General features: G+C 31.6%; 6 protein-coding genes and 1 long non-coding RNA gene across 10 annotated transcripts; 3 read left to right on the top strand and 4 right to left on the bottom strand.

Annotated features, from left to right (window-relative positions):
* The first annotated feature begins 2,324 nt into the window (after positions 1-2,324).
* LOC130948950 (ABC transporter C family member 8-like) lies at positions 2,325-3,443 on the top strand. Its single transcript, XM_057877803.1, has 4 exons — positions 2,325-2,481; positions 2,525-2,656; positions 2,790-3,004; positions 3,126-3,443. Exons 1-4 carry the CDS (start codon positions 2,325-2,327, stop codon positions 3,441-3,443), a joined length of 822 nt encoding a protein of 273 aa, XP_057733786.1.
* A 14,548-nt stretch (positions 3,444-17,991) lies between these two features.
* Positions 17,992-20,920, top strand: LOC130950930 (uncharacterized). The gene is made up of 3 exons (XM_057879532.1): positions 17,992-18,158; positions 18,244-18,405; positions 20,390-20,920. Exons 1-3 carry the CDS (start codon positions 18,107-18,109, stop codon positions 20,689-20,691), a joined length of 516 nt encoding a protein of 171 aa, XP_057735515.1. The 5' UTR covers positions 17,992-18,106; the 3' UTR covers positions 20,692-20,920.
* A 9,550-nt stretch (positions 20,921-30,470) lies between these two features.
* On the bottom strand, positions 30,471-33,170 carry LOC130947391 (uncharacterized). The gene is made up of 4 exons (XR_009072637.1): positions 32,864-33,170; positions 32,718-32,772; positions 31,060-31,325; positions 30,471-30,658 (listed from the first exon to the last, which is right to left on the bottom strand). It is a non-coding gene; the product is annotated as an uncharacterized LOC130947391 (long non-coding RNA).
* Positions 33,171-42,331: 9,161 nt separating this feature from the next.
* Positions 42,332-48,467, top strand: LOC130948397 (uncharacterized). Of its 4 annotated transcripts, none has more exons than XM_057877116.1 (5): positions 42,332-42,667; positions 43,306-43,416; positions 46,242-46,363; positions 47,345-47,421; positions 47,957-48,467. In XM_057877116.1, the coding sequence occupies exons 3-5, from the start codon at positions 46,263-46,265 to the stop codon at positions 48,088-48,090; spliced, it is 312 nt and encodes a 103-aa protein (XP_057733099.1). In that variant the 5' UTR covers positions 42,332-42,667; positions 43,306-43,416; positions 46,242-46,262; the 3' UTR covers positions 48,091-48,467. The 4 variants fall into 4 exon arrangements, with proteins under 4 accessions (XP_057733099.1, XP_057733102.1, XP_057733100.1 ...); XM_057877119.1 differs by having other exon boundaries at positions 43,295-43,416; XM_057877117.1 differs by lacking the exons at positions 42,332-42,667; positions 43,306-43,416 and adding an exon at positions 44,415-44,912.
* Positions 48,468-49,434: 967 nt separating this feature from the next.
* On the bottom strand, positions 49,435-53,357 carry LOC130948396 (calcineurin B-like protein 10). The gene is made up of 9 exons (XM_057877115.1): positions 53,173-53,357; positions 52,875-53,055; positions 52,671-52,753; positions 51,824-51,883; positions 51,282-51,390; positions 51,127-51,179; positions 50,796-50,876; positions 50,595-50,707; positions 49,435-50,135 (listed from the first exon to the last, which is right to left on the bottom strand). Exons 1-9 carry the CDS (start codon positions 53,200-53,202, stop codon positions 50,045-50,047), a joined length of 801 nt encoding a protein of 266 aa, XP_057733098.1. The 5' UTR covers positions 53,203-53,357; the 3' UTR covers positions 49,435-50,044.
* A 3,947-nt stretch (positions 53,358-57,304) lies between these two features.
* On the bottom strand, positions 57,305-66,695 carry LOC130948949 (glyoxylate/hydroxypyruvate reductase HPR3-like). The gene is made up of 3 exons (XM_057877802.1): positions 66,578-66,695; positions 64,085-64,422; positions 57,305-57,835 (listed from the first exon to the last, which is right to left on the bottom strand). Exons 1-3 carry the CDS (start codon positions 66,693-66,695, stop codon positions 57,305-57,307), a joined length of 987 nt encoding a protein of 328 aa, XP_057733785.1.
* Positions 66,696-68,668: 1,973 nt separating this feature from the next.
* Positions 68,669-72,023, bottom strand: LOC130948003 (glyoxylate/hydroxypyruvate reductase HPR3-like). The gene is made up of 2 exons (XM_057876716.1): positions 71,463-72,023; positions 68,669-69,560 (listed from the first exon to the last, which is right to left on the bottom strand). The coding sequence occupies exons 1-2, from the start codon at positions 71,910-71,912 to the stop codon at positions 69,039-69,041; spliced, it is 972 nt and encodes a 323-aa protein (XP_057732699.1). The 5' UTR covers positions 71,913-72,023; the 3' UTR covers positions 68,669-69,038.
* Between the last annotated feature and the right edge of the window lie 66 nt (positions 72,024-72,089).

The raw sequence follows: 72,089 nt of genomic DNA, 5'->3' as shown, positions 1-72,089 counted from the left end.
GCCTTATCCATCATGATGTTGATTGAATCCAATAGTCTATCACACATTCAATTCAAAAATACCTTTTGTGGATAGAATTTCAGAATTCAAATACATTACGCATAAAATTTAGAGAAAAGGTAGTTTATTGTGTTTGAGGGCACTAAAACACTCGATTTAGTATATATGTAGAAGCAACATTGTCTCAATTACAATTAAAGATGGAAAACAAACAAAAGAGAAATTAATTGAAATTCCTACGGTTGTTTAATTCTAAAAACAGGATAAAATAAGACATTAAAAATAAGATATAAAAGATAAAAATACAAAAATTAGTATTTTTATATTTTATTTGGTGATAAATTAAAATAAATTATAAATGTACAATTTATTTTTATTTTTTTATTAAAAAGTTGAAAAGAAAAATATAATAGTGAAAAATATAATTTAAAAAAATTAACAAAAATAATAAAAAATAAAAAATAGGTTGTATTTTTCTATTACTATTTTTATGTCTATATTTTATTTGTAAAATATAATTTTTTGTCTCTGTATTTCTATTTCATTATCCCATATTTATAAACAAACACAGATCCTAAATGACATTTTTTTTTATGATAGATTGCATGTGATTTTAATGTTCTTAAATAAGATAACAATATAACATGCAATAACTTCATACTTATCCATTGCACTTTGTCAATTTTTGCTTGCTAGGCCTTGTGGATGAGAGGGGTCAATTTGAAAACAGAAACAATCCTAAGTTCCTAATGATTGTTTAGCTGCCTTATTGGCTTATTATTTTTGTACATGCATAAAGAAAAATCTTGTTTTACCAGGTTATCAAAATTAAGAATGCAATAATGTTTTACCAGGTTATCATTTTTGTTGGTTAAAATAATGTCCAACAAGGATAGAAAACTGGCTCATTATTGAGTGTAATCCTTCTATCATCATAATGCAAGCTGCTTACACCGTCAAAAAATAAAAATAAAAATAAATTAAGAGTGCACCTAAACTCATGAAGAGTTTTACTGTTTTAGGTTTTCTAACGAGATTTTTCTTTCTTTTTTTTTTCATTTTCTAAGAGCTAAACTTAAGTCACTTGATTAAAAAAAACGATTAATTGTCATTCAAATTAACCCCATGTTGATATTATGTTTCATATATTTTTTATTATTATTGAATTACTGGTATTATTTTTACTTATCAATTTAAACTTTTAGTACATGTAATTTTATTAAGACAAATAAAAAATATAAAATATATACAAATTCAAAAGAAACTCTTATACGAGGGGTGTTAGAAATATGATTATCTATAGATAAATTAACTAAGTTGACTTGGCTTAATTGAAATCCCAAAATTATTGAACTAAAAAAAAGAGTATTAAAAATCACCTTGATTTTTTTTTTTAATCACCTTGTCAATTCCCAAGTTATCTTTTTTAATCCAAATCTAATAAACAGAACTCTAGTCCAACTGACAGAAGTAGTACAAAACCTGCATTGGAGAAACATCACCAAAAACAGCAGGAACCAAAAAGGTCAAACTAACGGGTTCTATATCTTTTACTTTGGGCTTAACGCAACCTATTTTAGTAACATATGTTTAAGAAGAGAGTATATCATGTCCCGAAAAGAGAGAAGAGAATATATTAATTGGGCTAAGCCCAATGATTTGTTCATTTTTGTAATTAAAAACATATCTATCAATTTAGACCAACAACGTCCTAAAAAAAAGAATTTAAGAACATCATAAATTGTCAACTAATTATAACTCAAATGACATAATCTTTTCATTCTTTGTCTAAAGACTTTGGGTTTGAGTCTCACCAATCTATTTGACAAAAAAACATAGATTCATAGAAGAGACAATGTCATATGCTGACCAAAAAGAGGAACACCAAAGATAAAATAAATAAAGGATTTAGCTAATATATATCCTAAAAGGATTTGAATTTTTTAAAATTTGAATTTTACTTTAGAGAATAAAATGTGATCTCTCACCATTTATTTTATAAGTGAGATCAAAAATAAATATGAGAGATAAACCATTCAAAGGTAGAAGGTCACACTTTATCCTCTAAAATACAAATTTAAAATTTAGAAGATCCAAATTCATCTTAAAATACATAATAAGTTTACTATTAATGAAAAATTTTAAATTTTTTTATTTAATAAATATATAAAAAATTTAAATTTTTATATTTTCAAAAAAAACTTTCTCACTTTGTAATCTTAACCGAAAAATTCAAGAGTTTGGTAAGGTCGCTTGGCGCAAAAGAATTTATATGGTTGTCTAAGACACAGATCATGAAGGGTTATGGGTCAATTCTTTATTAGATGGCTCCTACAATTGTTTTTGCTGTTGTTTTCCTAGGATGTGTTCTGTTCCATAGTGCTCCATTGGATGCAGGGACAATTTTCACAGTTCTTGCAACATTGAGGATCATGTCGGAACCAGTTAGGATGATCCCTGAGGCTCTCTTTGTTCTACCTGGTGGGTAGATTTGTCAAGAACTACCTAAAACTTGTGGACACAGATGCATCACTCTTCTTTCATTCTAATGTGACCATGGAATGGTTGACTCTAAGGATTGAAACACTTCAAAACTTGACAGTCTTCACTGCAGCCTTGTTACTTATTCTAGTTCCTATGGATTATGTGTCCCCAGGTAATACTAATATTACATAATAAATAAAACAGTTATCATGGTTTATCAATTTGATAGTTTTCGACTTTTCGTTGATCAAAGAGAGTAACTAACCAGCTAATGCTGGATTGATAATGTTGGATGGTACATGCAGGGCTTGTGGGACTTTCACTTTCTTATGCATTCACATTGACACAAGCACAAATATTTTGGACAAGATGGTTTTGCAACTTATCAAACTATGTTATCTCTATTGAAAGAATCAAACAATTCGTTCACATACCAGCTGAGCCTCCTACTATTGTGGAGGATAACAAGCCTCCAACTTCATGGCCATGGAAGGGTAGAATTGATCTTCAATCCTTAGAGGTAAAAAAACTAATCCAAAACATATTCATATGTTTATCGAATGTACTTATTCACTAATTCATTTACACTGGTACTATAAAAAATTCAATGCTAATAGCTTGTTTTTCGACATTGATTTCAGATTAGATATCGTCCGAATGCACCAATAGTCCTGAAAGGAATCACTTGCACATTCAAAGAAGGGAGTAGAGTGGGAGTTGTAGGAAGAACAGGAAGTGGAAAAACAACACTTATAAGTGCTCTGTTTCGATTGGTTGAGCCTTCAAGAGGTAACATTATTATTGATGAGATTGACATATGCTCATTGGGGTTGAAGGATTTGAGAACGAAGCTTAGTATTATCCCTCAAGAAGCAACTCTTTTCAAGGGTAGCATTACAACAAACTTGGACCCTTTAGGCCTTTACTCAGATGATGAAATATGGAAGGTGAACAACTAACTCCAAAAGTTCCAAAAATTAGAAAAACATTTTCTCTAAAATTTCTTTCAAAATTACCCTTCTATTAAGGGCTAATTATTTTAATAAAACATGAGGCAAAGAAAAATTACAATTTGATTGCTTCAAGGAATCAAATTGCACATTACAAAAGTTTAGGAAATAAAATTGTAATTTACCTTCCAAAATTTTGGATTTTAGGAACATTACTTTTCATTAAGTAAATGTAAAAAATAAATTGTTTTAACCTGTTTTTTTATTGGTCATGAAGTCATGAACACATAAATATATATATCATTTGATATGAAATTATATTAAATATTTTCTATCTTAAAAGACATAATTTACTATTTTAATGAACAAATATATACGAGAGTACTCAAAAAATACTGTATTTATTCTTAATTATATTCTATATATATTTAAATTATCCATTAATAATAAATATTTTGATAAAAAATTTAATATTTATATAAGTTTCGGAGAAGTATCAACTTAAAAGTAGACAAGCTACCAAGTCTCTTGGACTCACCAGGTGAGTTATCTCTAGGTAAATTTGGACTTCACAGACATAATCCATAAAAAGATGACTACATACAATACTACTAGTATCACTGCTATAATACGGCTGGATCTGCAATAGTTAAAAATTACTACCGTACTACTTACTAAAATATCCACATCTATTTAGTTTTTTTCATTATAAATAAAAACTAAATATAAATGAATGAATTTTAAATAACTAATTTTTGAAACTTTTTATTTGATTATTTTAAATATTGCAAAGAAAATGTATATAACATTAAATTTATGTATATGGTTATTGTAATTTAAGATTTAGAATGAAAAAATTTTAAATTTTTTAAATTTGTTTCTTTTTTTTATAATTTAAAATTTTGTTTAAATTATAATTTTAATTGTTGAATCTGTATTTTAAATATTAAAAAAAGTGCATGCCAAAAACATAAAATTTAGGACAAAAATAAAAAATAAAAAGTATTAACAGTAGCTAGTAAAATTCATATTAATCATATATCAATAAAAAATAAAAAATTTTTAAAAATAAAGAATAAAATTTGGTTGATAAAATTATTTAAATTAAAAAAATCAAAATTTTTAAATTATTCGTTACATAGATTATTTTTTATTAATTTAATATTAATAATAATTAATTATAATAGAAATACATAAAGAATACATCATATTAATGAATAATATAAATTTTACTACTAATATTTTATTTTTTTTTTGTAGAAATTTAATACGGAGCCTTCGAGCAAGACTCTCACTGTGGCTCGCAATAAACTCATGACACGAGAAAATTGTATTAGAAGTAACACAATAAAATGAAGTACAATAAGAAGTGTTGTCATTTAAATACTCCATATCATCTCCGGAAGAATACAATAAAAAATGAGCTCCTCAATATTAGAAACGTAACGAGAAAAACATGAGTGGCAGCACCAAAAAGAGGTGGGCCATATAGACAAGATAACAATGATATAAACCCTGGAGTGGTGCAGAACCATCAAAGTTGAAGAGTACATTCTCACCAGTGTAATAAGCAAATATGAGGAAGCCACTCAAACAGCTAAGGACGCATATGCTTAAGTATGGGGACAAGACCAATAACAACCATTAATTAAACCAACTGAAAGTAAAGATAACATCAATTCCGAAAGAAAAATATTATTCATACCCAAGATTTTCTAGTTCTTAAAAAAAAAACACAAGACCTTAAAAATAAATATCACTTAAAAAATCGAAGATATTAGTAATAAAATTTATATTGATCATATATTAATAAGAAATAAAAAGCTTCTAAAGATAAAAAATAAAATTTAGTTCATAAAATTATTTAAATCAGGAGCAATCAAAATTTTTAAAGTATTCGTTACTTATATTATTTTTTGTTAATTTAATATTAATAATAATTAATGATAATAAAAGTACATAAAGAGTACATAATGTTAATGAACAATATAAAATTTACTATTAATATCTTTAATTTTTTATTAAAAATTTAATATTAATTATCACTACAATATTCATATTTATTATATTTTATTTACTAAAATTCAACTATATTATTTATTGAATATTAATAGGTAATATCTATCTATTAATATATAATAATGGTTAATTAGTCACACAGTGAATTCACACACTATTTAGCACTGTTAAATGATGGCTGAGAGAGTGACAGCTGTCCTAGGTAGTTTTGTTTTTTTCCTTCTCATAATAGGAGATATTGGTAGCATTTGATTGGCTGTTAACACATCACACGAATTGCCTTTCGTTGATCAGCCAAATGCTTTGATTTCAAATACTAAGCAAAACTCATTAATATTAATAATAATTAATGATAGTAGGAGTACATAAAGAGTACATAATGTTAATGAACAATATAAAATTTACTATTAATGTCTTTAATTTTTTATTAAAAATTTAATATTAATTATCACTACAATATTCATATTTATTATATTTCATTTACTAAAATTCAACTATATTATCTATTGAATATTAATAGGTAATATCTATCTATTAATATATAATAATGATTAATTAGCCACACAGTGAATTCACACACTATTTAGCACTGTTAAATGATGGCTGAGAGAGTGACAGTTGTCCTAGGTAGTTTTGTTTTTTTCTTCCTCATAATAGGAGATATTGGTAGCATTTGATTGGCTGTTAACACATCACACGGATTGCCTTTCGTTGATCAGCCAAATGCTTTGATTTCAAATACTAAGCAAAACTCATTAATATTAATAATAATTAATGGTAATAGGAGTACATAAAGAGTACATAATATTAATAAACAATATAAAATTTACTATTAATATCTTTAATTTTTTATTAAAAATTTAATATTAATTATCACTACAATATTCATATTTATTATATTTTATTTACTAAAATTCAACTATATTATCTATTGAATATTAATAGGTAATATCTATCTATTAATATATAATAATGATTAACTAGTCACACAGTGAATTCACACACTATTTAGCACTGTTAAATGATGGCTGAGAAAGTGACAGCTGTCTTAGGTAGTTTTGTTTTTTTCCTCCTCATAATAAGAGATATTGATAGCATTTGATTAGCTGTTAACACATCACACGAATTACCTTTCGTTGATCAGGCAAATGCTTTGATTTCAAATACTAAGCAAAACTCATTAGCGGGAATTTTCCGAAAAAATTCTCGAATGCGTTTTAAACTTTTACTCTTCTTCAAATAAAATTTCGAATTTATCAATTCTCTCTCTCCCTCTCTCTCTTTCCTCAATTTGTTTCTCTCTCAATTCAATCTCATACACAATACACATGATTGATCGATGGTTAGGAATCGGCGCCAGAGATGGTGATGCGAAGCGCGACGGCGACGTGCACAAAGTATGTTGCAGGGACAACCCAACCCCCACTGTTCTGAATCGGACAGCTTTGCTCAGGTAAGGCCAAGTCGTGCAGCAGCTCACTCCACCCGCAAATGACTTGAAGTTTCTCTACTCAATGTTTTCTACTAATCTTTTTATGTTTCTGGTGTGTAGGTATGGCCAGTTAAAGATTTTGGATGTGGGGTGTAATCTATAATGTAAGTTACCATTTTTGAGTAGCACAACTTAAGTTTCAAAGGCAAAACACAGCTACTAATGCTACCAATTTAGATTCTGTCCAACTATTTACTTCTAGCCTAAAATTATTTTGTTGTTATCAGTTTTTTCCAATCTTGCACTGTAATACTGGAGCAGTAGTATACTGGAGGCCACCGCTGCTGCTAAATCCACCGTCGGAGAAGACAGTCATTGCAAAGAGGGGAGAGAAAAAATTGGAAGAAGAAAAGTAGAGAGGAAGACCCGAAGCAGAAAACGTGGGAGAGGAGGAGCCCTTCAGCTACCATACACCGCCGCTTCACCGTCGTCACCGTCGAAAAGGACCATAGCCACCGTGCCCTTGACCTGGTCTTGCTTTGCCCCCCTTATCTGTTCTGCCTCTGCCATGGGATTTATTTTGATAAATTTATTTTTTAAATTGCTATTTTGCTATTTTCCCTTTCTGCTCTTCCCCTGCCATTAAAAATCATGAGACAGAAGTGCAAGTATGAATTAAGGTATTTTTCTTTCGTGCAATTTCTGTTTTATAACAGTGATAACAAATATGGTGACCAAAAGCATATATCATAATATTCACTTCTAGAGCTCATACATTTTCTTAATTATTCATCCAAAAACGTATTTTGAGATCCATCTTTTAAAGATCTTATTCTTGAGAATCAATGATAGTACTATTAACATTGAGAATCTCTGATCTGTCATCTGATCAAATGATAATGGTATATGGATAAATTTTAGTTTGTTCAAATCTGCATTGTATAATCCTAAATTATTTCTGGCAAAATACACTATTTCTGCCAACTAAATTTATTTAAAGCATACTATTTTATATTTGCATTTTGGTCTCTGGTCATTACGTTATTTGATCTATACTTATTTTGGTTTATATGTTTGGTATGTGATATTGACAGAGATGTTTATATCCCAAATTTCTTCTCTCTTGCAGATTCCATGATGCAAATGCCGTGTCACTAGCATTTAGTGTTCTCGAGAAGCTTATTCAGCATTTAGGGAGCAAAAGTAGCCTCATTGAAGTAGGTTCTAAACTTCACACGGTATAGTACTACTACATAAGCTAAGAATTTCCTTCAGTATAGAAGAAACTTTTGCATCATCAATTTAACATTTTTGCTCTGGAATATATCTTCTGTCTTTTTTGTCAATGAATCGGTCTCATATGTTCTTATTTTGCAGATCCATGCCATGTTTGATTTGGGTTATCTGTGGGGATTTAATTTAAAGTGAGATTTTATCTACGACAAAGTCATAAATTTGGTTACAGTACATTTTATGTAGAGGGCTGAATTTTACTATTTTAATTAATTTCCAAAATTTTTATTTGAACTTTTTGTAAAAGTTATTTGTTTATCTGGTCATTTGTTACAAATGAATGTGCCTTTAAGAATTAGCAGGTAAGAGGGAGAGATAATTTTTTAAACATTTTAAAACATGAATCTGTGAATTATGAAGTATTTCCTTGGTTAGTATATCAGTGCTTTTTTTTTTGTTTTAATTGGATACCTTTTTGGTTTTACTATGTTTATTGATATGCTATTCATTTCGAATTGGATGATGATGCCAATGGATCATTTAACAATCCATCTTAGTTCTCTTTCTCTTTAATGTTTTTTTTTTTTTGTTGCATTATGTGTTGCTCATTGAGTAGAGGAAGATTGTCAGTATTTATTATGTGCTTTCTGCATAAAGCATATGGTTTTCTGTTGGTTTTAAATTATTATTTGCTTAAAATTTTTTTCTTCTTTTGGTTTTAATTGTTTGTTGTGTGGTCATAATTGATGTGATTTAGTGTTTGAGTGTTATCATGTTTGTGTATATGCAAAATGGGATGAAAATCTGTCTTCATCAGTGATGTTTTTACTGGACTGAGTGAAAAAAAAAAGAAAAATAATTAAATTCTTTCATTTCCCTTTTTGCAGGTTCGATACTTCTATAGGCAGCCACCACTATGTGGAAACTTAGTCCATAGTGTGCATAATTCAATTATAAGATTTTCTTCCTAAAATTTGTTTGGTAATGTGTTATGTTTGGTTCTTTCTATGCTATATATGTTTTGGCAAGATGTTATTTTTCACTTTTTTCTTAAATAAAATAATCTCCCCCCTTCTTAATTTGTGCTTTATGCATTGTCTCGATTTAAGATTGAATTCCAAATCTAAATGCATATAGTATAGATTACATTAATTTTTTGTGAGTGTGTTTATTGGTACTTTGATTTCTTTTGTCCTTTGTTAATAAAATCAAAATTAGTCTTCTAATATAATTCCTTATGGAGAGAATATGTCATCACTTTATGGTTGGTTGGTCGGTCTATTTCAATCTATGCCAAATTAATAATCATAGACCTATAAATATAATTTAACTTATCTTTTTGTTCTCTTGAGTTTATTTTTCTTTTTCATGATTGTTTTTATGAATAGATGGAGTGTTATTGCTACAGTATGAGTACTGCAAATGTAGTTGAGTATGATACTATGGTTTATTTATAGGTTGAAGTTTATTTCTTAGTAAAGTACCTTGCTTTAGTTAGGGCTTTTTGTTCTATTGTAGAATCATTTCTAAGCTTCACTCTCTGTCATATTTTTTTGAAGCTGCAGTTACAATTGGTTTAGACAATTCTTAGGCCTATGTTATAGAACTTCACGAAACTACTTGGATTTTTAGGCTGAAAATAGAGAAAACAAAATGCTTATTTCACAGGCTGTTATTTTTTTTCTCATGAAGTTTTCTCTTATATTAAGATAAATTCCTCTTCTATTTATGTTGTGTTTATGTTGAACAAACTTGCCGCAAAAAATGCCACCATGTATTTGTGAATTTTCAGGTTCATGTGTTTTCTATAGGGAATGGAGTATGTGCTTCATGGAGTCATTGCTTTGAGAATAATGACTGCTGGTGGTGTACTCTCAGAAGTGTATCTAGCATCACATGTTTTATAGATTAAGAAGCAAGGTGATTTTGCTGATTTAATTGTCACACTTCAAACTATGACAAGATAATTGTTTTAAGTAGAATTATGTAATTCCTTTTTTCGTTAAACAAAATTTTGGCCATTGTCTTAAAGCATGATTTTTTTTAATTTTCAATTTCTGTAGAATTTATTTTTCTTTTGGCTTAAAGATATTTTAAGAGTTTAATAAATGTATTACAAACTTCAAGTCTACAAAATTGTCCACAAAGATTATTTTTTCCGTCACTACCTTAACATTTAATATAAACAAATTAATTGTGGGATCAAAATTATTCTTCTTGAGTTGTTTTTTAATCAAAATTTGAATAAATATGATCAATTACATGAACTATATACAAATTTTATGAAATCTACAAAATTTATTAAACATTTTTTGTTTTATGGTTAACTTCAATAAGAAAGTTAAAACCCTAGAATTTGAAGCTTCTTGAGTTTGAAATTTGATCTTAGCAAGCTTAAACTCTAACCATTATGATTGGAGTTGCTCCAGTAGCACTAGAAGTCTTTTTTTAAAGGTAAGGTGTTGATGTCCAAGAGATAAATACATTATCTTTTTTATACAATGTTGCTAATTAATTAAGGTAGTTATTATTTTGACAATCTAAAAATTTCTCCAATAATTTCTGTGATACTGAAATGGATGCTGAAATGGTTGCTCATACTAGAGGCTACCATTAGAAGAGTGCGAGGTGGGACGTGGTTGTTCCTTCAGGTGTTGGTTCATGATAATGCACTTGCCCGTCACTACATTTTTATAGAAAAAGCATTTTAGTTTTCATGTCATTTCATATTTTTGTAGTAATTTATTGGCACTTTTATTTTGATTTGCATTGGTTCAACATTTGTTGTAATCGTCTGAATGTATTGGAAAAGATTATGCCAATTAAGATTAGTAGCATTTGATTTTACTCATCCATGGTACAAGAGCTTGGATATTCTTTTTATATAAGTTTTGCTAAAAGAGTAATTAAAGGTCTTGATTATAGTTATACATATTTTTATTTCTTCTAATATGGTGAATCGCAATTTCTTGGATATTTTGAATTTCACTATGAATGACAACTAAGCTGCTTCTATTTACTAAGAGAAACATTTTATTTTAGACTAAAAAGAATTTACAAATTGTAGTTAATTTGTTTTAAATCTTAAAAAGATTATTCTCTTTTCATAATTTTGTGAGATTCTTCAATGGGGACTGTTGGTAAGCTTTCTCATGGGTTTTGATAGTTTTTTTATGTTAGCAGAAAATGTTAATATATATATTCAGCTCATCCTATCTAAAATTGTGCAATTGAGATTAAAAAAAGTTGTCCAAAATAAACAATACTTTTATTAGAAAGTTAAAATAATATTGGTGGAGTTGAATATATTGATAATTTGAAATGAATTTAAGTTCAATTTTGTAATGTTATGATTTTACGATTTTATTGGTATTATTTTAACAACATTGAATTTTTCAAAAAAGAAAATAAAAATAGAAGATTCATTGGATTTGAGGTTTAATTTAAAGTATGATGATTATATTGATTATTTTCTGTGAAAATTGTGAATCAAATATGTATTTATTTTTTGTTTAATTACTCTGTTGGTCATTATAGTTTCGCAAAATTTTCAATTAGGTTCCTATACATTTTTTCCTTTTAATTGAGTCCTTGCATCAAATTTTATTTTTAATTGGGTTCCTATACTTTTTTTTTTCTTTTATTTGGGTCCCTCCACCAATTTTTTTTAATTGGGTCCCTATATAATTAAACTAATTACTTAAGAGAGACCTAATTGAAAAAAAAATTTCGTGCAGGGACCCAATTAAAAGGAAAAAAGTATACGGACCTAATTGAAAATTTCGCAAAACTATAGGGGCCAACAAAGTAATTAAACATTTATTTTTTAATTACTCTATACGGATACTTTCTTTACTTTTAATTGGGTCTCTGCACCAAATTTTTTTTTAATTGAGTCCCTACACTATTTTTTCCTTTTATTTGAGTTCCTGCACCAATTTTTTTTTAGTTGGGTCCCTATATAATGAAGTTAATTACTACTAAGAGGGACCTAATTGAAAAAAAATTTGGTACAGGGACTCAATTAAAAAAATATATATATAGAAACCTAATTAAAAATTTTACGAAACTATAGGAACCAACAAAGTAATTAAACCGTCTAAATTTGACATATAACATCTATATTTGTTTTTTTTTTGTGACTGTATTTGATTTAATTTGAGACCGCCTTAACAATTAATATAAATAAATTAATTATGGGATCAAAATCAATCTTCTTTAATTGTTTTAGTATCCAAATTTGAATAATTATAATAAATTACAAGAACTAATTTTGAATTTTATAAGAACTAAAAAATTTATTTAATATTTTCTGCATTTTGGATAACTTAAATAAGTATGTTAAATCATATAATTTAAAAATTTTTGAATTTAAAATTTAATCTTAGCAAGTTTAAATTTCTGTAGGTCAATATGGGATTATAAAGGCAAATAGGTTGGAAGTAAAATTTAGTTATAAAAATCATTATCTCACTTTTGTAAATTTTAATAAAGAGTTTTTGTGAATTATTTTAATCAAGGATGAGAAGTATGTCTTAGAGGACAACACTCACATACAAATTCAAAATGTTTATGATAAAGAGCAAGCACAAACATAAATAACTTATTTAATAGCTTATATAAAGAGATTTAGGCATTTAGCACTTTTTTATACTCTTACTTTTATTTGAGGATAATTAAACTTTACTTTATAACTCAATTCTTGAGAATTTAGAAACTTATCTACTTGAAAAAAAATTATATATATCAAAATGGTCAAATTTCTGATTGTTTCTTAGAAAAATAATTATGATACATATAAGTTTTAATTAAACGAAAATAACTTTTTTTTTTTTGTTTAACATAAGCTATTGGTGCAAGTTTGTGGTGTGTTATTTGAGGTTAATTGAACTTAACTATAGTATACAATTATTAGAATTTGAACATTTTCGTAAATAACGTATAACTCTACATTAATTTAATAATGCATTTTTCGTTGAGAGAGTTTATCATTATATACTTAATTAGAAATTTAAATAGATAATAGATTTAATTAAATAAATACATAACACTAATTAAATAAGGTACCAAAAATATATTATTATATGTTTTATACAATTTACCTATATTGAATGAACAGTTACAAGTAGGATTTTAGAACCAAATGTACATTGCAAATTATTATATTTAAAATATAAAATAATAATGAAATTATATTTCGTCAATTTTATAAATATTTTAAATTGAATTATTTTTTTGTAAGAAAGTTTAAGTTTGTCTATAATCATATACAAAAATTTGAAATTTTGTTAGATTATATACAAAAATAATGATCTTTTGCTTTAAGTTGTGAATCCTAACAAATTGAATAATTAGTTTGTAAGTCAAAATAAGGTGAATTTAAATAATAATATTTTTTAAAATATATTATTCTTTTAGTAAGAAGTTATTAGTTTAGCATGTATTATTTATTTAAAATTAGAAGTGATATAAAATAAATTTATTTTAGTGAAGTAATAATGTTAATATACATATATAATATGTTATTCATATATAAGTAAAATTTACTAATATGAACTCGAAAAGAAAAATTATTTAGACTATCAAATATAGAGAATGGAACATGCTTTTTCCTATATAATAGGTCGAACATTCTTTTAATTTTTCTAAATGACTGTGTCAATTTCTATCATCTTCTTATCTTATATATTTCTTTTGTTTATTGTGTTTCCTTTATTGTTTACACTATTTTTAGAACCTTGCATTTTTAATTAGAAGGAAGTAGATAGTAGATAGTACAATACAACTAAAACATTCAATGACTCTTTTTTTGTGTGTTTTTTTTAATTTCATACCTTATTTATATTATGTCTTATTACTCTGTGTTAAAATCGGTCAAAAGACTATTATATATGTTACATACAATATTAATATTCAATCTAATATTTTAAACAAAGCAATTACACCATTCAAACACTACTATTACCCGCGCGTATGTGCAGGGGCTTCTGCTAGTTCTATATATAATATATAATTATACACGGGACGAATTTACTTCTACAGGAGTGGGGCAAGTGTCCCAGTTAAATTTTAAATATTCTCTTAGTAATAAAGTTAGTTGCCCCTATTACAAATTTAATTTTGACCCCACTCTCAAATTTCTAATCCTTTTTTCCTTTTCCTTCAATTTTCTTTTTCTGTGGCTATGCCCCACCCACTCCAAACTTCCAAACTTACTGCCGCCACTCCCAGGAGTTTCATTGTTGCCGACGTCGCTCAATATTACTCCCTATAGGGATGACAATACCACTCGAACTCGCGGGTACCCACCCTGTACTGGAGCGAATTTTTATCGGGACGGATTCTTGTACAGTGCGGGATCGGAGTCGGGTTTAGGTAATACCCGTCCTTACTCGCACCGATATATATATAATACATATAATTTTAATATATAATATATGTAATATATGTAAAATAATTAATAAAATAATTAATAATATTATATTATATTTAAATTTTTACTTTAATTTATGTTATGATGTGATGGTGGTTATATAAATTTTGAAAATTTATTTTATTTATTGAATTTCAATAATTATAGAGGCAGATAGGGGCAGGGCGGGTACCCGCAGGGACGACGGGTTAGGGTTCAAGATTTTACTACCCACGGGTAGGAGTGGGGCGAGTTTTATGTGAATTATTGTATTATTTGTACGGCGGGGCGGGATCGAATAGAGCAAAAATTCACCCCTATCCGTCCCGTTACCACCCCTAAATATCTGCGTCACTGCATTTCTCCACACCTCCACTGCTGTTCCCGTTCTGCACTTCTGCGTTTCTCTTTACTGACGTATCTCAACACTCCGTCTTCGTCTGTCGCCACTTCGTCTCTTGCCACTCCATCATCTCCAGTTTCCTATTACTTCAGGCATTGGCCGCATCGCACCTCTTCGGCTCCGCTCTTCACTCTTCACCCTTCAGCCTCTCGAGTGAGCCTGTTCCTCCTGCTGCCTGCTGGGCGTCACACCGCTGCTTGCTGCTGCCTCTTGGAGTCTTGTCATATTGGTACATTCATTGATTTGTGATGCTTGTTTCATTGCTTAGATATAGATATAGCATTTTGTTCGGAGTCTTGCTAAATTAGTATCATTATTGATACTTTTATTATTCTGTTTGTTAATTGTTTGTGTAACTGTGTATTGACTTATTTTGAATTTGAAATTTAGGATATTATTCTTCTGTACTTCACTTTTTTTTTTATTGCTGTTGAAAATTAATTTGAGTGACTTGTTAATTGTGTGTATTGACTTATTTTGAATTATAAATTTTGGATATTGTGTTTTTGTTCTTCACTTTTTAAATGATTGTTTAATGACATATATTAAAAGAGAGATATTTGATTATATTAAAAATGAAAATATTATTCAATCTTCTTAAAATATGAAGTCAAGAAGGATGGAATTATAAATTATTTGTTATTATTTTGATTTATTGTTTTAGTTTTTTAAATTGTTGGTTAGATAATTTAAAGAGTAATTATATTTTATAATATCATAATACAATTATAAAAATTATTATTATATTATATATATTTTGTCTCCATTATCAAAATTTTTTGGATCCATCACTAACTATACATATTATTATGTTAATTAATATCCTAAGGTTAATTCTTTGTAAAGAAACATAATGTAATTTTCAAAATAATAGCTTAGCATAATTTATTTCAATTAATTTTTTTAACACAACTAGTAATATTATAACGAATTATTTTAAAAATTTTGAAAAAAAAAATTGTTTAGTGCAATGTAATTCTAATTCTATATATAGGAATTTGTAAATCGAACGAGGTGAGTTGATTTACCTTGAAGCACGTTTACATATGAATTTGCATGAAATTTCAGTAAATCGACTCACCTTCATTTGATTTATTACAAACCACTTTAAATTGAATATAACTCATTCGATTTATATAAAAATGTAGCTATGGGAGATACACGTAACGTTTTTAACTGTGGGGAATCTATGTTTTCATTTTTAAATTTATGCATATTTTCTGTCAATCGTCATTCTTTTATTGTTGCTGTAGTTGTTACGCTTTTTCTTTTTTTCCTTTTAATTGAGGTTCATTTGGATCCAGAAATGAATTTGATGTGTTTTTATTGATAATTGAGTCTTTTTGACTGTTTGTTCAAAATTGAACTAATTTTAGTTCATTTGTGAATTAATTGAGGTTTACTCGATGTTGTTGATAAGTATTGACCAAATTTTTTATTTTTTAAGTCAGAAATAAATTGTATGTATTTTTGTTGATGATTGAGTCTTTTTGACTGTTTGTTCAAAACAGAACTAATTTTGCTTCATTTATGTGCTAATTGAGAATTTGAGATTCACTAGTATTGACCAAATTTTTAGCAAAGAAGAATAAAATTATTCATTATTACGTTATTTAATGGCATTAGATTTCACTTCATTCCATTCAATTAGTTCAGATTTGAACAAGTAGTAAAAAAAATTCAATCATCAACAAAAACTCATCAAATTAATTTTTTGATCCAAATGAACGTCAAATAAACTAATAAGTGAACCGAAATTACTTAAGAAATAAAAAATTTGGTCAAAACTTAACAACAGCATCAACTGAATCTAAATTAACACACAAATGAACCGAAATTAATTCAGTTTTAAACAAGCAGTAAGAAAGACTCAATTATCAACAAAAACAAATAATTTGTTTTTGAATCCAAATGAATCTCAATTAAACTAAGAAATGAATCGAAATTACTTAAAAAATAAAAAATTTGGTCAATACTTATCAGCAACATAAAGTGAATCTCAATTAATTCACAAATGAACTAAAATTAGTTCAATTTTAAACAAACAGTAAAAAAACTCAATTATCAACAGAAACACATCGAATTTATTTCTGGATCCAAATGAACCTCAATTAAAAGGAGAAAAAGAAAAAACACAACAACTACAGCAGCAATAAAAGAATGACGATTGAAAGAAAACATGCGAAGAAGAAGGAAGAACGGAAAGAAGAATAAGGAATGTGAAGACGAAGAAGGAGGAAAGCGAAAAAGAAGGAAGAATGCAAAGAAGAAGATAAAGAAGCGTTATTAAAACGGCCAAACGGGTGTGCGTATACGTTAGTATAATAAAAGTGGTTTTTGTTGAGCACGCTAGTGTAATAAAAGTGGTTTTTGTTGAGTTTGAGCATGTTTAATTGAACTTAAATACAAAAATGCTTGGATGTGTAATTGGACAGTTAAATATATAACATGCATTAGAATAATATTTTACTAAAAATAAACTCATTTTTTAAGGAACTATGAATTTTTTTTAAAGTTAGGAATAAAATTTAAACCTATGACCTCTAAATAAATATTGAGAGACTATGCTATTTAAAATATAATTCGTTGGCTATTATTCCTAAAAAAATTTTTAATTCATTAAAATTTAAAATTTTAAAATTAAAAATAAAATCAAACCTACTATAAGAACATAATAAATCCAGAAATCAAACCCCAACAAATTTACAAATTAACTACATAAAAATCTATTATTAAATTCATTTACTCCGATAAAATCTAATAAAAATATAAAATCCTCAATTAAATACTAATAAATTAACAAATCAAATTCTGAAAAATAATTACTTATTACTACATGTGTCTACATCTTATAGTTATCCTATGTATGGTTATTTTAAAATTAAATATAATTAAATAATTTTATAAAATCATTTATACTATTAAAACTAAAATTTTACCAAGTTACTTGTCTCTACTTAAAGTATTTTTTATTTGGACAATGTCATTTCTTTATAATTATCCTAATATTTGAATATTTAACCTTTTTTTGTCATCAGATGTATTCCTCTACCTTGTATGGGAAGAAAGAAATAGCAGAGTTTTTAACCTTTAATACTACTAAACATTAAACAAGTAAAGTGAGTGAGTGAATTTTGAGTGAGGCATAAACACAAACAGTAGGAAGACAGAAAATGAGTGAAGGTGATCAAACTCCGAAGCTCTTCACCAACAAGCCCCGAAAAGGTTTCATTCTAACACTTATGAATCAATAATCCTTCTCTTTCTCTTTTCTCTTCAATCATTCTCAAACTTGCGTGTTTGGTCACAGAGCAAATCAAGCGCCACCAGAAACAGGCGCCGATGGGCACCCAGACGGCGGCTGCTGCTGCTACTGCTCCTCCGCCGCCGCCGCCACCGCCGAAGGAGTCTTTTTTCCGGCGCCACAAGTTTCTTTTGCCTGTGCTTTTGGCTGTGAATCTCGCCATTGGAGGTGAATCTCGCCCTTACTTTTTTTTCTTTTAAATGTTTGGTTTGGATTTTTACTCGTTGGTTATGATGTCGGAAATTGATGAAATGGGGTTTTGGATCCGAGATTTCACCTAAATCTTCATGGGAGATAATTCCTTTTTTCTTCTGCATGTATGTTTGCTACTTTTCGCCGTGTTTTATTACTGGGTTGATGATGTTGGAGAGGAACAAAGTTTCTGATTCTTTTGTGCTGATTACAAAGGGAAAATGGGCTTAATGCCCTGTTGTTAATAATAGAAATAAAAGTAATAGGAGCTAAAATACAATCATCTTGGGTTTGAAATTTCTAGGTCGGCCTAAGCTTAGAATGTTCAATTTCCTTTTTTGTTAAGGAATGGGAGAGACTGAATTGATAGTACTAGTTTGGTGTTATTAGGCTATCTGAATTTTTCTCCTTTTGTAAATATGCAAAAGGTAATTATACTACGTTTGGGAAATTGTTGTGATGATAAACGGTCGAGGCTTGCCGGACGACACTGCTTTTGGTGTGTTGATTCGGCATTGAGTTATTAATGTTAGAAAATAATTTCAGTGTAACTAAGTTGAGGGCAGTGTTCGAGTGAGATCATAAGGTCTACGGCAGCTGTTAGTATTTTTTGAGGGTGGATAGGCTCCAGCAATAAGGATTCTGCATGACAACCACGTCCCAGGATGAGGTTTGACAGTTGGTGAGATCATTTTCAAAAGCATTGAATCTTGGTAGTGGTTTGACTAACAAATGAAAAAGAGAGAACAAAATTTGGGGTTTGCACGGGGAATTAGAACATAAGCCTTTGACTTTATACTCTTTTTTTGAAAGGCCAGCACAGAAGTGGCAAGATAGAGCTACGATATGCTTTGATTCTTACAAAAGCATGTTTTCTTCTTATGATTGTCCCTTTTGCCTTGCATATGGACGAGTGAATCAATGGAACTGAAGTTGTTGCGGTTCTGAGTACATGGATGCCATTCACCTTTTAAATTTGCTGAAATGATTAACATGAAAAATTGAGTTGCGATATTTTCAATTGTTAGTGTATGTCTATGATATAATCTCAGTCAGAATCATATGTGCAATCAGTTTCACTTCTACTGTTCTACATGATTGATTTGTTAAACTCCTAATCAAGATCAAATGATCAATCCTTAGTCATCTCTGGGCCTTTTGTCGGATTGCAAATGCTTTTTTCATTATATAATTTCACAATTAATCAATTCATCTACCCACTACCAATACACAGATTTGCAAAAGATATATGACAATTAACATTCTTAATTTTAGCTGAAATGAATAAGATGAAATCTGAATTGCAATTCTTGATTTCTTTCCACCGAAATTCTTTAGCTGATTTCAAATGTAAACTTATTGTAGTTGCCAAAAACTTATGGAAGATGGTTGAATGATTGCTTTGTCTGTTTCTGACCTAAGCTCGGTGAAAATTATATGTGCAATCCGTTTCAACTCTCCATGATTTATTATATGATTGAGGAGAAAAAAATGTAAATATTAAAGCATACAGAATACCCTATTCCGTTATTTTATGAGTAGGCTTGTTTTTGCTCTCAGATGAACTGGGAAAAAGAAAATTTCAAATTTGTTTTGCATGTTTACGTAAGCTTCTCAAAAGAAAAACCAAAAAAAGAGGAAGCAACCTACTTATAATTTTTACCAACATCGGTAGAGGAGAGAGAATTTTACATAGAAGCAAGGAGCAATTAATTTGCATCAAAATATAGTTATCACTATTTAATCAATGTTATGTTCATTTTTTTTGTTCTTTATATTCTGATTGCTAGCTTAAAGTGTTAAGCAACAAATAATAGTCCATTTTAAATCACACCTTGCATTATCCTTGTCAATTCGAGTAGCAAAAGGTGTTGATGGATCTCAAAACTAGTTTATTCTCCCATAACAATTCTGTTAAATTTGGTTTTTAAATCATTTATTAATGTAAATATTGTTGCAGTTATGTATTTTAGGACAAATAAGAAAGATACTGGTGTTGAAGAAGAAGAAGATGCAAGTTCCATCTCAACCAAAGATGCTACTTCTCATGTTACAGAAACGACTGTGACCTTACCACCCATCACAACTCCTGTGATCAAACAGGAACCGATCCCTGAGGACCAACAGCGCGAACTCTTCAAGTGGATACTGGAAGAGAAGAGGAAGATCAAACCAAAAGATGCAGATGAGAAAAAGCGAATTGACGAAGAGAAAGCGCTACTTAAACAGTTCATTAGGTCCAAATCTATCCCTCATATCTAAGGTTATGTGTCTTTACGAAGCTCTTGTCCTCAAATGTAACAGAATCAATTCCTCCGAAGCTGCTTCAATTTATTTCTTCTGTTTTACTTGTTTGTTGATATATTTTAGACTGTACATTTGTTGAAAATTGAATTAGCCAACTTACTTAATGGAACAAAGATCTGTTGTAATTGTATTTGTTGAGAACTGATATTTTCACACTGCTATTACTAAATTTGATACGTGATCACCGGATTTTTTTTTCTTTTTCTTATTAACAGCAACTCGGGAGTGGAATGCTCTTGTATGATTCCTATGTTCAGTTAATGTTTTGATTCAAGTGATTTGTGAATAAAGTCTTGAATTAGATTGAAGGATGACTAGCTAGGTGATTGAGCATTAACATTAATGTGCATGTAAAATTCTCTAAACCACAATGAACTTCGATTTATTTATTCTTGATTTGATAAACTCTGAATGTTAGTTTATATATATAAAAATGAATTCAAAAAGGAAAAATGTAAATTTTGGTACTACAGGCAAATAGTCAATTTCAATGCATTAATCTTTTAGTTGATTGACTTTGGATTGTTGTTTGGATAAAAAAGAAAATGTAAGGTGATTTTCTTATAGTTATACTCTTCATTGAGTAAATAGATTAACCGACAAGTTTGTTGTACAAATAACAAAATTAGGTACATTCCATTTTGTATTAACTGGATGACCCTGTCTTATCATGTATGTATAGATCGGTATAAGTGTATGTGAAGATTATATCAATACTCAATAGTATTCATTCCTCTCTCAAAATTATTGGTTCCACTCTTTCAAGTCTCAACCATAGATGCTACATATCATGTTACACAATAGACTTTGTTATGACTGTTTAGAGACTATTGAAATGAAATTTAAAAAAGAATTTATTCTAATATGGCAATATAATAGAAGTATTCTAAATTTCTAACGCTGCTACTCTAATCCTTTATCCTCTGTATTCTTCTTTATGTGAAAAATTTTGTTAAATAAAAGTTTTACTATTTCTTAAATAATATTAGTTTATTCTTTTTTTATTATTAAAAAATAATTATATAATATAATACTTACAAATTATATTAAATTCAATTAATATTTTGCATGATAAACAATAAATATGGATTTATTTTATTTTATTGAAAATAATGTCTTTTTAAAATTAATTTATAATTTAGGATTTTACATAAAAAAATTTGTATATACAAATAATTAAATTTAAGATAAATAGACTAAAATTTTACAAATTAAAATGATTAATTTATAAATAATTATATATAAATAATTCGAAAGAACTATTTTAAATTTTTTCAAGAACTATCTTGAGATTTTTTAAACTTTTCGAGAACTGTTTTGTATTTCATCTCAGGGATTTATTCGGATTGCATACGGATCGCATACGTTACTTAATAGTCACATATGCAAGTTAATATTCTACGTCAATAGTTACTGTTAGTGACTAACAAAAAGAGACTATATTGTTTATAGAAATAAACGTTGAAAATTACTTTATATATTTTAAAAACTAAAAGACTAAAGTGTTCACTTTTAAAAATTTAGAGATTAATTTAGATAATTACTCAAATAAATTTTACATTTAAAAAATTCCACGGATATTTCATTCTCTTAATCTTTTCGGGTGCATTTAGAACTTTAAAAGGATTTGTATGTATACATTACCATCACTATCAATCAATATATTTTAGAGCCAATCAAAAGTGGGAAAATTTATTTTATGGAAAAGTATAGGTGAACAATAATCCTAATGAACAATATGAATAATGGAGTTACAAATATAAATTACTCATAAATTTAATTAATGATGTGATTAATTTAATTATAATAATAACTATTTTTCAAATTTTAAAATATCAGATTTTTGAAATAGGGAACTGTAACACGTTTCATATCCTCATACCATATCTCCTCTCTCTTGCGGTGGTCCTTTCCAACAAAGAAGGCTCACTTCCCAGCCCACCCACAACCCACGCTGCCCCTCGTGCCAACGTCCGACACCACCGCCATCACTACCGGCGACCACCGTCGCCTACCCCTTCTCTCTTCCCTCTCTTCTCTTTTTCTTCCCTTTTTTTCCATTTCTCCTCAATCCCCTGTACGTTACCCCTGGTTTCTGTGCAAAGTCCAACCCCGCGCGAGAAACCCCAGTGCAACCTAGCAACGGCTGAGCTCTGTGCCGCTGCAACACCGCCTCTGCTACCCCTCTCTTTCCATTCTTCCCCTTTCACCAACGCAGGTTCCATGCTTCCTCCTGCTCGTGTTATTTCGTTTATTTATTTTAACTAATTTTTAATTCTGCTTTTAGTATTTAGATTAGGCTTAGATTAATGGATTGATACTTTTTGGATTCCAAAATGTTTGATGGCTGATTTTTTTGGATTGATTGCTGCTTAAATTGAGTTTAAAATTCCTGTTTACATATTGTGCACACTATATGCTCGATGAAATGCCTGAGTGAAATTTTTTGTTTAATTCTTATGTTTGGCCAGCATTTGTCTTAAATTTTGTTATCTTTAGGCATTATAATTTAAAATTGTGTAATGTTATGCTATTTTTAATGATGTTTAGATTGAGTTTTGACATGGTACTTGATTATTAGTTTTGTTTAAACACCAAATTGGTTTAAAATTTTAAATTTAGTCATTTGATTAGTGTAATTTAAGAAATGCATATCATGTTTAGTTAAGTGAATTAAATGAAACTACCAATTCAGGTATGTTTTAAACATTCCACATGGTTGTCATTAGATTATTTTAAATTCTCATCCTTATGCTTCCATGCCATGCATGCACAAACAAATTTGGTCACAACTCACTTTACAGATGGAAATATATGCTCTAAGTGGAGATGCTGTTCAATTTGGATGCTCACTAAATGTGTTTTTTTGTTTTTGCATTCTTTTTTATTTTTTCACGCTATATAATATTGCTAGAAAATATAGGTACAGTTGTGCATAAGATACAATATAGTACTCAAAGGTCCCAAAATTCCAATTAGCAAGTCCATAATACATATAACACTGATTACTACTATAAGAAAAATAAATTAATTAATAAACAAATAAGGAGAAGAAGAAATAAGAGAGGATTGACAAGGAAGGAATTGAAGAAACGAAAATGGAGAATGGAAATGTATCATTCACATCCAAGAAGAAATAATAAGCTTTTTGACTTTTCAAAGCATAGAAATGGACTTGGTTTTAGATTGTGTAGGTGTGATTCAGATGTAGCAGATCCATGCATGCTCTATTCAAATACTTAATATAAACCTAACTAATTAGGTGAGGTTTTTTATGAGTACACTTTTCATTGTTATTATTTCTTGTAAGTTATGTATAGTAATAAATTTTTAATGATCTTTTTGGAAAAAGTATTAACAAAATCTGTTTAGTTGAAACTTGTTTAATAGTACGGTATCTAATTAGTTTGTGTATGTTTGATTGTAGGTCATAGAATGTACAGACATTACTGGAAGTGATGACACGGATCTTGTTGATGAGGTTTGGTCTCTAGTATATTGCAGTTTTTTCGTGAACTGCATATTTGAATCGACCATTAATCCTCATGTTCATCGAATGATGTATGTTTTGAACTGATTCGCAGTTACCGAATCATAGTTGTCTTGTCGAATACGAAATACCAAGAGTTGGGATGCGGTTTGAGCATTTGGAGCTGGCTTAAGATTTTTATGCAACATATGCAAAGAAAGTCGATTTCGATTCAATAGCGTAACGGATGGTTATTTGGTACCCAAATGGTTATTTTGTAATAGCCTTAGTGTGGTATGTATAATTAGTTACAATTATTTTAAATTTGATATTCTATTTAATAGGATAGCGGATGTTTATTTATTTCTATTGTTACCCAGATGGTTATTTTGAATAGTTTGGGTGTAGTGTGTGTGATTCGTTAAAAGTATTATAAACTGGATGTTCGATTTAATAGGAAAGCGAATGGTTATTTCTTTTGTTACCCAGATGGTTATTTCGAATAATTTGGGTATAGTGTGTGTGATCAGTTGCAAGTATTTTAATATGGATGTTCGGTTCAATAGGATAGCGGATGATTATTTTTACTGGTACCCAGATGGTTATTCGTAATAGTCTTGGTGTAGAGTATGTGGTCAGTTGCAAGTAATAAATGTTGGATGTTCGATTCTATAGGTTATCAGATGGTTATCTCTATTGTCACCCAAATGGTTATTTAGAAGAGTCTTGGTGTAGTGTGTAAATAGTAACAAATAGTAGAGGCTGGATGTTCGATTCCATATGATAGCGGATGGTTATTTTTTGTTGGTACTAGATGGTTATTCTTAACTAATAACTTTTACGCTTCGCTAATATCTTGAAACAGAATCAAAGTAGTTAGAGAACTAAAAATGTTATTCACCATGGAAATTTATCATTTCTGTTGTAACAAAATTCCACCACGAAAACACGTAAACAATGTGAAAAATGTATTTGTGGTCTTAAGACTAAGGTCCAATTTGGGTTAACAACTTAAATAAGCTCTTTTGAAAAAAGAGCTTAAAGTAGAAGGACTTTTATTAATAGCAACAGATGGTTTCAGTGGCTAAGAGAAGGGGGGTTGAATCTTAGCCCCCTTTTCGCTTGATAACACTTGTTGACTTGTTAGACCAATTCAGGAAACTTTTAGTCTTTTTATCTCATCACTGCACACGAGACTTTTTCTTTTGTCTCGTCCCTAGCCACGAGACTTTTCTTTTTGTCTTGTCACTTGGCACGAGATATTTTTGGTTTTTGCTCCTGTGTAGTAGAAACAGAAATGAAGTAGAGAGGAGAGGAAGATTACACCCAGATATATCCTGGTTCAGTTGCTAAGTGCAGTGCAGCCTACATCCAGTCTCCATCACTAACATGATAGAATTTCACTATAATCAATCTAATTATAAACTGTAAAGTGTTAACCCAACTTACAAGGGGATTCCCACAGAAGCATGAAACACAACATAGATGAACAAAGGAACTCTAAGACATCTATGGCTTTTTCTTTTAATTTTGCACTCTCTGCCTTTTTTCGCTCTATGGCTTTTTCATACAAACCTCATTGTTTGCCTTTTTTTCCATGAGACTCAAGACATGACAAAATTAAACAGTAAAATTACAAAACAGAATACATTGAAGGAGAAGAGAAAACTGTTAGCTCAGGTAGCTCTGAGAACACTGTGCCTTGCACTCTCAAATTTTCTCCTTGCTCCAAACAGTGGCTGTTCTCTCTTTTTATAGAAGAGGGAAGCCTCCACTATTGAAGCCAAAAACCAAGCCAACTTCTTTCTTCCTTCAAGAAACAGAACCAGTTCGGCCACATAGAGAGAGAAGAGATAACCATGCAAAACCCAACATGCAATTACCTCTAGTCCTTTCTTGGTCATCACTCTTCATCAATCCGAGCTCTCCATCCTTGGCTTGCTCTCCAAGATGGATTTCTGGCCCTTGATGCTTCGTGATGATGATGACTTCATCTGCTTCAATCTCTGTCTCTACCATCACTTCGCCACTCTAACTACTTCCTGTGGTGGTTGAGCAGAATCAAAGACAAGCCATGCCTCCAAGAATCTCCTCCTTGCTGGCCGAATCTTCATCCTCCATTTTTGGTATGGAGAGGCTAAGATATCATCACCATATCTTACCATATGTGATAAGAATCTCAGCCACTATATACTTTGTGTTTTCTTGCCATCTTCATGATGGTCTTGAGACGAGCTCTATCTTCTTTTCGGTGAGTAGGTGTAGCTTCCATGGCTTCCATTATTTCCTGGTTAATGTCCGAAGAGAAGAAAGAGATGAGAGAGAATAAACAACTTGGAAGAAAAGCAATTCAATGTAATAAACACATTACACAAATAAAGGTTGCTTTTACTTCCCTTTGCTGAGAGGCGTGCATAGCTATCATAACCATCAAATCAACCCTCTCTCACTTACTTATGTTCCCAATGCTTAAATTAAATTTGAAATCCATCAAAGAGTGAAAATGGAATCCGTTGGAAGTGTGAATCCAATTTGCTTTCTCTTTAACTTGGTTTCGGACCAAGCTTGGAAACATTCAACAAAAATAATGTTGGGCTTTGTAGCAATAAAATTTAATTTGGCCCAATTAGTAACATTTGCTTTCCTGATGAATTTTTTGGATCAAGCATTGATCAAATAGGAAAGCTTTCTTTGGGCTTATAGTAACAAGATTTATTCTAGCCCAACTGATAAAACCTTTTCAGCCAACAATCACAAAACAAGAATTACATAGGGCTGAATTTTAATTTATTGGGCTTTGAGATCTTTCTTTTTATTCCGGCCCAATTAAAAACCTGCATCACAAAATTATTAATTAACATATGTTAAATGAAGATCAAATTAATAATTTTGCAATTAAATATTTTAATAATGTTTGTTCATCATTAAATATTTCAATAATGTTTGTTCATCATTAAATATTTCAATAATGTTTGTTCATCATTAAATTACAGTCATGTGCAGTAAAAGTACATAGGCAGTTTAAAAAAAATCAAATTAAACAAGGTCCTTGGAAGCATACCTGTGTAAAATTGAACTTTTAATTTTCTAAGTCACCAAAACAAGTCCTAATATAACCAGCTTGTTAGGCTTCAGAGATTTGCAACATCAGAAATTGCTACCTAAATGATGTAGATCATGTCACATTTTTCTCATCCATCTTTTCTTACAAAACTGAACATCCATCATTTACAGAAATTAAAGGTCAATCAAATGAACTAGATACAGATAAAGAATTAACTACTCAATTATCAAGCCGAGGCTCTATCAAATTTCAAACATGTTTGCTTTAATCGAAGGTTCCATGAACCATGTGATATTACTATGTATGCTTTAATTTAAAAAAAATCATATCAAAATGAACAGCATAACACCCACAGTCATGTGCAGTAAGAGTACATAGGCAGTTAAAAGCTGTTAAAAATTAAACTTCTAACTACGTAAGTCAACAAAACAAGTACTAATATAAACAGATTGGTAGGCTCCATAGATTTGCAACATCAGAAATTGCTACCTAAATGATGTAGATCATGTAACAATTTTTCATCCATCTTTTCTTACAACATTGAACATCCGTCATTTATAGAAATTAAAGGTCAACCAAATAAACCAGAAAACTAAATTATCAAGCCGAGGCTCCATCAAATTTTAAACATGTTTGCTTTGATCCAAGGTTCCATGAACCATGTGATATTACTATCTATACTTTAATTTAAAAAAAAAAATATATCAAAATGAACAGCATAACACCCACAGTCATGTGCAGTAAGAGTACATAGGCAGTTAAAAAAAAAAGTTAAACAAGGTCCTTGGAAGCATTGCTGTTAAAAATTAAACTTCTAATTACGTAAGTCACCAAAACAAGTACTCATTTAACCAGCTTGGTAGGCTCCATAGATTTGCAACATCAGAAATTGCTACCTAAATGATGTAGATCATATAACATTTTTTCATCCATCTTTTCTTACAACATTGAACATCCGTCATTTATAGAAATTAACGGTCAATCAAATGAACCAGAAACAGATAACGAATTAACTACTAAAATATCAAGCCCAGTCTCCATCAAATTTCAAACATGTTTGCTTTAATTCAAGGATCCATGAACCATGTGATATTACTATCCATGCTTTAATTTAAAAAAAAATTGAGAATCAACAGCATAACACCCACAGTCGTGTAGAGTAAGAGTACAAAGGCAGTTAAAAAAATCAAGCTAAACAAGGTACTAGGAAGCATAGCTGTTACAAATTGAATTTCTAATTATGTAAGTAACGAAAACAAGTCCTAATATAACCAGCTTGCTAGGCTTCATAGATTTCCAACATCAGAAATTCCTACCTAAATGATGTAGAGAATGTAACATTTTTTTATCCATCTTTTCTTACAAAATTGAACATCCATCATTTATAGAAATTAAAGGTCAATCAAATGAACCAGAAACAGATAAAGAATTCACAACTAAAATATCAAGCCCAGGCTCCATCAAATATTTACCATCCTCAACCTAATTTCAAACACTTGTAAAAAATATTCAACCATCCATTCATGTATAAAAATGACCATCCGATTTAGATTCATTAAATAACTCACAAATCAACATATTCATAGCACGTGCTTCACACGAACTGCTGACTTACTAACACCCGGAGCCAAAACGAACCCAAATACGGTAAATCATTAAAAAACAAGACGCAAAAAAACCCGGATGCTCAGAAACATGTACGTGTCATTATTCATTCCTTTCAACTTCCATATGTTCACAAAGACTTGCAGAACTCAAACAGGGCCAGAAATTTGCGCAACCAGCAAAACCATTATATGCAACCAGAACATAAAAGTAACTATGAACATCTAAACATTCAATTAACGGTTATCGGGTTACCGACCTTCAATCTAGGAAGGGAAAAACAGCCCACGGCTACTCTTGTTGTATTCGAGGATGACTCCAAGCGACGCGAACATGCAAGGGCTATAACCAACGGAGATTGTGGGTAAAGGACATCACCAGTGGTTTTCTGGCCAACTTCCACGCGACGGGGCCACGAGTGCTCGCCTGCTGCTTCACGTCTTCACAATGGAGGCGCCGGTGGATGGTCGGTTCGGCGGGTGGCAGGGTGGACGACGGGTTGCAACGAAAAAGAAGTGGTTAACGTGGGAAGATCTCCCTTCGTCAATGCCGTTTCAAATGGCTGTGAGGGAAGGCTAATGTTTCCTTTCCTGAATGGTGTTCAAAACGTAAGGAAGGGGAAAGGTTTTTACTGTTGGGTCAAAGAAGGGGGGAGTGGATGGAGTGATTACGATGGAAGTAATTAAGATAATTAAAATTAGAATTTAGGAAAGGTGGGTGTTTACGAGAATACCTATGTTAGTAAACTAATTGGACTAATTTCGGGCCCGTTGTTCATATTGTTCACCAAATTCATTGTCCCCCTAGCATTATAGGAAAAGTATAGGTGAACAATAATCCTAGTGAACAATATGAATAATGGGGTTACAAATGTAAATTACTCATAAATTTAATTAATAATGTGATTATTTTATATATAGCTAGGAGATAGATGGAAAGAGTAGAGATGTTGGAATGTTTTCAATACTTTCATAGTTTGGTTTTTATAATAGTTTGACTGAAAACATTAAGGGCATAATATCATTTTTTTAAATATCAAATGACACACCAAATGCCGTATTCTAAAGCCAAACCTAAACCATGTTAATTGAATAGCTTCTGGCATATAGTATAAGATAAAAAGAAAAAATTAAAGAAATGTTTTTTCTGAGTTTTTTTTTCATACATCAAACAAATACTGATTCTTTCATATATATGTCATATATATAACAATAAATATTAAAAGTATATTTAATTGAATATATAAAATAAAAATAAATATGTAACACCCTATCATACAGAGTTTTACGTTTAAGTCATAAAACAGAGATGACAAGATATTACGATCTTTAAAATAAAATGAATTATGTATAATAAATGAACAAATAGAGTATTCTAGGAGCCTTGAAAAATAGGTAAAGCAAAATCGCAAAATTAAAAGCGCAACGCTCAGAAATAAGGATTACTTGCGTGAGAAGAAAACTAAATTTCATAAGAGTAATTAAACAGAAAGTAGAAACAGAGAGTCAAAAATACAAAATAACAAGCTCTTAACTCAGCCTGTAAAGTTAAGGCTGGCCGAAAAATATTTACATACGTATATACATATCCTAAAAAGCCAAAATACATGTTTAAAACTCTAGCTCTCCATAAACCTCTATGAGACACAAAGGTAAAACATATATACATAGGGAGAGACTGCACATATATATACATATAACAAAACAAAACAAAAAATAATCCCCAAAAGGCCACTTTGCTGCAGAGAACTCCAGACGCCTAGCAAGGTGTCTCTTGACTTATATCTGAAAACAACAACATAGCATGGGATGAGAACCAGAGGTTCTCAGCATGGTAAAGGTGTCAAGCACATAAGATATAAGGTCTTGGGAATGCCAAAGGCAATTCTAGAACGCCGATACTCAGATTATACAGCTTAATATACTAAACAGAAACCATAAAAGGGGTAGGTGTCTAGGGAATTCTAAACTCAACTCTAAACTTAACCTTAACACTAAACTTGTCCACCTTTCCTCCGTTTCTCCATCTCCAGTGGGTTTGCAAAGACAAACAAACAGACAATTGCAAGCACAAGTAGGGAACAAGTAGTGCAAGTAACAATTATCACAATTAACATAATATATTCAGTTAGGCATTCCCAAATAAGGCATAGCAAACAAACAAACAAAATGCACATGATGTATACCTGTCCTATGACTGATGAGGCTCATCTGTCGGTTATCAAGCCAACCCGACAAGTCCGAAAATCCTTGGACTGTCTCCCGTCGCGCATCCCCATGAGTCTATGCATAGCTTTTCTTTATTTCAATCATAATTCTTACATTCATATATAACTTTACTCAATGGGGGTTATCCATTCCCGATAATTTATACGTGTCCGGTCACCCTTGCGACGTAAAGTCAACTGAGTATCGAGTCTCTACTTGGAATACGTGGTGGCGAGTCACGGTTCTGTACCCAGAGAAACTCGTATCTCAGATAACATAAGAATTCATAAGCCACATACTATTCATAATCATCTATATTCATTTCACAATCATTCGTCATAGCCATGGCACGTTATAGCTCTCATATTTACACATTCTCCTCATATATAGTTTATCACTTTCAACCTTTTCTTCATTCCCAATTTACTTCTATTTCCTAATTCCGTTTAATTACTAGGCTTACTACTCGTGATTTAAGGTTAAGAGAATGAAAATAGAGATTTAGAAGTTTGAAAATTAGGTTTAAAACTAAAAAAAAAACCATATTTGTTGAAATAGGGGCCACGCGTACGCGTGGCTCATGCGTATGTATGGGTGTATAAAAGGCAGCTCGCACGCCTATTCCCTTATCATACCTACGCGTGGACATGCATGCTGGCCCATTACGCGTACGCATATATAGGACTACTCGCGTACGCATATAAGGAGGTCAGTCGAAAATTCCATGCCACACATATGCATGGGCGTACGTTTTTCCCAAAAATATGATTAAATTAGAAAGCTGCAGAATTTTCCTATTCCAAACCAAAACTTCCGACATGCATAACTTAATCATTTTGAATCGTTTTTCATCCGTTCTTCGAACGGCATAAACTTCATAAACCCAACTTTCATTTAAAACAAGTTTAAAACCATTTGGGGTCCAGAAACCAAGTTATAGCTCGTCGAAATTCGGCCAAAAACCAAAATTATCCAAAACTTCAAAACCTCATTTCCTTCTAAAAATCACATTCCATTCATTACCAAACCTGCATTTATCCACATAGTATATTCTTCCTCAATATCACAACAATCACCACAATAAACCATACCTCAAATCAACAATAACACATACACACTTCTCAAATTCATCAACCAAAATCATAGCTCACCAATTCTAGGTTATATGCTCATGTTCTCAAGCTATTTAATCATCAATTCATCAAATCACCGACTAGTCAACAAGCACCAAACTAGAACATACTTCTTAACAAGGATACTAAACAATAAATATACACATACATTCCAACCTATCTTATGGTTCTCTAGTCTAAGTTTTCACAAAACATTATATATTAAATACGTGAAACCTAAGTTCTCTAGTCTAAATTTTCACAGAATATTATATATTAAATATGTGAAACCTAAATCATACTTTAGCCGATTTTCACGTATTGATCAAAGCAAAACACCAAAGACACACATACAGCTTTACTTATCCAAAATCACCAAGCCTTGGCACCATCTCCAATAATGTCCACAATTTCAAGTTCCAATTACATACACACCACCTAATACAAATATACAACACATATACACCTAAACTCAATATCCAATGCATAAATTCAGAAATAAGATAGAGTTATGGTATCCTCACCTTACCCAAGTTTCGTATAAGTAAGAGTGAACGTTTTCCTGAAGCTATTTGGATCCTAATACATCAAAAAGCAAAGAAATTTAACATCCCTACATAATTTTTGAAAATTGGGAGAAGGAGAGGTTGAGAGTAATAAAGTGGCTTACCTATGAAATTATTCCAATAAAATCGTAGAACTCGACGCGGTGATCGCGTGGCCACAAACGATGCGGCGATCGGAGCTCGGATGAAAGAGATACGGTAATTTAAAGTAACGTAAGGGTTAGGGAATTTGGTTTTCTTCTCTCTCCTGTTTGTGCTTTCAACGAGCTCTTTGCTGAAGTGGGGAGGAAGAAGAGCCTCGGTTCATTTAAATGTTGGACCGGTTGGGTTTACGGGTCCAGTTTGGATCCGATTCAATCGTTTTGTTTATTTGATCCAATTTTGGGCTGAATTCTTTGAAATTAGTGTCAAAATTTTCGTTTTGATGAGCTCTATCCTAATTTAATATAATATTCATGTTTCTAATTTCTTTTTTAAATTTAATTTATTGACTAATTATTTACTAATTTAACAGGATTTACAAAATACAAATAACACACCGTATATAATATATACTAACTTAAACTTAATTTTAAATAGAAATAAATTAAATAAATAAAAAAGTTTTTAATTTTTTATAAATAAGGAGATGAGGATGATGATGGATGAATGAATGTGATTGGAGTCATTGATGAGTTTCACATGATGGCAACTGCTATAGTGCCTTAATTCAATGTGCTAATATATAAAAACAATATAATCATGCCTTTCGGTCGGCACCTCTAATATTCTTTAATTAACTCTAGGACTTCATAAAAGATATGAAACAAATCGTCAAACTAATAAGCAAAACAAAACATGTATGAAATAAAGTTAGTATTTCATCATTCTCCTGACATTTTTTTTTCTTCCATACAGAAAAGCTTATTGTTCTTTCACTTTATTTGGCAAATTTAACATTCCTTAATTATAAAAACTTTCACATAATTTTATATATGTTAATTTTTAACACATAGATTAGAAAAAATTGGATTCAAATATATATATATATATATATATATATATATATATAGGTAGAGAGGATAGATATTAGATATATACCATGTTTTAAATTGACATCAATGGATTAAAGTAAACCTTCATTTTTGTGTTTTAAATTGTAAACATCATGCCCAGTAGTCCATAAATTTAATAAAGAGGGAAAAGTTGCATTGAAGTCCTTAAAGGATTTTGCTCAAAAGAACAAATTAGAATAGTGCACTAATTTAACGAATAAAATATCGAGCAGACAAGTAGTTAAAAATGAATTTCCAAGAAACAGAAAATTATCACGAACAAACTTGAATAATAGATCCAGACAATGCAGAAATTACTGTAAGTACCTTGTGAATAAGTCCATCATCAATAATTGAGCTACTCAGCTTCTTGAACAACTCGCGCAGCGCCTCAATTTCATTTACCGTAACTGAACAACCAAAACAACAGAAAATCAATCATTTCTGGAAAGGAAAATAAAAATTACATTTCCATAACGAACCAAGGCGAAAGGAATAAAAAACTAATTGGATAATTAGCCAAAGAATCTAATGTTCGTCATCATTGTTTATATTAGTTAATTTTTTAACTCAACAATCTCTCCCTTGATGACAAACATAAATAAACATTAGGGATAAGTACTGAAATCGTCCCTAAGGTCTGGGGTGAAAATCAAAATCGTCTCCGACCTTTTTTTGTTATTAAAATCATCTTCAACGTTACAAAACGTTATAAAATCGTCCTTTTCCACTTCAATTTTATTTTTTTTTACCATTATACCCTTTATTATTAATAAAAATAATAAAAAATAATATTAAAAAAATAAAAACAAAACCCCTTCCCCCTCAACCCCCCCCCCTCTCTGTAACTCCCTCACCCCCTCCCTTACTCACCCTCCCCCGTAAATCCCTTACCCATCAACCCTCACCCCTCCCCCCTCCCCCCTCCCCCCTCCCTCCTCCCTCCTCCCTCCTCCTTCACTCCCTCACTCCTCATTCCCTCACTCCCTCACCCCACTCCCTCACTCACCCCTCATCCCTTACCCCACTCCCGACTCCCTCACCCCCTCACCCCGCCGGTGCTCTCTCCGCACCGCTATACCACCGCACCGCCGCACCGCCTGTGATCCGCCACTGTTCCTCCTCCTCGTCCTCACCGCCCGTCGCCTTGCCGCCCTGCCACACCGCACCACTGTTCCTCTCTCCTCGCCACCGACACCAATCTTCATTATCGCCGCCGCTCTGCTCCTCGGAGAAAGGGGGAAGGGAACGCGAAGGGAGAAGAGGGGAGAGGGAGGTTTCGGGAAGAGGGGGAAAGGGGAAGGGTCCTCGCCGCCGCCACCGGTCTTCATGGATGCCGCCGATCTTCGCTGCCGCCGCCACCGCTGCATCGCCGCCCTGCCGCCTGTGATCCGCCACTGTTCTTCTTCTTCTTCTTATTTGAACTGGATTTTTGCTGTAGAATTTCTTAATTTTTTGTGAATTGTTGCTGAGTTTTTATTATTGCTTATTGCTGAGTTTTGATTATTGCTTATTGCTGAGTTTTGCTGAGTTTTGATTATTGTTGATGCTGAATTTGTGAATTGTTGCTGAGTTTTGATTATTGTTGTTGCTGAGTTTTTGCTGAATTTGGTTACAGGAGGGTGAGAGGGTGAGGGGGTAAGGGAGTGAAAGGAGCCGGGAGTGGGGTGATGGGTGAGGGATGTTACGGGAGGGGGGAGGGGTGAGGGTTGAGGGGTGGGGGGTGAGGGAGTGGGCTGAATGGGGAGGCGGGAGGGTGAGTGAGGGAGTTACGGGAGGGGGAAGGGGTGAGGGGTGAGGGTTGAGGGGTGGGGGTGAGGGTGGAGGGTGGAGGGTGGAGGACGGAGGGCGGAGGGCGGAGGGCGGAGGGGGGAGTGGGGTGTTTTGGGGGGGGGGGTTTGTTTTAATTTTTAATTATTTTTATTAATAATGAAGGGTAATATGGTAAAAAAAATAAAATTGAAGTGAAAAAGGACGATTTTATAACGTTTTGTAACGTTGAGGATGATTTTAATAACAAAAAAAGGTCGGGGACGATTTTGATTTTCATACTAGACCTTAGGGACGATTTCAGTACTTATCCCTAAACATTACCAAAGGAATTGAATTTTAGTAAAGTTAAGAAACTTCCCTTTGAATGATGTTGTTTGCTTTTGTGTTGCTTCCCCTTTCCTTTTCAAGAGTAGCTCCCCCTAGATTTATACTCTTCTTTTTGTTCCTATTTACATTATACTTATAGAGAGCACAATAAAGAGCTGCATATAATTCAACTTTGACTAAGGGAGTTTAAACAACTAGCAACACCAAACCAGCCCAATATTCAACATGTCATAAAAAGCAAGTTCCAGTTTTCATGCACAAAAAATCACAGCAGTAGCAAAATTTGCAAATCAAATTTTCATGCCAACAACATTATAGCAGCAGCAATCAACATTCCAAAAAATAATCAAAGATTTACAATCCTGCTACTCATGCTTTATTACTCCCCTTTTGTCATCAAGGGTGGAAAATAGGCAAATTCAAGTAAAAATTGCACATATAACCTGCAAAAAAAGTGTTAATGTACAGTCTAAATCACCAAATTAATTTAAAATAAATGCAGTAGTAGTTAAAGTATTACAGTCATCCCAAATGACAGAAAGTAGTTCAAAAAACACAAGAGAAACAGTTTTCATGAGACAAAAAGTGGAGAGATAGCAGCATCTTCATGAGACAAATCTAAGCATCTGAACCACCCTCCGAATCAGCTTCCTCTTCAGCACCAGTGGCATGATCTTCATTTTGCTTAAGATTATCAATGAACTTCATGAATATAGCCACTCTATTCCTAGATTCTCAGAGGCAATCATATGATTGGATTGGGAGACAAACTCTTGGACCACGTCTCTAACAACATTAAACAGAGCAGATTTTTGTCCAGTAGAGATGGAGGTGCCCTCGGTGGAAGGTGGAGAAGATTCCTTAGGAATGAACTCATCATCTTCATCATCTAGAACCACCATCTTAGAACGAGTAGGTCCTTTATGCTGTTTCACTGAACCACCCCCTTTTAGATATGAATGTCTGTTTTCATAATCCTCATTGGACAAGTCAACATCAAAATGCTCAAAAATACAAGTTAGAAACATGCCATAAGGAAGGACTTTGTCTTTCTCATTTCTAACAGAGTCAAACATGTATCTAACCATCAAATAAGCAAAAGAAATTTCTGTTTTAGTGAGCAGGGCATACAAAACAAGAGTGTCAGTATAAGATACCCTTTGATATGAACCACTTTGAGGAAGTATGATGTGGTTGACAATTTGGTGCAACTGAGCACATTCATATTCTAGGACTTTGTGAGTGGGGGTAATGTCATCAATCAAGGAAACATGTTCACAAATATGAGCCAAAGCATCATTGAAAGAGATGCCAACTCCTTCATCCCACTTAACAGAAGTATAAGCACAAGCCCCAACATTAGTATATTTCAATGAATCACTGATTGTTACATTATTTAAAACAATGTCTCGGCCCTTGACATAAGAATGCACACTGCCCTCATGATATGTCATGTTAGCATAAAACTCTTTCACCAAAAGTGGGTAAACAGGCTTTTTAATGTTAAAAAAATGATTCCAGTCCAAAAATTCTAAATTTTCAACAAAAAGAAAACCTTTCTTTTTCAAATAATTTGGTAAATCAGCAAGAAAAGAGGGACATATGGTACGGTACTTAATAACTCCTTCATAAAAGTCATTATTCATGGCAGACCTAAATCTATAAGGGTTACAGTTGGAGTGAGATGTCATGAAATGGGATTTATGTGCAAAGGGATCAATGTCTGGTTCTCTAACTGATTTAAGAGGGAGCCGAGGTTTATCTCTTTGAGAACGCAAGGGAACAGACCTTGTCTTAGGTTGAGTGGGCTCAGAGGTAGGTTCGGTAGCAGCTGGGCGTTTCCCCTTTGATGAACTTGGCTTCGACAAACTAGGTTTGGATGGAGGTTCCTTCGGAGGTGGCGTCGGCTTGGCTGAAGGTGGAAACCTTGAGGGATTTTTAAGTGCGAGCCATGGGATCTGAACGAGGAGGTGAAGTTGGAGAAGAAGGAGAAGCAGTGAAGGTTCGGTCCTGAAAACGAGTGGAGGGTTTTTGCTTTGCAGGAAGCTTGAATATCTTTTCTCGTGGTGGCTTTTGAGAAACAGTTTTCTTCCTCATTTGGTTGGTTTCTGATTTTTGAAGGAAGAGATGCAGTAAAGATAATGGGGGAGAAACTGAAGGGTTGGAGGAGTTATGGAGGGAGAAGAAGAAGTATTGGTAATCGTACCCAAAAGAAATTTTCTTAAACCATGCAACTGCATCACCTCTGATTTAACTTGAAAGGACTTGACATCACAAAAAGAAAGATTTGATTTTATTTAAAATTAAAAAAGGAAATCAGTTTAAAATTTGAAACTTTTTGGACTTAAGGATAAAAAGAAATAAACTAAAGTAAACAAGCCAACAAAAACAAAACAAAAAATCATAAAACATTCATATTGAGCCCAGAGATAGTTGGGTTTAAGAAAACATATTGGACCACTCATAATCTGATTTTTTGAGGTTGGCTTAGATGACTTTGTACTTGCGACAAGACCTGAGAACGCTGGTTTAAGAGAAAGTTATTCACTTGCCCAAAATTGTCTCATACCTATTTATGAGACAAAAAAACTCCAACAAACACATCAGCAATTTTCAAACAATGAATCATGGCTTAAAATCCCTAGACTAGTCATAAGCATACAAAATCTGTCATCAATTAGTGGTTTAGTGAAAATATCAGCCAATTGCTCCTCTGATTTAACAAATTGAATGCTAATATCCCCCTTTTGAACATGTTCTCTTATTGAGTGAAATTTCACTTCAATATGTTTAGTTATAGAGTGCAAGACTGGATTTTTAGAAATATTAATGGCACTCATATTATCACACAACAAGGGAATATTTTTAGCATTTAATTTGTAATAAGCAAGCTGTGTTTATAACCACATGAGCTGTGAACAACAAGAAGATGCAGCTATATACTCCGCCTCTGCAATGGATAAAGCAACTGTTGGCTACTTCTTACTTGACCAAACATTCAAGGACTTTCCAAGGAAACAACATAAGCCTAATGTGCTCCTTCTATCAACTTTATCACCGGCAAAATCTGCATCACAATAACCAACTGCAGAAAAATCATCAATCCTAGGATACCAAAGACCAAAATTGGATGTGCCATGAACATATCTAATGATCCTCTTAACTGCAGAAAGATGAGACTCTTTTGGTTTAGATTGGAATCTTGAACACATTCCAACACTTTGCACAATATCAGGTCTAGAGGAAGTTAAATACATAAGAGAGCCAATCATTCCTCTATACCTAGTCTCATATACATCTTTCTCAGTTTCTCCCTTGTCTAATTTTGAATTAGGGTGCATGAGAGTTTCCATGGGTTTGATATTTTTCATACCAAATTTCTTAACTAGTTTATTGCCATACTTCTCTTGATGAATAAAAATACCATTTTCAGTTTGTTTAATTTGCAGCAAAAAAAAAATTAAGTTCACCCATCATAAATGAATAACACAATAATAATACAAATTAACTACGTACCAAATAAGTTAGATTTTTCATTTGTTTGTCTCAATATATTAGCATGATCGAGAAAATTAAATTGATTGTCAGGAATTTTACGATCATCGACCGTATTTACTATACGTGACTCCTTCTTAAAAGTTATTCTATACACGTGTGCAGTCGAAAGATAAATTCCGCTTGATTTCTCAATCAGAAAATTTGAGAAGACATAAACCTTCCCCTCGATCAGATCATTCTCAAATATCTTTGCCAAAATAATTCTTGATTGAATAATGAATTTTATCACACTGTAAAACAAATTAAAAATAAAGACTATTAGCACTTATAACCCTATTAAATCGCTCTGTCTTTGATTCGTGCAAGGGTTTACTTATCAAATAAACTTAAAATACGAACAAAAAATATTTATAAACTGGACCTAACACCACTTGAAAAAATCATGGAAAATAATCAGCTTACCTTATCATTCATGAGAACTATTTCTAAGTAAGCCGTCTTATTACTCTTATCAAATTTAGATGGGACTTTCCATAACCTTATAATCCTTGCCTTTATTTTTCAAACTTTTTCATTACATAATCTATCATAGGTAATACTGTTGATAGAATCATAGCTAGTAGCCATTAGGTATGAAAAATAATCAACAAAAAAAGAACTTTGAGGTACGAATTTTTTAGATGATAAATAATTATAACAATTCACTATTACGACTTATATATATCCACACACTAATTGTACACGGTATGAATTTTTAATGGAGATACTTGTTATAATTAGAAAAAATTATATAAATAGAGATACTTGCTAAGTATATATGTTATATACATTAATTATATGCCAATATTTTTAGAAAATAGATAAAAGAGGATATATATATATATATATATATATATATATATATATATATATATATATAAAATATTATTACTATATATGAAGCAGATATAAATTGCTATAATTATAGAGACTTACTATAATTATACCAAATTTAATTATAACTGTAAATAAATAAAATATATAACAATCAATATTTTTTTTACATTCAATATTTACTGTAAATATAAAAAATAAAATAACTAATGAATAAAAATTTGAATAGAAAATAAAACTCTATAATTAAAATTCAATTTGTTAACTAATTAATCTTATGTCCATATATTATTATTATTATTATTATTATTATTATTATTATTATTAATAAACTCATGAAAAAGATAGGTAATAACATTTTTCTTAATATTACTTAATTCAACAGATAGAGATAATTATACTAAAAATTATTTGGTATCTTGCGTTGATAAGATAGAAATACAAAAATTAATATTTTTATATTTTATTTAGTGATAAATTAGAATAAACTATTAAAATCTAATTTATTATACTTTTTCATTCAAAAGATTTAAGAAGGTTTTTAGTTACTAATACAAAAAATGCAAAAAATATTTAAAAATATCAAAAATAATATTTTTCTAAAATATTTTATTAGTATATATTTTTCTTCCTTGGGAATAAGATTATAAAATTTATATAATATAAAATTCATAACCTATATCGTTTAGTAATATATAAATAAAAATATCTGATTAAAATATTTGTTAAAATTAATAAATATCTTGATAAATATCTTTGTCATTTAATGTGGTTAAAATTATAGTTATCACGTGATATATTTTATAACCCGGTTATTTGTAATATATCATGAAAGGTTATATTTTAATTAAAAGTTTAAAATATATCACGTAAAAGATAAAAGGACAAAAGTTATATTTTATCAATATTATTATAATTTAAATACATTTTTTTAAAATATTTTTTGATAAATATTTATTAGTATCACTTGATATTAATGATATAATTATTTTAGGTTAAAAATTTTAGCATATTTCATTCAAAAGGTTATTAGTTTTTTTTTTATATTAATCAGTTTTAGTAATCTATATTTTCAATAAATCAGACATATTATTATTATTATTATTATTATTATTATTATTATTATTATTATTATTATTATTATTATTATTAATAATAATAATAAAATAATTAAAAATATTTTCAATTGATAATTAATAAGTAGTTTAATAATACATTAAATATTGATTTGATATAATTATAATAAAGACAGTTTCTTAAATTAGTATAACTATGTATCATTCATTAAATACTAATTATAATATAATTATATTAATTAAAAATATTTTTCTTAAATAAATTTAGAAGAGAGAATAGTATAATCATTTTGGAGGAAAAATGGATTTACGAAAAAGTGACACCTTATCATAGGGGTGTTATCCGTTTAGTTTGGTTCGGTTTTGGACCAAAAACTAACTGAACCGATATGTTCAATTTCTACAGACACACAATAGTTCGGTTTGCTGCTTTTACAACAACCGAACCGAATCGAACCGAATCAACAGCGGTTTGGTTCGGTCGGTTTTTTCGATTTTTAATTTCTAATGAACAAAATATGAATCACAATAATTAGAGGTTTAAAATAGTCAATAAACTGAAATAATAAGAGTAAAACATTGAAATGGTTAGGAGTTGGAGATTTTTGTTGTTAGGTTAAAAGTTAAAATGGTTAAAACATTGAAATGGATGCATATTTTCGGTTCGGTTTGGTTCGGTTCGGTTTCTATCGAGCCAACCAAAAACCGAACCGAATCGATCGATTTTGTCGGGGAAAAAAACTAAAAAAACTAATTTTTTCGATTTTTAAATCGGTTGTTGTAATTTTCGGTTTGGTTTGCGGTAATTTTCGGTCCGATTCGGTAATTTACACCCCTACCTTATCATCATAAGTTGAAGAAAAACCAATTTTAATATATTAAGTAGAAATAGATAGATAGATAGATTTTTTACTTTAATTTTTTAGTCATTTCCCCTTCAAATATATATATTGAAAAGTTGAAACCCTAGCCCCTCTTTCCAAACACTAGCACCACTACCCAGTCAGTCACCCTCAGCCCTCCTCGCGACCCCCCTTCTGCGTTCTCTCCATCTTCTCTGCACCCAGCCAGCCACCTCCGAACACCTCCCTCGCCACTGTCCGTTTCACCTCGCCGTCCCACTCACTGCGCCATCACCGCACCGCGCCATTCCCCCTCTGCTGCACTGCTGCGAGTTTATCTTTTCCCCTTTTCCTTCGCCAACGTCGCTGCTCCGTTGAGTCCGTTCAACTGCTGCGCCGCCGCCGTCGTGCATTGCTACTCCGCGTCTCTGCTCTTCTTTTCACCGGCGTCTCTCACCTCTCTGGCCATTTCTCTCCTGTCCGTGGTAAGATTCACTGCTCTCTCCTTTCCTGCTTGGATTTTGGCATTTTACTTCATTAATTTGATTTCATGCTAATTAATAATTACTTTCTGATAATGTAATTTTTCATATTTTAAAATTCTATTTTTTTCCATGGATTTGATTTTGATTTTGATTTTTTGATGTTGGTGACTGTTGTTTTCGTTAATGAATGCGATTCTGAACTTCTGATTTTGTTGGCTGATCTGTTTGTAATCAAATCTGCTTAGTTATCCATTTTCTAGAGTTATGCCAAATACTACAGATTAAAAGAGTTTCTGAAACATACAACTTTTAAATTGTGGACAATATCTTTATTGATTCTAAAACTTACAATAAGGATAATTGTGCTTACCCAATAATAATCCAGCTAATGTGGAATCTTACTTTATTTTCCAAGAAAGTTCCATAAGACTCTTATTTTTTTATAAATCAATGTTAAACCTCACATATCCGTTATTGTGTAATTACTAACAATTGGTGTTCTTGATTATAAGCTATTTGATAATAGATTTAGTTTTGATATTTATGTATTAAATCTTTTGTTATATAGTTACATAAATGAATTAGAATTTTAGTCACTTTCTTATCTTAAAAGCACGTTTGATAAAGTCCTAATATAGGTGGGGTTGGAGGAATCATCAAATCACTAATTTGGACTTTGGAGTCCAAATCCAAATCATCAAAACTGTGAATACTTTCTGTTTGCATTTGTTGTGTTCTGCTGCTTCCAGGTAAGTCTCAACCAACACATATTATTGTATTTCCAATTAGTGATCTTTTATCCTTTTCTGTTTTTTAATTCTCGTAAATTGTTGATTGATATAATATAGGTAAGTCAGGATCGAAAATTCCAATTCTTTGGAACTATGAGATAGATATGGGAGATTTAAGAGTTTAGGTAGTTATTTTTTTTATTATGTCAAGAGAAACCATTTAACCAATTTAAAGCCGGATCCAGATCCAAATTAGGATCCAAAATTGGAAAAACTCTAATCTGAAGTCACAGAACCTCTTCGACTCTTCCCTCTTGGTCTTCTCATCTTTTGACTCTTCTCATCATCTAAACTCAGCTAACGGCGCTTATTGTCTTCACCGCAGCCGGCGCTTATTGTCTCCGCCGCAGCTGGCATCAGAGCAGGCAGCTGGTTCGTCTTCTTAAATATTATAAAAATAAATAAAAATAATTAAGGATATATTTATCCTTTTATAAAAAGATTTGTTTCGTCTTCTTAAATATTATAAAAAAATTTAGTCTTTTTTAATAATTTTAGTATTAAAAATCCTTTTTAATAATTAAATCTTTCTAACGATTCTTTAGAATAATTTTTCCATAATAATACACTTGTCCTATAAAGCATGGCCACTACTCCGATTCTGTTTACTGTGTTCTAATAAAAATTTTTTTTAAACATATTTAGACACATTTAAATATTATTACATATTTATTATTTAGTCTTGTTTTTAACATATATTTTTAAAATGAATTAAAAATAATATATTATTAATTCTTAAAACAACAAATATTATAAATATTTTATATAATTAAAAAATATTAAAATAATTTAAAAATTAATTTATATTTTATCAATAAAATATTAAAATATTATTATAATTTATTTAAAAATATTTTTATATTTTAAATATATGTTGTATTTTTTTATATTATAAAAATTTTAAATTTATATATTCACATATTCTATATATTCTATATAGTGTCATCTCGTGTGTGTGGCGCACTTGTCAAATATCTAACCATGAAATCCCTAAATTACTCCGAAATTACCCAAACCCTAATGTACTCCCCATACTCCATTACACAGAACACACACGTTCCTTCACCCCTCACCCAGCGCCACAAACTCTCCCACCAATCCAGACCTCCTCACAGCCTCGTCGTCCTCCCTCTCCTCCGTCTACCGCCGGACAACAGCAACTCATACCAGCAGCCTTTTGTCTCCCTCTCCTTTCCTTGTAGCACCCCTCCCTCTCCGTCGTCCTCCACGGCTCCACGCAGCAGCAGGCCAGAGCAGCACGCATCAGCAGCCGCCGTGGTCCTCCGCGTACAGTAGCAGCACGCACCAGCACTCCCCGTATCGCCCTTCACTCCGCCGTCGCTCAAGCTTCAAGGTCTCGCAGCGCCTTCCATCCGCGCAGTCCCTGTTTTTGCCGTCCAGCCCCGCCGTGTCGTCTTCCCTGCACTGTCTGTTTATCTAGAACGGAGCCCTAGGTGTTGGGATTTTTTTCTAATTTTTCTGAACTTTTTCTTTTTTGACTTCTAATTGGTTTTAGGTTGTGACTTGATAATTTTTCTGTTCGTTATGATTATTGGTTCTTGGTACTGATTTAATGATTGCGGTTATGATGATTTTCAATTTGTTATGATTATTGGTTCTGATTTTCCATTTTTATTCTGATTATTTGTTCTCTTACCTTTTTTTATTCTGATTTTCTTTGTTATGATTCTTTGCTGTTTTGTTCTGAAAAGAGTGGTAAAGATGGCATTGAGCATGAAGATAAATTTCACAAAGGCAAGCTTGAATATGCAGATCTATCACCTTCCTTACTAATTAAGTGAGGAACTCCTGATGATACTCATGGGCCTCAATTGTTTGTTAAAAAGTTTTGGAATTTATTGCATGTTTTGTTAATGAGGCCATGGGCATCTTCTGGGTTTATTATGTATCTATGCGTGTATCAGTGTCAATTCAATGCATAGCAAGCTTGATCTCTCAGAGCCAATGTGAACAAGAACAATAATTATCATTGGGAGGGATGGAAAGAAGATTGGGTTAACACCAAAGATTTGATTAAATCAAAGAACTTCACTTTATTTTCCTTTGTGTGAATCAAGTTGAGTGGTGTTTTGGTTCTTCTTTACTTTTGTTTTCTTTTCTCTTTTGCGAGCTTGTGTAATTTTTTGTTTCTGTTTGCTGACTCACTTCACTGTTTTTATTCTTTTTTATTCTGGTAACCTTTGCCTTAAGTAACCACTAAAGACTAGCCACAGGTTCTACTATTTATAGAACGAACTTTGCCACTTAAACCCATTGCCAAAGGAAATTAGAAGCTAGTACTTTTAGAAGATTTGCTTTGATTAAAGAAGCTCAACCCATTGAGTGATCCTGGTTTCAAGATATTGCATGTTGTTATAACTTGTGCTTTAAAAGAAAAGTGGAATCTCTGGCCATAAATCATAAATCAGTCATAGCAAATATGATTATTGGTTCTCTACTGTTTTTTTATTTGAATTTTTTTGTTATGATTCTTTGTTGTTTTGTTCTGAAAAGAGTGGTAAAGATGGCATTAAGCATGAAGATAAATTTTCTTTAGAACATATTTTTTTAATTAGCGTAAAAATTGAAAAACCGAACGAAACCAAATCGAATTTTTATGTATAATTTGTGCGGATGTTTTTTTTTTTCCTTCTAAAATCCGAACCAGACTGCAAACCAAACACCCCTAGCCAGAGTAGCTGCTATCCTATTTTCTGACGGATACTCAGTATTATTATTTTTGAAGCTCACTTAATTTTTATTTTTTTGTTTGTTTTTGTCAGGTTTCAGATTAGTTGTCAGTGATGGAGCATGGGTCACACTCTGATCAGAGTAAATCAACTTTTTCTCTGGCAGATGAGGATCATACATTTGCAAATTCTATGAGATTCACATTAAATCAAGAGTAAGTAGTGTGAAAACCATGTGTTTTTAATCTTAGGAATTTATTCTTGCATTTTGAGAGGAAACTATATAAAATGACACAGAAATAAAAGAAGCAGTATATATTGCTATAGCTATACAGCTGAAATGAAAGAAACCTTATTGGAGCATTAAGCAGTTACACACCCCAAGAATCTCCCAATTTAGATGCCTAACTGACTGTTCTCCATATTCTCCCTTCTTACTAGTTACAACAAACTTGACACATACGTGGCGCATCCCTTCTGTTTCACATTTCCCTGCAGAAGTCATCGCTTGACCCAATTTCAATTGGTTCCTATTAGCCCTTGATTTTATATTAGAAATATTTTCAAAATCAGTCAATGGAATTTAATATATGTCCTAAGTGTAAGCGATATCATACAAGGTTCCCTTATAGCAACCATGTCAGGAAAATCCATTAGCAAATAGCAATGCAAAAGCTCTGTATCCAACAATTAATTTAGTACCAGGAAATACCTTTGAATTTGAGGCATTTCTTTCCAACCACCAAAATAAAGAAGTAAGCAGCATGCTGCTCTAAATTCATGTCTTCCTTATAATGACCAATCAAACTTTGTCTAGATTCTGCTTTACTATAAATCTTTACATACTTGGTCCTTATACATGATAAAGAGGAGGGTTGCATTAGACCAATGGTAGCAAGTGTAAGACTTTGTAAAAATTCACCAAAAGAATTAATGAATTCTTGAAATAAATAAATATAAACTGAACTGAATCCTTATTGTGAAGCATGAATTTCTCCCACATATCTGTGAGGAGAGGACGGGGGATTGAGCCAAATATCTCTATTGCTTTTGATTTCTCTCTGTATTTTTTGTGGCACATAATTAGTTATCCATTAGTTTAGGTTTTGCATCTCTCTTTTTCACTCCTTCACTTATAGCTTTTATTTTTAGTACTATATATCCTAATGAGGTGATATCATTAATGTTTCTTGCAGTCCAAGAGTTACATTTTGTGGGTACAGCATTCCTCATCCGTCCGATAACCGTGTTAACATCAGAGTCCAGACAACAGGTAACATATGGCATGCCTTTCAACTGTAGTAGGTATCATCATGTGAACTAGATCTCTTCACCTAATAAAGATGAGAGGACAATGATTAATCATGATTGCTTTTCTACAAAGTTTTTCACAGCACCTTTTTTTTCATCATCTCATATCTTTGGCAATTTTCCAAGCCTGATCCTATTGTTTTCTTGGCATTTCAAATTTCATCTTGTTATCATTCAAGTGGTCTTAATCTGATCCTCTTTTCTTTATTTTAGCTGCTCCTCTTAAGGTGGTTTCTGGCCATTTCAGGAAGATATGAGTAAAGTCTAATTTGTTGTCTCATGCATGATTGAACTTGAGGCTGAAATTATTGTTTTGAGAAAAGTGTGGTGAATTAAGTCCTATTCAATGCTCAAAAGTCATATATATAGCATTGACTGGGAGATAGATTGAGGACATGTTAATACCCGCAGGCATTCGCATCAAATTTATTGATTTAATCCAATTATCATTCATTTGGTCTTATTGTGTTCATTGCTTTATCATTATGCAACTGTAGGGGATCCGGCACGAGAAGTTTTAAAGGATGCATGTCAAGATCTGATGCTTATCTGCCAACATGTAAGGAGCACTTTTGATAAGGCTATCAGTGATTTCAAAAAGAGCGAGACTGTAGAGATTGATGATTCTTAATAGTAATATTTTCTAGTTATACACTTGGTTGTTATTCTGTGGAGTGTTGATTCCCCACTGTGTATGGTTGGCATCAAATTTTCATTAATATAAAAGCCCGTTTTGCTTTCAATGATGATGTGTTGGAGACAAGACAAGGGACCTTCTATTCCTGTTTGTTACTTTGGTTAATACACAAGTCTTTTAATTTTTTCTTTAGCAAATTAATGACTTTTGATTACCACATGCTCATGCTCCTTGACATTTTATTTTGCATTGAACTAGTTTTACACCAATAGTTGTTATCATCAACCATGTTTGCATTTGCTTCTCTAGTCTTGGTAAAAAATTCTTGTCATTGGTGCAAATTACTATAACCCAGGCCTAGGGTATTGTTATTTAAACGCGTCCAGTTTTACAATATTGTTTGTGTTTATGATTTTACTAACTTCTTCATTGATTTCTTACCATTTAAAATTCACAATATTCTTAGAATGTTCCATCTGAAACCTACCCACAAATAAATATTAATTTTTTCTGTTTTTATTTAATGATGCTGTTTGGTGGAACCTAAAAATTATTTCATTAATATAAAAATTCAATTACAAATATTTAAATGGGATAAATATTGTTTTGGTTCTTAAAATTTCGGGTTAAAATCAAAATTATCTCTAACATTTTTTTTGGTTTGTAAACGTCCTTAATATTCTATTCTAATTAGTATTAAAGTTGTCTTTCTGAAGACTAATTTTAAAAGGGTGAATACTCATCTCCAATAAAAAAAAATATTCTTTTTGATTCTTGATATTTAACTTTGTGAGATTGGTTAATTTCTCTACTAATGATCCCTCTTTAGAATATACTTACGGGATACGTTAATCACTAATATATCTTCTATTTAATTTTTATAAGTAAAAAATAATTTAAGAAAATTACTAATATTTCTTAGTTTTATACAGTTAATTTAGTCAATGTATTTGAAAAATGTAACAAAAATAAAAATAAGTTACCATATATTTTTAGAAAGAGACAAGAGTCAAGTTGAGTTTTAGGTCTAAATATCGTTTACTCCAGCTTTTTGAAACTTCTACTTAACTAAAAAATAAGTAGGTAGATGCTAGCGTTGAGTGATATTATGGACAAAAAAGATTGGCATTCAATGAAGGTTAAAACATTTAAATATTGTTAGTGATCTTAAAATTTAATTTGACATGCAGATGGTATGCTGAAGAAGATACAATAGTGAACTTCCCCACTGTAAGAATGAAAAGGAAGATGCCTATCTTTGTGAAGAGAGTAGAATCTTGAGCAGTGTTGAGCTGCCCCAAAAACTCAAAATGTACCAACCATGGAAAGAACTACGCATATCAGCAAACTTCAATCACAACCAATACATCAAAAATTTATAAAATATAAAAAGGGTAAAAAAAAAAAGGAATTCTTACATATAGAAGCGATTTTAACACTTGTCACATTTACAAAAATGTTAGTGAAATTCTCTTTGCATGCGAGTTTCATAACTTTAGTTTTCAATTCATGAATCTTCCATCAAGCAATGTAAGGCCTTCAACTTATTTTGCCCCAAGTGGGCTCAAATTGCGTATGGAATATTACCTTTGACAGCAGCTAATTTCATTTTGGCTTCTAACTTGATATTGAATTCATCTACTCGATACTTTTGTGGTCAACATCAATGATAATATTGATGCATTAAGAATATATTACATTATCCTTCAAATCAACTTGGTCGCCTCTTTTGTACTGTAAAAATAAATTTTTTGCACTGCACCAAACAGAGGCTTAAAGGTAAACAGAGCAAACCAAACAATCATGTACAGTTAAACCTGTGTTCAATTTGGCTTGGGTTTTGAACACCCCTATCAAAATTTCTTCAGGGACGGTGCTTTGGTCCATTGCTTCCACCAAATTTCTCTGGTTCAATAAAGGAATCACAAGAATCCGCTGCTTCCACTCCTTAATTTTTATAGCTTATGATACCTCTCTGCCAGTGGGAATCATCAACTTCAGTGTTGAAAATGAAGCTGGTAAATACCGTGGTTACGTCCCTGGCAAAGTGACCAAACAAAATGAAAATATATGATTCAGCTAAATACCAACCATTGCAATTATAAATAACAAATCATATACAATTTACTCCCTTATATTTAGCTTTTCTTTTTGTCAATTCGATCCTTGTATTTCAAATAGTTTTTCAATCATTTACTGCCGGACAACAGAAGATTTCTGCCAGTTTGGAGGTGGAGCCAAAATGAAAACAATTTGAAGTGTGGTGGACCAAATTGAGAAAAATAAAAAGCAATCTATCAAAATTAAAAGTGTTCGAAATATAAAGGGCCATAAAAAGAGATTAAATTGAAAAAGCCATTAAGAGCGAATAATCAAAATACCTATTTTACCGAGTAAGAGTTTAATCGATGCATGGTGATAGAAAGTAATGACAAGAACCCAATGACCATGGAAAACAAATATGTCACTCAAAGTGGTAAGAAAAGGATGTAAATTACTTGAGGTAAGGAAGAGTCATGTGCTTCAATAGGGATGGGTGCCGAAGAACATATTCCCTCCATTCTTCTTTGCTTATCTTACCATCATTGTCAGTATCAGCATCTTGAAATGTCTAATAAAAAAATGGGCGAAAAAGTTATCCGAAGGAAGCATTTTAAAATTATCAAAGATGGAAGAAAAATGCTGCTGCAATCTTTTACCTTATCAATAATGCTTTCAAGAACTTCATCTTCCAAATGCATGTCACATTCAGACATTATCGCAACCACCATTTGCCTAACCTGGAAAATGTTACAGGTTAACAGAACAGTTCGAAACATTGGTAAGATGAAAATTTTGCTGAAACTAATGTTATATAAAATAGTGAACATCTCTATAACTACAATTTTTTTTTTATATCCATGGATTTGACAAACAGAAGCTACTACCATCAGAATTATTCGTCATAAAAATCCTCAAATTATCCTATGCTGACAGAAACAAATTTAGGCCAATAACAATTTCATAACCTGGACATGCCAAGATACTCACTTCTTCCCGCTCGATATATCCAGTTTGTCTCAGGTCATACAATCTAAAAGCAACTGCAAGCAAACAACAAAAGGGGTCAACTTTCCATAAATAAGAATGGAATTAGAATTGGTGGTATGAAGAGTATGTCTTAAAAATGCTTACTGAAGTCTTACAATCAATTTTCTTTTCTAAAGAAGCATATGGATGAAAGATACTGAGAGCATGCACAAATTCCTCAAATTCTATAACACCGTTTCTTTTTTCATCGAAGAGATCAAACACCTAGGAAAGGTCATAAATCAAAAGGGCCCAGATTAGACAAGTCAAATATAAAAACACAGAAAAGAAAAAGAAAAGAAAAGAAAACATATCTTTCAAAGAGTTTTTCACAGATACAAAGTGGTGAAAGGATTTCAAGTTATCGTTTTTGTTCAAGGGTTACATTGGTCAAAAAGTATCAGTTCGGAAGTGATATAGAAGTGAGTTGTGTGAACCATAAAACATTATCGCATGGTGGAAAAATACATTCACCATTTTTATTCAATGAAATACTTGTGAAAATTCTGATTCCTTGAAAGATGTTTTTCATGCAACTTAAATTTTCCTTCCTTTTAATACAACAAATAGGGATAAGACTAAGAGCAAGAAACCATATTTAGGAGGGGGAGGTTGGAAAAGGTAAAGAGAAATGAAAACGACATTAAAGATGAATTACCCTATCAAGGAAAAGATTCTCGCCAACTGGGGTCTTCAATAGTGCCAATTGCAGCTCTTCCTTCAAATAACAAAAAGAGAAGTATTACTGGATGCAATCTAACCACAAATTCAACAACATTGTGGAAACAAAAAGGTAATAGTCAACAAAGATATTTCAACAAAAACTAAGAAACTAGCAGACAATGCACAATATTGGCAGCAAAAAGGCATGCCAGACAAAGTTGCTATTGTCAAATATTTTCATTGAAGCTTACCATACTGTATACACAATCAATACAACTTCATGGTTAATTATAGATACATGTTTTATTGAGTAAATTAGCAAATTATTTCTTGAAGTTATTCTATAAATAAAATTTAATTCTTGAATTTCAGTTATTGTACTTATTAGTGCTGAATTCACAAGAACTGTATTATTTTTCATATCAAAACACAAAAATTTGCTTCGAGCATCCCACTAAGGCCAAGGTACAGCGGGCTTAAAAAGCACTTATAAAGAACCTATAAGATTTTCTACCGTGTTAAACCTCACTGGCAACAACTTGATACATAGGTGCAAAAATTCAAACTAATTCTTGACATCAATGGATTAAAGTAAACCTTCATTTTTGTGTTTTAAATTGTAAACATCATGCCCAGTAGTCCTTAAATTTAATAAAGAGGGAAAAATTGCATTGAAGTCCTTAGAGGATTTTGCTAAAAAGAATAAATTAGAATAGTGCACTAATTTAACGAATAAAATATCGAGCAGACAAGTAGTCAAAAATGAATTTCCAAAGAACAGAAAATTATCACGAACAAACTTGAATAATAGATCCAGACAATGCAGAAATTACTGTAAGTACCTTGTGAATAAGTCCATCATCAATAATTGAGCTACTCAGCTTCTTGAACAACTCACGCAGCGCCTCAATTTCATTAACCGTAACTGGACAACCAAAACAACAGAAAATCAATCATTTCCGGAAAGGAAAAATAAAATTTCCATAACGAACCAAGGCGAAAGGAATAAAACCGAATCGAATCAAAGAAAAAGAGAAGAAACGAACATGGAGAATCCTTGGCGAGGCGAAGGATGTCATCAAAAGAGCTAGGGATCTGGTTTTTCTTGCTTTGCTTGTTGCTATGGAAATCGAAGCAACCAGCTAAGCTGACGAAGAGAGCTTCAACGATTCCGATAAGCGGAATGCACACCGCACAGAGTGTTTCACCGAACGTTAAGCTCGATCTCTAATAGATCCGTTCATGAAAGCACAGAAAGAGAAAGGAAAATGGAATCGGTTATTTTCCCGGAAACCAAAACAGATAACGGAAAAGAGGTAGGAAAAGTTGAGAAAATTGAATTACCAGAGAAATTGCGGTGTCTGGGTATTCCATATCATACCAGTGTCAATGTGTCATAGGAGACTTTTCTTTTTCTTTTTTATTTTTATTTTTTTGGTGTGAATGAAAGGGATAAGAGAGATTCTGCGTGGCAATACTGGGAATTTTATTTTAACGGAGAAGAGAAAGAGATAAAGAAGAAACATGTGACTGTTACAATGAATCAATGATTGTTATTTAATAATCATCTGAAACGTATAAAAACAAATTTAAAAAATAAATAAATAAAATCACGTGACTGTGCATTATGATGTGAACGTGGATCCCCAGAACTGGTTTGACAGGAAGAAATATACGGTAAGTTTTCATGTACAGTTTTGACTTTAATTTCTATTATTTCTATTTAATTAGTATAATATTGTTATCCTTAAAATATTGATTATATTCATTAAAATGTTTGCAATATATATATATATATATATATATATATATATATATTGTTAAATAGCAAATAAAAATAGTATGTCAACCAATTATAACTCAAGAAAAATACTATTTGTCTTTTAAATTATTAGTTTTTAGTCAATTTTTTATTTAAATAATATTATTTAATTAATTTAAATATTTATTTTTATAAAAAGTTACTTATTTTTTATAAAAAGTTATTTATTTTTTAGTTTTTCTCTTTTTTAAAGGTTAAATAATGAACAATTTTTAAAAAATATTTAATTGTACTGATAACTCAAATAGTATATTTTTTCTATATTCAATTGCGAATTCGAGTCTTATTTCTATTTTTGGTGAAAAAAATTAAAAATAATATAAAAAATTTGTCTCACATCCAAGAAAACAAGAAAAAATAAGAAGTATATAAGATAAAAAAAATCCAATGAATTAACAGTTACATTTAAATGTTTTAAGTTTGATATAGCGTATTCTTAGGTTCTCTCGTTTAGTTACTTCTTTCTAAAAATATATATAATATTTGGTTTTTTATATTATAATATCATTCTATGTTTTTATATAAAAAAGATTAATTGATATTTAATTTTTGGGGAAAATTTAGTAGGATTATTCACCAAAACACGTAAAAACAAATGTTTGATGATTTGCTGAAAGAATAAAAGGAAAGCTAACAAAGCCACATAGATTAAGCATGGGGATTAGCCGCTGAAAATGAAGATATAGATTAGGTCCGCGAAAGCAGTCGGCTAATGGCGTGATTAATTAATATTAATAAAAGAATAAACTATTCTTGATTGAATAATTGAATAAAGGTTGCCATTTAAAAGTATTATTAATTAAATTAGTGTTCATTGTTGATCCACGTGGTTGGCAAGCAAAAGCTTAGATTTTGTCGCGATTTATAGCAGTTAGGACATGCTTTTATGTTATATTTAGGATTAATGATTATGATTAAGATTTTGTTTTGTGCTATTTAAGGAATTCCAATTGTGTTACTTAAAGAATACCAACAAGGCAACAACTTGCTAATTTAGGTCAATCAACGTTTTCATTTTTTTTTCCGACCTAGACATTTCTATTAGCAGTTTTAAGTTTTGACAATTTAATTATCTTTAATTTAAATTTGGCACTTTTTTGTTTTTAATATTGGAATGGTAATGGTGTTTTTTTGAAATGTGCACTATTGGAGTCTTATTCTCAAACGTGGAACTATTTAATTAGAGAAGTCGAAATCGGACTGTCCGATTTGTTAGAAGTACGAAAAACGAATCGTCCAATTTGTATAGGTACAGAAATCAGACCGTCCAATTTATGAGAGGTACACAAATTTTCACAAATCAGACCGTTCGATTTGTTTTAAAAAAAATTAAAAAATTTGAGGTACAAAAATCAGATGGTCCGATTTGTGTGTCCCAAATTTTTTTAATTTTTTAAACACAAATCAGACGGTCCAATTTCTGTATCTCCTATAATTTTAAAAAACACTAAAAATTACCATATTAAAATATATCACTCATATCACTTCCATATCTAAATTTTTTAGCCTTAAATTTGGTTAAATAAAAAAATCTCTTGTTGAAAAAAAATTAATAACTTTATGTTCTAAATTTTGTTTTTATATATATTTTAATTGGTTCAATAATTTATTTATTAGTTTTTATTTATTATATTTTAATTATTTATTAAAAAATAGTAATAGAAATCATAATAATCATGAAAAATAAAATAAGTTGTGATTAATAAATACTAATTTTTTTCTTTATAAATGTGTAAATATTAAATAAAATTAAATAGTTATCTTAATAATTGTATACAACTAAAATGAAACAATTAATTTGAGAAGAAGCGAATATATAATATGACCTGAAAAAGTCTCGTTTATAAAAAATAAAATAAAATAAAGAGCATTAGAAATGGAATACTCTTTTTTGGAGAAAAAATTACAAGAAGCAGCAAGCAATTTTATTTTCAATTATTCAGGTAGCTTTAGCGTATGAGAGCCAATTCCGAAAGGATGACCAAGAAGGCAATAACCTTAAACAATGCAAACTAATTAGGTACGAATTATCTAATGGGGTGCTAATCAATTATTAGCATTTAAATAATGTGTCCTTATTAGTTGACATAAGCTTTGCTTCAATTCGATAACACGATAACTTGTGGGACATGATAATGTTTATTTATTGTTAACAACTTTTTGTTAGCAAAATATACTAACATACTTTAAAGAGCAAAGACAATGATCGTCTTGATTTTGAAAACGATTTATTTAATAATAGTTAATATTAGCTGAAGTTTATGTTTGGTTTGATATATAAGACTTTATTTTTCGTAAATAACTTATTAAAATTAACTTTTTAAAAATAATTCTTAATAAATATAAGTTATAATAATTGTGTTTGATAAAATAATTTTAAAATTTAAAATAAATATAACGGACATAAGTAAAAATAACATTTTGATTGACAATTGAATTTGACATTAATAATTTAATTAAAAGTAACTATAAATATTTGTTAAGTTATAAAATTATACTAGATTTTTTTTATTTTGTTTAATAAATACTGGTTAATTTTAAAAAGTATATCTTTAAATGATTTTTAAAAGTACCTTAACTTTTTAAAACTATAAATATTATATAAGTACATAATTTTTTTGATTTTCTAGACACAGAATTAAGTGATTAAATTTTATTATCAAACCTTATCTTAGTTCGAAGTCTTAGATTACCTCTGGATTCCGGCGATTTTCATCATTATTTGTTGTTTGGGTTTCAATTCCTAACTACTAATAATAAATAAAGTTTAGAAAAGATAGACGACTAACAAATATAAACCAAAGTTTTTTATTAATTAATTGGTGCAAATCAATACACATACATATGTGATTTGAATGCACATGTGAAATCGAAGAAACTAAATCCCTAAATATGACATTAATGATAGGTTATGGTATTATTTTTGCGTTTTAAGAAGAACTTATATATGGAAAGTATATGAAAAATGTTAGATAAATAATTTTTTAAAATTAAATTTAATTAAATTTTTAATTCTATGTTTTCTTAATTAAAATTTTTTGTTATTATTTTTTAAATTATTAGACCAACTTGATTAAAATTAATTATTAAATATTTTAGTCACATAGTATTACGGATAATATTTAACTCAAATGTGAAACATTAATGATACATACATATCTATTTCTTAACAACTAATGACAGTGTAATAAAATACGTCCTTATTTATTGTGATTTGATGCATACCTAAGTATGTGTTTGAATTAGTGTTATTTGAAGAACCTGATTTTATAGAATTAATTTTGAAAAAAAATAAATTTATACTAACATAATTTATGTTTAGTAACTTTAATATTAAAATTAAAATTATTTTTAGATAAATAATTACTAAAATGATCATAACATTAAATTACATACACAAGAATATTTCGTCAAACATTGAAATCACTTCTTAGTTCTTACAATAAAAGCTGAAGACATGATTTGGTCAAAGTGTTTGACCAACGGCAAGAGTGAGACAGAGGCCTTATTTCAATTACAAATACCATAAAAGCAAATGGATCCTAACATCTTCAATTCCTCTTAAGTAGTAGAATCCTGAAATTGGCTGCCTTCAATGTTTGATAGGAAGCTAACTTAACTCCAAAGCATGGTTAAGTTCAGAGAAAAAAGACTTTAGTCACATGCGAGTTTAGTTTTAGAAACTTGAGGTTTAATTGAGAAGAAGGTATCTAAACTCTTTGTCACATAGTCACATGAATCCTTGAAACCATCTAATGTCAAAGCAGCAGCATGTGGTGAAAGGACAACATTGTCCAATGGAAATAGCTCTTTAGGAACATTAGGCTCATCCTCAAACACATCCAAACCAGCACCTCTTATTTCCCCTTTCACCAAACACTGCACCAATTCCTTTTCATCAATTAAAGCTCCTCTTCCAACATTTATGATGATTCCATCCTTCCCCAATGCTAACATCACTTCCTTGTTGATTATCTGCCTTGTTTGCTCAGTTAATGGACAACAAAGAACAAGAACATCACTGTTAGAAGCAAGATCAACAACATTGGAGTAGAAAGTGTATGATACTGATGGATTCTTGTTCCTTGAATGGTACTTAATTATGCAATCAAAGGCTTCTAGCCTTTTAGCAACTTCCCCACCAATTCTTCCCAATCCAATAATTCCAACTCGCTTGCCTCCTAACTGAAACAGAAAGCCAGGTAGTAGTTATTATCCAATTCAACCAATTAAAATTTGGTTGTTTAATACAAAACAACAAAGTCTTATCCTGCTAAATAGAGTGGGGTTGGATATACCCATCAGATTACATTTACACTATTTCACATAATAGGGATTTAACCATGTTGGAATTGAGTTTATTGTAAAGATTTAATTTTCTTTAACCACAGTCCTTAACCATATTAAAAGTGGAAAAACTTCTCAAGAGGTTAAACTTAAGTAAACATCTGCAAGTTGTACATGCTTTAATACAAGCAATTACTACTAATGTCACATTAAGCAACTCCTTTGATATCTGAAAAAGTTAGATAGACATCAATTTGCCGTGGATCGAATGCCATTATTTTAGCCTCATGAATATGAACAAATGACATAAAAATTGTGTTCAGCTCCTGTCTTTGAGAAACTGAATTGATGCCATGTTATAAGGAAAATATTAACTTGACTGCAAATTTCCTTAGAAGACTGAATTGAAGTTATTTTGTATGCCATTTTAGGCGTAAAAATTAGTCTTACTAATAAGTTGATGTTAACATAATATGTCACTTCATTGACATGTAACCTCCCATGTGTGTAGTCCACAGTACCCAAAAAAATAAAAAAAATCAACAATACAGAAACAAAACAAGAATTCAAAAGCCAATTGTTAGCTGATATAGGTGCCAGCTCAGCTTAGATATTTATGGTAAAGAAGTTAGCTAGAGACTAGTTAAGTTACTAGAGTTAGAATTCTAATAGGGCTAACCGTGGATGGCTTAGTGGTTTAGCAAATATTACTAATTGTATATAAACTACATTGTAGCTTCATTACAAGTTTCGTGACTCTCCATTATCTTCAGCAAGAAATCTTTTACTATGTGAACTTCTTCTCTCTGCCACTCTTCTCTCACAACATTGATCCTCTTTGCAACCTCCTCTCACATTTTATCATGGTGCGGTGAGCGTGGAGGTTGCGAAAGTGACGAGAATCCGAGTTAGCAAAGAGAGAAGAAAGAGATTGTTGTTGAAGCTTTCCGATCCGGCCCGACTATGCGAATGAGAAAAGTTTGGAGAATCCAGGTTCGAACATGGAAGACGTGTTCTCTTTGAGCGACATTCAGAATCTTGCAAGCCTCCTGAATCAATTTTCCAATTTTCAAAGTTTCCAGAACAGATCTGATTGTTCATCCTCAAGCAATGCGAACGTGATGTTGGATCCAAGCAGCCCTTATTATCTACATCCAGGTGAGAATACTTAATACATATGTGATAGCTTGGCTAAACTTGTCATTATGTACTGAAATCTCTCAAAGCGTGATTTGGAATGAGAATGCATGTGATATGTGGAATGATTTAGAGCATAAGTATCACCAAGGAGACATTTTTAGGGTTGCTGAATTAGAAGAAATGTATGCTGCTAGGCAAGGGGACCTTTCTGTGACTGCCTATTTTACAAAATTAAAAATTATTTGGGAGGAATTAGAAACCTTTCAACCGATTCCAAAGTGTCTATGTGGTCCAGAATGCATTTGTGGTCTGGGAATAGTAAGAAAATACAGGAAAGTGAGGCAATTGGTGAGATTGTTGAGAGGTCTTAATGATGAATATAGCAATGTCGGATCTCAATTGATGCTTATGAAACCTTTACCTGATGTCAACACAGCATTTTCACTCTTAACCCAACAAGAGAGGCAGCTGCACTCACCTGAGACCAATGAGGCAAGAGCCCTAATGAGTTCCTCGGATTTGATTGAGAGTGAATAAGGACAACAACAGTACTCAAATGCAAACAGTTTCAGAGGAGGTAGAGGTCGTTTTGGAAGAGGTAGATCTGGTAGAGGAGGAAGAGGACCTCCTAAACTCTGCTCGTATTATCATAAAATTGGACACTTAGTGGACAGCTGCTACAAGAAGTATGGACCTCCTCCGCACATGAAGCAGATGCAGAGAACAATAAACTGTGCAGCTACCTTATCTGGAAAGGACAGTGAAGAATCCAGTGAGGCACTGCAAACTTCAACTCAGAAAGGAGATAGTAAGACATCACATCTTCTTTTATCTCAAGAGCAAAAAGACACACTGCTTGCACTTCTCCAACAAGACAATACTCTACAGCCTAATCAAATCACCAACCCAAATCCCTCACTACAACCAGGTATTCCAACATACACTTTAACAACGAGCTCTCAAATTTCACATATTTTGTTCACTAAAACTTTTTCACCACATACTTGGGTTATTGACAGTGGTGCAACCGATCATGTGTCATTCTCTTTAGCTAATTTTTACAGTTACCAACATATTAAACCTATTCTTGTTAAGCTGCCAAATGGACATCAAACAATTACTAATATTGCTGGGACAGTAATATTTTCAAATAAGTTGTATCTCACAGGAGTATTGTACATTCCATGCTTTACTTTCAATTTGTTATCAGTTTCTAAAGCTGCCAAACAATTGAAATGTCATTTTTCAATTTCTGACACTACTTGTGAGGTACAGGACAGGAATTCTTGGAAGATGATTGGGTATGCTAATGAGAATGGAGGCTTATACACATTGACTATTCCTGCATTGACACCACAGTCATCAAATAGCACTGCATTAACATCATCTCATCCCAAGCACACACGCACAGTTGCTGGACACATCACTCACACTACTAGCGGCTCATGCACATTGCATATAGCTGATGGTGTAAAAGACATTACAACTTTATGGCATTTCAGACTTGGACATATTCCTATAGACAGAATGCATGTAATAAAGAAGAATTACCCTCTCATAGAATATACAGAAAATATGAAACCATGTGATTTTTGCCACTTTGCCAAGCAAAAGAAACTGCCTTTTGTAAACAGTACTACAAAATCTAATAAAAATTTTTATTTAGTGCACCTTGATGTTTGGGACCCAATAGCCACTCCTTCAATTGTTGGACATAAATATTTTCTAACCGTCGTTGATGACAAGAGCAAGTTCACTTGGCTCTATTTTATGAAACTTAAGTCTGAAGTCCAAACCTTGATAAAACAACTTGTGGCCTATGTGAAAACCCAATTTAACACAACAGTAAAGTGTTTTAGAACAGATAACGGGACTAAATTCAACTTGCACGAATTTTTCAATGATAATGGCATCATACATCAAAAATCATGTATGGAAACACCCCAACAAAATGGGGTGGTCGAGAGGAAGCATCAGCACCTCTTGGGCATGGCTAGAGCTTTATTATTTCACTCTTCAATTCCAAAATGCTTCTGGATATATGCAGTCGGGCACGCTGCCCATCTCATAAATAGAATACCCAGCTCAAATCTAATGAACAAATCTCCTTATGAGATTTTATTTGAAAAATCTCCAAGTATAATGGAATTAAAGGTCTTCGGGTGTGTAGCTTATGCCACTACACTAACCACTCAAAAAGAAATTTGACAAAAGAGGAAGAAAATGTATTTTCTTAGGCTATAAGCATAACACAGAAGGTTTTGTTTTGCATGACTTATATACACGGGAATTGTTTATATCTAGGCATGTTCAATTCTATGAGAATGTATTTCCTTTTCATATTAATGCTACTCCTGATTTTTGTCAAGAATTGAACTTATCTTATGACAATGACACAAATAAGAAAAATTTTAATATGCATCAATATGATGATTTTTTGAATTGTGAATTGTATCATGCATCCAAGCATCATGGTGATCCCTTACACATCACACCATCTCATGGGGATCTTGAGGAAGTCATCCCTGACCCTCTGAATTTGCATAATACCCCTGCATCATTTAATGATAACAATGCATTCCTTGATCATCAAAACACTGCATCATCATCTTCCATGACTCAACAACTGGCTCCTAGGAAATCATCTAGAATTAAGAAACCCCCTGCATACTTACAGGATTCCCAATGCTCCACCATTCCAGCTACATTAACATATTCATCTGCCAATAAGTATCCTTTTTCAAAATAGTTTATTACAATAGACTGTCCCCGAAATTTAAAAATTCCTCACTAGCCATAGCAGCCATCTCAGAACCCAAAACCTTTGATGAAGCTGTGAAACTGAATTGTTGGCAAAATGCAATCAATGACGAGCTTCGAGCTCTTGAGAATGATAGAACATGGACTATTACTAGCCTACCTCCTGGGAAGAATGTTATCGGTTCAAAATGGGTTTTTAAGGTGAAGTTTAATGCCGATGGAACTATAGAAAGACACAAAGCAAGATTGGTTGCAAAGGGGTTCACCCAAACAGTCGGTTTTGACTATTTCAACACATTTAATCCTGTGGTACGCATGACTACTTTGAGAGTTCTATTGTCCATTGCTGTCCCAAAGATATGGTTTCTACAACAATTGGACATTAATACTGCTTTTCTCCATGGGGATCTACCTGAAGAGGTCTACATGAAGGTTCCTCAGGATTTGCAAGCACCTCCTGGTTCGGTTTGCAAACTGAACAAGTCGCTATATGGTTTGAAGCAAGCGAGCCAGCAGTGGAACACCAAGCTTGTTTCAGTCCTTGCAGAATCTGGATACACACAATCAAAGTCTGACTATTCATTGTTCACCAAGCGAACAACTTCAGGTTTTACTGCTATTCTAGCATATGTAGACGATCTCGTGTTGGCAGGGGATGATGCTAAAGAAATTGAGAGCATCAAATCTGTTCTGGATGCTAGATTCAGCATCAAGGATTTAGGAAAGCTCAAATATTTCCTAGGCATGGAGGTCACTTATAATAAACATGGACTTGCCTTATATCAAAAGAAGTACACGACGGATCTCTTGGAGGAATTCGGGTTACTAGAGGCAAAACCAGCTTCGACACCGATGGACTATTCCATTCACCTTTCTAAGACTTCAGGGGAATCCCTTTCTGAACCTACTTTGTATAGAAAACTCATTGGTAAGTTGCAATACCTTACCAACACAAGACCCGATATAGCCTTTGCAGTTGGAAAGTTAAGTCAATATTTGGAGTCTCCCACCAATCAACACTACAAAGCAGCTCTGCGAATTTTGAGATACTTAAAAAATGCCCCTTCTACTGGTCTATTCTTCTCTATTGCTACAGATTTTAAACTCTCAGGGTTTGCGGATGTTGATTGGGCAACATGTCCCGACACCCGACGGTCAGCTTCTGGATACTGTTTCTTTTTGGGCACAACATTGATTTCATGGAAGAGTAGTAAGCAACTGACAGTATCAAGGTCCTCATCTGAAGCCGAATACCAAGCCTTAGCAAATGCAACATGTGAAGGCCTCTGGTTACTTCGACTACTGCAAGTGTTTGGAGTTAATCATGAAGAGCCTCTCATCCTCTATAGTGATAGCCAATCTGCCTTGGCTATGACAGCCAACCCTGTTCTGCACGAGCGTACAAAACACATAGAAGCGGACTGCCATATAGTTCATGACAAAGCTCATGGGGGTATCATCAAACTGCTTCCTGTGACCTCTAGCAATCAAACAGCTGATCTATTGACTAAAACGCTAGCTCCGGGGCCCTTCAATTCATGTTGTTCCAAACTAGGATTGTTGGACATTCACTGTCCTAAGACTCCTAACACTCCTAGTTTGAGGGGGGATGTTAGCTGATATAGGTGCCAGCTCAGCTTAGATATTTATGGTAAAGAAGTTAGTTAGAGACTAGTTAAGTTATTAGAGTTAGAATTCTAATATGACTAACCGTGGTTGGCTTAGTGGTTTAGCAAATATTACTAATTGTATATAAACTACACTGTAGCTTCATTACAAGTTTCGTGACTCCCCATTATCTTCAGCAAAAAATCTTTTACTATGTGAACTTCTCTCTGCCACTCTTTTCTCACAACATTGATCCTCTTTGCAACCTCCTTTCTGCTTCACATTTTATCACCAATTAAAACAGGACATTGTATTAATGTTATGTGCTAATACAAATAGCGCATGACATTAACTTTACTTTTCGAATTTTTTTTTTTAAAGAAATTTGCATCACAAAGTGAATAGTTGCAACTTCAACTTGCACTTGAAGAAAAAAGAAAAGAAAAGAAAAGATTAGACAGCTCAAAGATCTTGTTAAGCCAATCATATGTCGGAATAGTCCAACATTTCACTATTAAAAGGGGACCCAAAAAAAAGAGCAGACTAACCAATCTTTTCATCCAATAAGATTCTGAGTATTATTAGCCCTCAACAGAAAAGTTTTTCTGAAAACTGAGAAGTAGTTAGTTAGTTAGTTACCTTTGAACCGAAAGGGAAACCCAACGGCTTAGAAAGACCCCAATTCCTAGCGAAGCGGTCACCGGCGGAGATCTTGAACAGAACGTCAATAAACAACGCGACGGCCATGTCAGCAACGTCGGCGGTGAACAGTCCACCAATGTTGACAACCTGGATGCGGCGGCTGCGGCACTCGGTGAGGTCGATGTGGTCAGTACCGACGCTGGCGGTGACTATCAAGCCGAGCGAAGGGAGTGACCGGATGACGTCAGCAGTGACCGGCTTTAGCGCGTTGCAGATAATAGCGCGGACAGAGGGAGGGAGGGTTTGTTGTTGTTGGAGGAATTGGAGGAGTGGGAGGTAAGGTTTGAAGCATGGTTCTGAAAACCGAACCGGACCGGCCGGTTCAACCGAAAAAACCGGGAACCGGTCACCTAACCGGTCCGGGTAAGGTAAGAAATCGGCTGACAAAAAACCGATGAAAAAACCGGTCGAACCGGGAGAACCGTTCGGTTTTTTCACGGTTTATTGGTTTGAATACTAAACTTCAAAACGGCGTCGTTTTGAAGAAGAAAAAAAAAAAAAAAAGAGAAAAGGGCTATCACTCTATCAGCATCAGGTTTCCTTCACGAACCCTAAATCCCTAATTGCCACCAGCCACCACCCTCAGTCAGTATCTCAGTTTCTCTCACCCTCTCACCCTCGCACAAGCCACAGCCCCTCATCGCCGTCGCACCTCTCCTCCATCGCCGTTGCGGAGCTCCGCTCCTCCATCGCAGTCGCCCAGCTCGCCACCTCCACCGTCGCACCTCTCCTCCATCGCCGTCGCCCAGCTCCCCACCTCCACCGTCGTCGCCGAGCTCTCCACCTCCACCATCGCGCTTCTCCTCCATCACCGTCGCCCAGCTCCCCACCTCCACCGTCGTCGCCGAGCTCTCCACCTCCACTGTCGTCGCCGAGCTCTCCACCTCCACCGTCGTCGCCGGTAATACTCTGCTTTCCACCTCGGTTCATGTATGCGGGCATGTTTCTGTTCATGGTTCTGTTCTTGTTCCTGTTCCACTGTATCACAGAAAACATGTTGCTCTCTGTTCATGTTCCTTTCTGTTCATGACTTCATGTTTATCTTTGATGTTTCTGTTCCTATATCTGTTTAATTTTGATGCTTCAATTTTTTGCTGCTTAAATTGGGCTAAAGTTGAATTTGAACATGTTTCTGCTTCCTATATCTGTTCCGATATCTGTTTAAACATGTTTCTGCCTTCATCAGTGAATTTGTTTTTGATTGCTTCATGATTTTTGTTTGCTGCTTCTGATTTTTGTTTGCTGCTTCATGAATTTGATTTTCTTTGATTTTTTTGATTTATTTGCTGAGGTTATTTGTTCATCAGTGAATTGGGTTTTGATTGCTTCTGATTTTTGTTTGCTGCTTCATGAATTTGATTTTCTTTGAATGTTTTTGATTTATTTGCTGAGGTTATTTGTTCATCAGTGAATTGGGTTATATGATGCTATAAATATCATATAAATGCTAATTCTGTATAGTTCAGTATATATACTTTGAATGGATGTCCTACTCTTCTCTTGTGTTGATTCTGATTGCTAAACTATATCTACCATGAACATGCTGATCATTTACCAAAATATGTTGTTAGACAACTATAGAATAGTCCCATAGGCAAAGGCATAGGTTTCACATGATTACTTGAACTCTTTTCATTACATTGAAAAATAAAGCTTTTCAAAGCTATAAGTTTGTTCAGTTTATGAATCAAAACACAGTACCTTATTACTTGTGAAAGTATTTTAGTAAAGATTTTGCCAAGGTATTAGTTAAGAATTGTAAATAGAAAATACTCAATAATAATCATTACATTTGAAAATTTCAACGTATATTTTACATCTCTAAGATCAGCTTTGTGTGTGTTTAGATAAACTACAACTTACTAGGGTAGTGGCTGGGGTAAGCTTTTGTAGAACTCATTCGAAATAAACTTTATTGGAGAAATGTAAAGCATGTGTTATATATTGAAGCAAATGGCATTTGCATGCAGCCTTCCACGAGATCAAGTAAGCAGAGAAGTCCCCTCCAAAATGGTTTGAAGATGTGGTCCATTTCTTTCATAATTCACATGTCATTTTTCTTTTCAAGTAAAGAAAAGCCATCCCATCTTGTCTACCCTCTAAAAAGTCCATGCCACCCCATAAAGATAATGAAAGCATTCATAATGGCTCATCAGTCACAAGTCAAAGTGTGAAATCATCCACATGGACCTAAATTTTGATGTTTGAAGTTGTTTGTAAACTTCTAATATTAAGTAATGGATAATTTATTATGTGAAATTTTAAATTTTATTAAGTTAGAAATTATTGAATTTATATATTTAAAATTATTTTTAGGTTTTTTAATAATTTTATTTAATATTTAATAAACCGGTCGAACCCCGGTCGAACCAGTGAATTATTAAACTAGTAACTTCACCGGTTTATTGACCGGTCCGATTCTCGCAACCTTGGGTGAAGAGAAGGCTTCGAGAAAACGGTATTTTGGAGGGTTTTGAGATTTGATGTCGATCCCAAATGAAGAAGCCAACACCAAGATTGCTGGAAGCTCCTCCTCCTCCTTAGCCATTACTACTGCACTGCCCACTCAAATTTCACTCCAATCTTCTTGCTCACAGCTCAGCTGATGTTGCTACGTGTCCTCAAGCTAAGCGTCAGAAACAAAAATAACACATGTTTAAGAAATGAGGTTGCCCTAAGATTTAGCTAACATGTCTTTTTAAAGTATTAAGATTACTATTAATAAAATTTTTTAAATATTTTATTTTAATAGATGTACAACAATTATATTATAAAGAGAAAATTTCACTATGATCTTACGAGATGCTAAAATAACATCCATCTCCTTTTTATTTTATAAATATATATTTTTATTCTTTTTAATTTTTAAAAATTTTTTTCTTTAATCTATTTTAAATTTTTTGTATTAACTAATGTTAATTTTATCTACTTTTTTAAAAAAATAAATTATTTTTTGAAAAAATACCTATTAACAAAAATTTTATTTTTTATTATTCAATTTTTTTTACTAAAATATTCTTTAATAAATTATTTTTTGATTGATTAAATTGTATTTTTACTAAAATATTTTCAAAAAAAATAATAATTAAATTATTGAGTAAAGTATCGTTTTTGTCTCCAATATTTAGGGTAAGTCTCAAAGTTGTCCCTAACGTTTCAATCGTCTTATTTAATAATATCAATTTTTTACTATACATAGTATTCAATTATTTTTTAATCACATCTAAGTAAATTACACTTAATCATATTACTTTCGTTCTAATTAAATTAATCTTTTTTATAATTTTACTCTTAAAGATTTTTAGTTATCATAAAATTTTTGTAGAATGACTAGTATATAAACATGCAGAAAAAAATAATATATATACAATAAAATATAAATTTTACATTTTGTCTCTCTAATGCATCAAAATTCTTTAAAATTATAAAAAAAATAAATTTATTTAAAATGAAAGTAATGTAATTAAGTGTAATTACTTATATGTACAGTAAAAAATTGATATTATTGAAAGATAAAATTAAATTAAAATTTATTTTTATCAATCGTTTTTTACCTAAACGTTTTCGTCCTATTTAAGTCCCTAACGTTTCAAAATCGTCTCAATTTTATCCTGTTCTGTTAATGGATCCCTAACGGCAGGACAATGTTGAGTCAATTTTAAAACGTTAGGAACTTAAATAGGACGATTGAAACGTTAGAGACAACTTTGGGACTTACCCCAAACGTTGGAGACAAAAACGATACTTCACTCTAAATTATTTTTTTTCTAAAATACCAACCCTTCAATAATTTTTTAATTATTAAATTGTGATTTTACTCAAATTTTTGTTAACAATTATTTTTATATTTACTATTAATTTTTTGATATCAATATATATTATTTTAACATTAAATAAAAAAATCTTACCACTGTTAATATGTATAATAATTAATATATATTATAATTAATATATATTGATACTGAAAAATATTCTTACTAAATTTTTTTATTTAGTGTTAAATTAATATATATAAATATCGAAAAATTAATAATAAAATATAAAAAAATTGTTAGCAAAAATTTTAGTAAAATTATAACTTAATAATTAAAAAATGATTGAAGTGTATTTTAAAAAAAAATATATTATTATTAAATTTTTTTAAAAATAAAATTTAATCAATAAAAGAATAATTTATTATATGATATTTTGGTAAGTAAAATTTAATGGTAAAAAATAAAAATTTTGCTAATGGGTATTTTCTTAAAAAATATTTTTTTTTCTTAGAAAATGGATAAAGTTAACGTTAGTTAATACAAAAAAGTATAAAATAGATTAAAGAGGAAGTTTTTTAAAAGTTAAAAAGGAGGGAAATGTACATTTATAAAATAAAAGGGGAAGAGAGTGTCATTTTAAAATCTCGTAGAAAAGGAGAGTGAAATTTTCTCTATTATAAAACTAAATTTTGCACAATAAATTTTCTAATTACTTAATTAATAATTTTAACATATGTCATCATATAATAACTAAATTATTTTTTATTTACCAAACACAAAATAATATGTATAAAACTTAAAAAACAAAATAAAAAACATTCCTTCAAAACACTGAACACCTAAAACAGAGTTGGTGTGCCCTTCAAAGTTCAAACCACTCCCTAAACACATTCGCAATTTTTCCCCTGTTATTGAAACGGGGTTAAACCGTTGCCGACTACATGGCATTATTAAGCAAGTATCCAATAATGAAACTACATAAGTAAGAGCGAATTATATCCTCTCTATTCTAAGGTGGGTACATAAGTGGAAATGATCACCACGGTCAAATAGCGTTGACCAGTTGACATCATTGAACCAAGAAAGGCCTTATTTCAATTACAAAAACCACAAAAGCAAGCATGGCCCTGAATTCTTCATGTTATTGGAGAAATAATAAGGGATTTACTTGAGAAGAAGGCATCTAAACTCTTTGCTACATGTTCACATGCATCCATGAAACAATCTAATGTGTAAGCAGCAGCATGTGGTGAAAGGACAACATTGTCCAATGCAAAAAGTTCCTCGGGAACATTAGGCTCATTCTCAAACACATCCAAACCAGCACCTCTTATTTCCCCTTTCATCAAACATTGTACCAATTCCTTTTCATCAATTAGAGCTCCTCTTCCAACATTCACAATAATGCCATCCTTCCCCAATGCTAACATTACTTCCTTGTTGACTATGTACTTTGTCTGCTCAGTTAATGGACAACAAAGTACAAGAACATCACTGTTAGAGGCAAGATCAACCACGTTGGAGTAGAAAGTGTATGAGACTGATGGATTCTTGTTCCTTGAATGGTACATGATTGTACAATCAAAGGCCTCTAGCCTTTTAGCAACTTCCCCACCAATTCTTCCCAATCCAATAATCCCAACTCTCTTGCCTCCTAGCTGAAACATAAAGTTGAAAACTTGTCATCAATCCATCAAGTTACATTTATTAAGTTTAGTGTAGAAAAAAAAGGAGGATAACAACTTTGCATCAAAATGCAAATAGTTGCTAGTGAAACATACTGAACAAGAATAATGTTATTTAGAGATCCCCAAAAATCTTGCCACACTGGTCATATAATCTAAATTTCATTGACATTTTGGATAAAAAATAAAAAAGAATTTTCAGAATTTCATTGCCACATGATTTTCTTTTTCTTTTATCTACACATGAGGATGTTGTGTGGCATAATTTACTAAGTACTTGCTATACTTGAAATGATCAGAGCAGCAGAGATACCCATGAAACTTTGTTTTTCTAGGTTGATTAGTTAGTTTATTTTTTAATTAAGAAATCTATTTTTGTTTTACTGGGCCAAGTACAAAACAACTTTATTTACACCATAGTATATCAGACCCAGTTGGAACCTCTTAGTCCTTTTAGCATTGTGTTTTTTTGCATGAAATAATGAGGGTTTTTTCTAGAGTTTAATTTTGAAGATTTTATACTATCTATTCTTTTGGATGACTATTCACGCTATTAATATAAAAGATATTTATTTTTGTTGATGTATCATTACGTAATTAAATGCACGTGTAAAACTACTTTACACTGACAATACATCAAAATTAAATTCTTTGTTTAATTTTAATCTTAAACATAAATATTTATATACAAACTAATTTTTAAGAATTATATATATAATAAGTGACATTTTTCCTTACGTAATTGAATGCTCGTGTAAAACTATTTTACACTGACAATACATCAAAATTAAATTTTTTGTTTAATTTTAATCTTAAACATAAATATTTATATACAAACTAATTTTTAAGAATTATAATAAGTGGCATTTTTATTCATTATTTTAAGAATTATAATATTTTAGACATTTTACTTTCAACATATGATATTATTTAAATTTGTATTATCATATTTATTATATAAAAAAGTATAAGTAACTAACAATTTTTTTGAACAATATGTGAACAATGTGAATTAATAGGGTTAAAAGAGTAAATTTAATTAATAGCATTAAATTAGAGTGTAATGTATTTTTATTTGATTGATAGTTATTCATGTTATTTAAGATGGTCATTGTTTACATAATATTTTTTTTATTATATTATTTAAAATTTAAACATGTCCAAATGACATTTGTGTGCTATATAATTAGTTCTGGTAAGTGGTAACAATACTCCACTCAAATTTTGCTTTGTCATGTACGAAACCTATGTCCCCTCAAAATGGCGAATATTGTTTTTTGGTGAAGTAAATAAAAATTATTAGATGAAAAAGTTTAATGGACAGCAACTTTATTAAATTATGGCCAGCATGTAACCAGTAAAGAAAAAGTGAGTAATTCTAAATCATTAGATGAAATTTCATACCATTAAAAACATCATTGATAGCTACTTAATGACTATAAATCACAAAAGTTGCTGACCCTTAACACTCCTTTTATTAGATAATGTAAAATATTTAACTAAATTACTATTTATATTAAACTACTCTTTTATATTAGCTCATGCCAACAATAAAGAAGTCTTGTGGCCCACAAATTCAGCCCAACAGAATACATAAATTCAATTCTAATTTTAGTCTTTATTAGTTTATCTTATCTTATCTTTATGTTATCTTCTCTTCTTATCTTATCTTTACTTTTATCTTTCATAGGACAATGCTCTATATATATTTAGTTTTACCCTCATAGTTTACAACACATGTTCAATTCAATCAATCAATAATCAATAAAAATTATTTCTTTGCTTTTCCTATTCTTTCACAATTTTATCAATTTATAAATTCTTAATTATCAACTTCCAAAAAATGCATGAGTCTACCACTCAACTGACAGTTACCTTTGATCCAGAAGGAGAAGCCAAGGGCTTACATGGACCCCAGTTTCTAGCAAAGCGGTCGCCGGCAGAGATCTTGAAGTGGACGTCGATGAGCAACGCGACGGCTATGTCAGCAACATCGGCGGTGAACTGTGTCCCGAGAGTGACAACGTGGATGCAGCGGCGAAGGCACTCGAGGATGTCAATGTGGTCAGATCCGACGCTGACGGTAACAACAATGCCGAGGGAGGGGAGTGAGCGGATGACGTCAGCAGTGACCGGCTGGAGAGGGTTGCAGAGGATGGCGCGAACGGAGGAAGGGTGGATTTGTTGGGTTTGAAGGAATTGGAGGAGTGGGAGATTAGAGGAGAAGGCATCAAGGAAACGGTATTTGTTAGAGTTTTGAGATTGGAAGAGGCTATACAACGCTGGAGGGCCCATCACCAATAGTGGTGGAAGCTCTGAAGTCATTGTTCCACTCACTTCCCACTTATCTGCTTAGTAACTCGTAGTCTGCTTCGTGGTTCCAGCTAAATGTTCTGTTGTGTTTTCTTTGGAGAATGGACAGTGGGAAATTAGAGCTGTTTTCTTTTTTGTATTCAGAGATAATGTGTTTTAAGTGTGTTTTTTTAGATTGATTTGACCACT

This window comes from Arachis stenosperma, chromosome 9 (assembly GCF_014773155.1).
Source record: "Arachis stenosperma cultivar V10309 chromosome 9, arast.V10309.gnm1.PFL2, whole genome shotgun sequence".
Lineage (NCBI taxonomy): Eukaryota > Viridiplantae > Streptophyta > Magnoliopsida > Fabales > Fabaceae > Arachis > Arachis stenosperma.
Note: the sequence above shows the minus strand (reverse complement) of the source record. Positions and strands in the feature narration are given on the sequence as shown.

Bases quoted from the DNA above. Each gene is read 5' to 3' on its own strand.
- LOC130948397 (XM_057877116.1), top strand. From the start codon at position 46,263: ATGGAGCATGGGTCACACTCTGATCAGAGTAAATCAACTTTTTCTCTG. The intron at 46,364-47,344 runs GTAAGTAGTGTG...TGTTTCTTGCAG, and splicing joins AGATTCACATTAAATCAAGA to TCCAAGAGTTACATTTTGTG. The intron at 47,422-47,956 runs GTAACATATGGC...ATGCAACTGTAG, and splicing joins CATCAGAGTCCAGACAACAG to GGGATCCGGCACGAGAAGTT.
- LOC130948003 (XM_057876716.1), bottom strand. From the start codon at position 71,912: ATGACTTCAGAGCTTCCACCACTATTGGTGATGGGCCCTCCAGCGTTG. The intron at 69,561-71,462 runs GTAACTGTCAGT...TTTATGTTTCAG, and splicing joins CTTCTCCTTCTGGATCAAAG to CTAGGAGGCAAGAGAGTTGG.
- LOC130948396 (XM_057877115.1), bottom strand. From the start codon at position 53,202: ATGGAATACCCAGACACCGCAATTTCTCTG. The intron at 51,391-51,823 runs GTAATTCATCTT...GACCTTTCCTAG, and splicing joins AGAATCTTTTCCTTGATAGG to GTGTTTGATCTCTTCGATGA. The intron at 50,877-51,126 runs GTGAGTATCTTG...AACATTTTCCAG, and splicing joins GATATATCGAGCGGGAAGAA to GTTAGGCAAATGGTGGTTGC.
- LOC130948949 (XM_057877802.1), bottom strand. From the start codon at position 66,695: ATGGCTAAGGAGGAGGAGGAGCTTCCAGCAATCTTGGTGTTGGCTTCT. The intron at 64,423-66,577 runs AGGTTGCGAGAA...TCAAACCTTACC, and splicing joins CGAAGCCTTCTCTTCACCCA to TCCCACTCCTCCAATTCCTC. The intron at 57,836-64,084 runs GTAACTAACTAA...TTTCTGTTTCAG, and splicing joins GTTTCCCTTTCGGTTCAAAG to TTAGGAGGCAAGCGAGTTGG.
- LOC130948950 (XM_057877803.1), top strand. From the start codon at position 2,325: ATGGCTCCTACAATTGTTTTTGCTGTTGTTTTCCTAGGATGTGTTCTG. The intron at 2,482-2,524 runs GTGGGTAGATTT...TTGTGGACACAG, and splicing joins GGCTCTCTTTGTTCTACCTG to ATGCATCACTCTTCTTTCAT. The intron at 3,005-3,125 runs GTAAAAAAACTA...CATTGATTTCAG, and splicing joins TTGATCTTCAATCCTTAGAG to ATTAGATATCGTCCGAATGC.
- LOC130950930 (XM_057879532.1), top strand. From the start codon at position 18,107: ATGAGTGAAGGTGATCAAACTCCGAAGCTCTTCACCAACAAGCCCCGA. The intron at 18,159-18,243 runs GTTTCATTCTAA...GTTTGGTCACAG, and splicing joins CACCAACAAGCCCCGAAAAG to AGCAAATCAAGCGCCACCAG. The intron at 18,406-20,389 runs GTGAATCTCGCC...ATATTGTTGCAG, and splicing joins TGTGAATCTCGCCATTGGAG to TTATGTATTTTAGGACAAAT.